Here is a 72,089-nt window from a genome sequence, read left to right on the forward strand (position 1 = left end):
GACCACGGCCTTGGACCAATTAATGCCCAAACCAGAAAACCTCTCAAATTGGACATACACCCTCAGTAGCGGCGAAAGATAGTTTGATGGCTCCCGGACATAAAGTAGCATATTGTCCACATAAAGGGAGACTATTAATGGGCGTTGTCGGAATCGTAAAGCCGCGGCCGAATGCTTTTGGCAGAGCTTGCACGCCAGGAGTTCTATTATCAAGGAGAAGAGAATGGGAGATAAGGGGTAGCCCTGTCGAGTGCCCCTTTCTATAGAGAATAGGGACGAGACCCTGCCATCGACCCACACTCTGGTGACAGGTCCGCTATAGAGAACTCAAATCCATTGGAGAAAGAAGGGGGGGAACCCCAATTCTGCTCAGGACCGTGAACATATAGGACCAGTGCACAGAGTCAAAGGCCTTTGCTGTGTCAAGTAACACAGCAACGGCTTGAAAGTCAGGTTCAAAATAATGCAGCATGGAAAATAATGTACGCAGATTATGCAGGGTGGCTGTCTCCATCAAGAAGCCCGACTGGTCTGGCAAAACCAGCAGGGGCACCAGGGGTTGAAGTCTAGTGGCTATCATTTTTGCCAGTATTTAGTTGTCATATTTATGATGGAAAGAGATCTGTACGATCCACACTGATTAGGGGGCTTGTCAGGCTTTCAACAATGTGATCAGCAAGGCCTCATGGAGCGATGGCAGCAGAGTCCCGCCATCCTACGCCTCTGCATAGACCTCCAACAACCGCGGAGCTAAGATTGTAGCGAATGTCTTATAAAATTCACCTGGCAGCCCAACTGGCCCGGCAGCTTTACACGTAGGCAAAGCCATTATAGCCTCCCGCACATCGTCCTCCCCAAATGGCTGCACTAAATATTCACGATGTGCATTGGACAACCAACCCAGTGCCACATCATCCAGGTAATCATGTGTTTCCTCATCTGAAGGGGAGTCCCGGGCTGCATGGAGATCGGTATAAAATTTCAATACTTCATCACAAAGCTCCTCCGTCGAGTGCCGGGTCATACCAGAGTTGTCAATAGTCTCATTTTTGGGCACCCTCAGCTTCTGAGTGAGAGAACGGTTCGGCTATCCACCTTCCTCATAATACTGCGCTATCCGACGCCTAGAGCAATGCCGCAGCTCCTGGTCTACGGTGTCATTGTGTTCAGTGACCAGTTCACAGATCTGCACAAGTTTATCCGCCGTTGGATCGTCATCAAAGGCTCGCTCCAGGTCACTGATGTCGGCAGCCATCTTCCGTATCCGGTGCCTAATATCTCGTAGCCCTCCCGCCTGTGCCCCTATGCATGTCCCTCTGATGGTGACCTTGAAGGCCTCCGATAGAACCCCCGCACTATCCACCGTGCCCTCGTTCTCCTTAAAGTAGTTCCCAATCGTCTCCTCTATAGTGTGTTTAAACACAGGATCTCTCAATTCAGACGGCTGGAGCCGCCAGGCAAACTGTGGAGCTCTTGAGTCAGGCAAAGTGAACTCCATGATCACTGGAGAATGGTCGGAAAGTGTTCTGGCTATGTGACGAACACTCTTAACCCAGTGACACACCTCACCTGAAAGCAACCAGTAATCAATGCGCGACCAGGAGCCATGCCCCGTAGACACACATGTACTCTCACAAGCTTTCGGGTGGCGTGAGCATCAAACATCCTGAACATGTCCAGCATCAATCAGACCCCACAGCACCTCCGATGCTCTCTTCTGTCGGATCTCACCGCGCCATGTCTATCCTTAAACGTGTCAAGGTACACATTAAAATCTCCTCCCCAGATAATTTCAGCAGGAGGAAACTGCATGATCCTTCGCCACACATCCGAGAAGAACGCTGGATCATCCACATTCGGCCCGTAGATGTTCACTAAAAGCACGCTCTCACCCCCAACCTACCATGCAGAATCACACACCGACCACTGTCGTCCGTTTCAGTTTTGATTTTGGTAAAGGGGACACCTTTCTTCCCCAACGTGAGCACACCTCTTGCATACGAAGAGTAGGAGGAGGAAGCACGCACACTAGCCCATCGGGCCCCAACATTCCATATCGATGCAGCAGTCAAATGCGTTTCCTGGAGGAAAGCGACACTCACGCCCATTCTATCCAAGCCTGCAAACACCATCCTGATCTTCCACGGCGAATTCAAGCCACGAACATTCCAAGTGGCAAATTTAATTGAGCTACCCATTAATTGGTGGCAGGAAAGTCAAGCAGCAAACATTATATGCAAAGCAATGCGCCCTCAAATCACAGCCAACATTACACATCTTATCTGTACGCCTGGTAAAAAACAACGAGCAGTCTCCCAACCCTGCCCCCCCACCACCCACTTCAGCACCCCAACCATGCCAAAGCCATCCCCAATCCCAACCTAACCCTCTCCCCCCACAACATCAATGAGCAAGATTTGGGGTACACCCATAAGAAGGGGGCACAGATGCGCAACGCTCCCGCATAGCAGGAGTTGACCGAGCAGTCAGTATGGAAACATCCCAGCTCTATGTGACCAGCTCTGTGTGTACCGGTGGGGTGGGATAAACCACCAAAAATCTAAGCAAAGGCAATGTCACAGGACTAGGCGGTCATGAGTCACATGTAGGCTTTAAGTATCAGAGTAATCACAAAAATAGGAAAGAGCAATGCAGGTAAAGCCCCCCATTATTAGCCAAATAGAAAAAACACCTGTCTACCTGAACATTTCCAACATTTCTATATATGTGAAGACCCTCTCTCAGATAATCAGAAATACTTATAGGGCCTGTACGAAAAAGGAACATGAAATCTTAAAATTATAGATAGAATCAGGCATGCCTAGGAGCCCATAGTGCAGCAGCTCAAATAGGCACAGAGAAGACCCTTCAGCCCTCAGCATCCTCCTGTTCCTCCCCCAGAGCCTCTGAGGTGGCCCGCTTTCTGCTCTTCAATTTTTATGCATAGTCCATTGCAGCCTTAGGGGAGGAAAAAATCTTGTTGTCCGAAGCAGCGCCAATGCGAAGGCGGGCAGGGTATAGCAAGGCATAGGGGACCTCTTCATTACGCAAAAACTGCTTCACAGGGCCGAACTCCCTCTGCGCGGCCTGGACTGCAACTGTGAAATCAGGAGAAAAAGCAAGCGTGTTCCCCTGATGCACTATCGTCCCCTTCTCTCTAGCCAGACGCAGGATTGTGTCTCTGTCCCTATAGTTCAACACTCTGGCTATTATGCGATGAGGGGGGGCTCCAGGAATAGGGAAGGCAGCCAGCGAGCGGTGGGCATGCTCCACAATGAACATATTAGAAAATTGTTCTGTGCCAAAGATATCTGTGATGAGGCGCTCCATGTAAGTCTCCATCCTGCCCCCATTCGTGGATTCCAGCAATCCCGTAACGTGGATGTTATTGCGTCGGTACCGCGCTTTCAAGTCCTTGTTTTTCGTCTGTATGAGAGAGAGGACTTTTTCCATATTCAGAGCCTTATCAGTAACAGTGGACAGGCCATCCTCTGTGGCAGAGGCCCTCTGTTCCTCTTCCCCCATGCGTGCACTTTGTTTTTCTAGCTGTGAGGACATGTGATCAAGTCTGTGGTTGACTGCTGCCATAGCGCCTTTTATTGATTGTAGAGTCCGCTGCATGGTAACTAGCGTGGCCTCCAGAGTGGGGGACCCATTGGGCGCTGTGTCCGCCTCCGAATCTGAAGCGGCCCTCTGTGGGGTTTTAGGAGCACGTTTGGACTCAAAAGAGAGTTTAGGCTGTGACTTATCCGACCGACCCATGTTCACAGGCCTCGTCGCAGCAATCAAGACAGGGAATAAAGAAAAGCGGGAACCAGCAGCCATTGTGCCTTGAAACTTTAGGCTGAATCTGCCCGGCCTTCATTAAACTGTCATTACACTTCTGTCTTGAGAAAGACCCGCCGTGACCACCGATTGGGGCACATCAGGGTCGGAACGTCGACGCTATCCATAGGTCCAGTACCACCAGGATTTCATTAGGAAGAATAGGAATCTTTGGCTCCAAATCGGTGTCTGGCCATCATAAAAACACTTGTGTATATATCTGTATATAGGAAATTATTTACACTGCATATATTCCTCACCAATTGAGCACTTTTTCACAGATGTCACTGAATTGCACTTTAATATTGATTCCGACAGTCTATTTGTATTATGTATTTGAATACTGAATGAAGCAATTCTGTTATAAATACCTAGTACTTAGTACAATCCCTTGATTCCATGATTTATTTGTTGAGTATCTACGTCTAGAGCTGTGTCTTTCGGAGAGTGTTAGTCTTGGATTGCATTGTTAGCAAGGTTAAATCATTTTGTTTTACCCAACAGAACCATTTTTCCTAAATCAGATAATTCAGGGTCATATCTGCTCATACCGATCTGTCCACACATGGGATATAGTGCACCCTGCCTTAGGGCTATAAGGCCTGCAGTAGGGGTCACTTACTTATATCTCATGCAGTGTATGTGGGCATGACACACAGGGTTGTGTATAAACAAAATAGGAAGGGGCCCTCAATCCAAAGGTGCAGGGCTCCAAATAAGACTGAATAAGACTGAAAAGTCACAAATCTCTCCCTTTGGAACCACAAATCACCACAATACTGTCATTCAGTCACACATACACTTGTCAAGGTCTAACTCACCTCACATACATAAACCCAAGCATAAGTAAGTATAGTGCCACAAAAATTAGACACTTTCAGGTTTTTAATAAAAAATCCTAACTCTTCACATCACAAGTATTTGTATCAAAAAGGTCATCAAAGCACAAAATTTAAAACTCATCACATAAAAGGTAAGTTAATGTGTATCAACGAGGAAAGGAGAAAACACACAAGACAGTAAACTCTGTCTCAATCTTTTGCTGATTTCTGCATATCAATAACATGGACACATGATTTTTAAGAGTCCTCATCTAATGTGTGTGTACGTTCCTCAAATTTAGAACAGAATATTTCTCATGTATCAGGATTTATTGTTAAAACTTGTATGCAAATATATAAATGCTACTATTTTCATTAATATACCAACATTAAAGTCCTTAGAAAATACATGCACCAAAAATGAATCATATTTTTGTCTTATAATCAGTGATTAAACAACAGTGCTGTGATTTTAACAAGTATTAATTATGACATTACATATGCCGTACGCCATTTTGTCGCTGTTTGTCGGAGGCGGCTGCACCGTTGACATAACATATGTTTAAAAATGATCACCTAATGACCCTGTCCCACACTGAGAACATGGGGTTCCCAATTACAAACAACTTAACTCACATAATATTACAATTTGGCACATGATAAAAACACCTATTTGCCCATCATCCCATATTCTGAATCCATTTTTTCATACTCAATTACATTCATAGTGTTAAATTACAGTTTTAGTGGTCTATGTCTATATATCTTGACTCATCAACCAAAAACATTAACTCTTCATGTAATGTTGGTTCAACTACTAACAGAATGCAATGCATTTATTTAAATGGTCCAAGGCTTAAAAATACAGCAAGGACTCTCTAGTCACCCAATGGATCAATCTCTGAGGGAAAAACAAACATGAATTAAACCCTTACTCCATTTTGGCCCTTTTGTTAAATGTCTATGGATTACATCCTTAGTTCCTATGTCAGGTAACTACAAAACTCCTTCCTTTATCCCAAGTAGGTTCTTGCTCCATGGCCATCTCCATGGATCAATGTTATATCGCGGAACATAAATGTGTTCTAGCCATTTGTTGTGCAAAGTGGGGGCTGCTAATTTCTTTATCAGACATTTCAGTGCCTTCAAGTAAATATTTATTCCACGATTATTTCTATAAAGAAATCTTTTCTAGCAAAGAGAAAACTAAAATAATTTTTCCTTTTATCCTCTGGCCCGGGGCAATAATACAAGCATATTAACCCCCAAGTGAATCCTCTAATGGTCCTATGTTATTACGTATATTTCACCCTTTTGTACAGAGTTGGGTAAAGTATCTATGTCCATACTCACTATCCAGCTCTGTCTTAGCATTAAATAATCAATCTGCAACCTTTATTAGGTATAGTTCAATATATCTAGGCAGGCCTGTATAATGTGCACTTATATGTCTATTTTCCCCCAAGTGGGACCTCACATGGACCTCTCATTTGCGGGCACTGTCTTGTGCAAAGTTTTAAAAAATGTGCCCATGTCTATACTCCCTCCCCGACTCAGCCTTCTGGGACGTGGTATATCTGATACATCCTGTTCCCCAAGGCTGTCTCTTTCACACTCCTCACCAGGGCCATTCCTCTTTCCTGGCAATTAGTGTGCCGCCTATATATGTCTTCACATCTTCTTGTATGGGTTAAACCATGTTAAAGTTCAATTACCCAGAACTTTTCAATCTTCCTTCTTGTCTGTCATCATAGTGATAAAACAATCAGGTATGATTCTACCCTGAAAAGGATGTAGCTTTTCTGTAGAAACAGCGCCATCTTGTAATATATTTAACCTACCTAGCATTGCTTGTGTTATGCCTTAACAGTTTTATGACCACTAAATATTAGGACCTGCCAATATTATATTTAGTGATATATCCGGCATCCATTATTAATAGAGAACATATGGTTGTATATCAGTCATCTCATTTTGTTTGATTTTATCCTCCATAGATGCTATGCCTTACCATTTTTTAGCAAAGGCCGTAAATTTCTAATTTCTAATTGGATGGCTCATAATTATTGTACGTGGTACCTCAAATCTATCATAGGGCCATCCAACCATTCTACCACAGCACCCTCGAGATCCCATGTTTGTATAAAATGTGAGAAGCACCATCATATAGTGTGCATTGCTACCTTTGTGGTTCGTATGGTATATTTTCCTAGTTTTTAAAAACGTTTAATGTAGAAACCTAGCATTGTTGAATATTTGTATATCGGGATTAATGTCCATTTTCAGTCATATCGCATCCATTCTACAAAAATGGACAAATTGTTATTATTTATTTATTATTTCAGGCATCTAGTGCATTTTGCAGGACTTTATACTAATGGGATTTACTAAGTGATTGGTGGGACCACTTATAGATTGTAAAAATAATATCCAGTTTATCCATTGTTCTAAAATCCCTTTACTAATAGTTAAATTAACTAATTATATTCTACTGCCTCCGTTGTAAACCTATAGTACGTAAGAACAGCGTCACAATACATATGACGTTAGATCTTATCAAACTTGTGGTCATCATTGTTTAATATACCTGAATAAACCAGCCCAGACATGCTGTTCTGTTGGCACATCATGTTAGCCATATTGTACTAATGCCCACCACCTGCTCATCATGATTCTTAATACAGTTTGCAAATACAGATGACTTCTAGTTGTTAAATTCCATCCAGTACTCCCTTTCTCACAGTATTGAATCTAGAAATAAACCATTGATCTCTCAATTTTCTCTTCTGTTCCAAACAGCCACCTCTTTTATTATCTAGGATATTTTCTGAAAATAAACCAATGGCAATCTAAGGGTCCATGTTTTGCTTTCATATAGTATTCTACTAATGGTAACTCCCTACCTGTTTCACCAATGTATCCAAGCCCGCATGGACACAATAAAAGGTACATCATACTACTCCTACAACAATTATTCATCTTCTTGATACCACCTTGATGCCAATATATTCAATCATCGCACTCACTATGCAGTGGTCAAATATAGAGCAATTACCACATCTGTGGTTGCCTGTGGCTAGTCTAATTTTTAAAGTAGTTTGTTGCACGGCCATTTGGTTCTCCATATGTATGTACTAACAAATTACATACGTTTTTGTTTCATCTGAAAGAAAATAATGGGTTCTCTAACTATGGGGCTTATTATGATTGCGGTTTTCCCGCATCCTCCGGGCCGGCGGAAGCCACCGCCGGCCCGGAGGATGCGGGAAAACCGCTGCGGTGCCTCCACAGACCCACCGCCAAATTAGGATGGCTGCTGGGTCTGGTATTCTGTCCGCAGCTTTTCCACCGCAGTCGCCTTCCGACCGCGGCGGAAAAGCACTAACATGTCTGGCGGTGTCTATCAGACACCGCCAGGCATATTAGGATGTCTGCACTTCTATGCTTTTCCACGGCGGCTTTTCCGCCGTGGAAAAGCATACAGACTTTCACTTCGGGGGCCCGTTGCGGGCCCCCTGGGTGAAGGGGTGGTGGGGGGTGCACATGGGGGGTAGCTATGGTACCCCCCTGCATTTGCGTGCACAAAGCAGCAGGCACCGCGCGGTGCCTGCCGCTTTGTGCACGCAAATGCCGTGCATGCATTTTTAACATTGCGGCGGGTGCAGCTTGAAGCTGCACCTGCCGCAATGTTAAAGATAGAGGATGTGACCGCCACCCTGGCGGTCACATCCTAATCTGCCCAGAGGGAACGCCACATCCCATGCGGACGTTCCCTCCTACTCTGGGGTCGTGGATGGACTCAAGTCCGTCCGCGATCCTAATGACCCCCTCTATCTCTCCACTATCATTCAGAATACTCCAGTTCCTGTTCACAATATTTTTATTCTGAATACTAAATTCAAAAAATTGACTTACAAAGACTAGCTTGTCAGATCAACTTTTATTATCAGATTTATTAAACACACTTTCCTGGTTATAGAACTGGGCTCTTTTAAATGAGTGGTTTATGAGTCTTTTAGGAAGTATATCTAACTGATTATAAATATTATCTAATGAACAACAATTGTCCAAAGGATAAATTATCACTCTGAGCTCTAGGGTGGCAGCTGGACTTATGTAAAAGAGTATTTTTATCGGTTAGTTTCAGGTAAAGTTCTATTGCTAAATGTCGATGATACTATGTAAATAGAGATATCTATAAAGCTCACAATGGTTTTACTCTGATATGCTGTTTACTTCAGATTCGGGTCGCCTAGATTCAACCCTCCAGAAATTCTTCCACTTGCTCACAGGAGCCTTCTCAAGAATATGGGGCCTCATTTATGAAAAGTAACACATCGCTGCGTGAAAGCAGCGATACGTCACTGTTCATTGCGCCCTCCTTGCGACACCAATGATGCGTCATATTTATATTATGACGCATCATTGCGCAAGGAGTTACAGATACGGCAGTATTTCTGACGTATCTGTAAGCGCAAAAGTGACACATTGCTGGAGTGTATCACAAAAGTAACGCAACTCCAGCAATGCGTCCATTCACATGGGGAAAGCCCCATGTGAAAGGGCCTGCGTCAGTCTTACGCCTGCTGTGAGGCAGGAGCAAGATTTTGACGCAACGGTGTCCTAGAAGTAACGCAGTGAAATCTCATAGATTTCACTGTGTCACTTCTACGACCCTTTCTTGCATCAATACGCCCCCCTTGCATACATTATACCTGGCGCAGATATAATATGGTGCACAGGTTTACAAAGTGACGCATCTACCTAGATGCGTCACTTTGTAAATATGGCGCAACAAGGCGCATTTTTTACGCCACTGGTGCTTCACAAAAAGTGATGCACCGGCGGCGTAAAAGTGACGCAAGGGCTCATAAATGAGGCCCCTGGTCTATAAAGTGATACCAATTATATTATTCACTGAGAAATAATACATCCTGTTTCCCATTGCGGTCTCTTTCACACTCATCATGGGGCCCATTCCTCTTACCTCACAATAAGTGTCCGCACAATTATAGTGCTAAATTTGAGGAACATAAGGGCACATTAGATGAGGACTTTTAATAATCATGTGTCCATGTTGTGGATTTGCACAAATTAGGAAAAGATTAACACAGAGTTTATTGTCTTGTGTGTTCTCTCCTTTCCTCATTGATACACATTTACTGAGTTACATTAAATGATTTTTTTTAAATTTCGCTTTTATGTGATGTGTTTTAAATTGTGTACTTGAAGAACCTTTTAAAATAATACTTGTGATGTAATGTGATAGGATTTTTCCTTAAAAACCTGAAACTGTCTGTAGTGTTTGTGGCACTTTCTTGCTTAGGCTTGGGGTTATGTATGAATGTGTGTGGACCTTGACAAGTGTCTGTGTGACGCAATAACAGTGGATAGAGAATTGTGGGGATTTGTGGTCCGAAAAGGAAATATTTGTGACTTTACAGTCTTACACAGGGCTGTGTGCCAAGTCGACTCTTCGTTTTTTTTCTACACCAAAAGACACAGCCTGGAGTGGCAGTTTGCATGGTCTTCGGGAGGGGTTTCTGGGTTGGCACAATTCGTGCTGCAGCCCCAGTGGACCCTCTTCAGTGCCTGTACCCTAGGTACCAGGGGTACTATTTACTAGGGACATACAGGGATGGATGAAGTTGTGCTAATTGTGGTACAATATTGGGAAAGAGATCTGACACTGGGAATTAGTTTAGCAGGGACCCAGTGCACTCACAATTTGAAATCACATCAGGCATCAGGCAAAAAGTGGGGGCTAACCATGTCAAAACAGGCACTTTCCTACAAAAGGTTAGTGGTAAAAGTTAGGAAATAAAGCTAAATAAAACGTACAAATTCAATTAGGAAACCAAACATTACAGGGAAGTTTTTGTTAAGAAAAAGAGTTTAAAAACATTTAGAAATTCACTGAAAAAAACAAAGGCTACAGGAATGTTATAGTTAGCAAGTAGAATTAAAAAACAAATTTCAATTCACAGAAGAAAAGGTTACAGGGACGTTAGAGTAGGGCTCAGATTTCACTTGTACAAAACAAGTGAAATTCAGCAGTTATAGTTACCTGTGCTAACCATAACTTACAACCCCACAATGCACTGCTTATGACCTCACATATTACATCGCTCATAATATGTTCCGTGACATCACCAATAACAGCACTGATTGTTTTTTCCGTGAATTTCAAAGGTATTTTTTAGTTCTATTTCCTAACTATAACATCCCTGTAACCTTTGGTTTTTTCAGTGAATTTCGGCAGGTTTCTAAATGTATTTCCTAAACGTAACCTGTAACCTTTGGGAGTGGTTGAGTGAGTGATTGTCTAGGTAGGCTAATGGGTGTGTGAGTCCCTGAGTGGGTGGGTGAGTGGGTGTGTGAGTATCTGGGTTGGTCTGTGAGCCATTTTGTGAGTCTCTGAGTGGGTCTGTGATTGGGTGGATGAGTGTCTGAGTGGGTCTCTGAGAGCATGCAAGAGTATCTGAGTGGATCTGTGAGTGGGTGCGTGAGTAGATCTATGAGTGGATGTATAGTTTCTGAGTGGGTCTGTGAGTGATTGAATATGATTGTGAGTATGTGTGTGAGTCTCTGAGTGGGCCTATGAGTGTGTGTGAATCTATCAGTGGTTCTGCTCATTCTGCGCAATATTTTGCCTCTTTCTGCTTGCTCCTGACCTTTATTCTACCTCTTTCTGTTTGTTTCTGATCTTGATTCTGCCTCTTGCTGCTCGTTTCGGGCCTCTATTCTGCTTGATTCTGACATCTATTCTACCTCTTGCTTCTCATTTCTGACCCCTATTTTGCCTCTTTGGGCTCGTTTTTCACCTCTATTCTGCCTCTTTCTGCTAGTTGCTGACCTGTATTCTGCCTCTTTCTGCTCGTTTCTTCCCTTTCATTTGTCTCTTTCTGTTCGTTGCTGTCCTTTATGTTGCCTCACATTTCTCACTGTTATTTTGCCTCTTGCTGCTGGTTTAAGGCTTCTATGTTGCTGCTTTCTGCTTGTTTCTCACCTTTATTTAGCCTCTTTCTGCTCATTTCTCACTTTTTATTTGCCTCTTGATGGTCGTTGCTGACTTTTTTGCCTCTTTCAGTTCCTTCTTCACCCTTAATTTGTCTCTTTCTGCTCATTGCTGACCCTAATTCAGACTCCATCTGCTCATTTCAGATCTTTAATCTGCCTCTTTCTGCTAGTTTCTGACGTTTATTCTACCTCTTTCTGGTCATTTCTTGCATTTATTTTGCATCTTTCTGCTCGTTGCTGATCTTTATTTTGCCTCTTTCTGCACATTTCTCACCTTTATTTTGCCTCTTGCTACTGATTTTAGGACTCTATTTTGCCGCTTTCGGCTTGTTTCTCACCTTTATTTTGTCTCTTTTTGTTCATTTCTCACTTTTTGTTTTTGCCTTTTGCTGCTCATTGCTGACTTTTTTTGCCTCTTTCTGTTCGTTCTTCACCCTTAATGTGCCTCTTTCTGCTCGTTGCTGACCTTTATTCTGCCTCTTTCTGCTAGTTTCTTACCTTTATTAGGCCTCTTTTCCACTGGGACTGCATGGGAGCCTCAAGATCCAGTGGTCCTAACTGGCTTCCTACCTCCTGCAGGAGCAGGCATTGGAAAGGCAGCTCCCTCCATCGAGGAGTAATCATTTCAAATATTTCCTTGCCAGCATGACTGCGGGCAGGGAAAGAGATGAAACCTCTGATTTCAGGGGGCAGGAGCACTTTAACAGCTCTTGCCTGCTGAAACCAGAGTGTTTGCTCTTGCTTGGTGGAAGCTGTCAGGTCTCGCCAAGCAAAAGCAGGCAGCTATGTCCCGGGGGTGGGCACACCAGGACATAGAAGGAGCTGACTCTCGGGGGTAGTAGTCCGCAGGGCCATGTATGGCTCCAGGAGGGGGGGGGGGGGGGGGGTGGCACATGATCCCTCTTCTTCTATTTTCATGGGCTACCCCAGGGAGGTGGTGGTCCCTGCAGCCAAGCAAAGCCCAGGAGCGGGGCTATATGGCCGCATGCCTCTCTCCTTCTCACAAAACCAAGAAAGTCCCCAGGAGGTGGTGGTCCCTTGGGTGCAGGAGGTCTGCATGGCCGTCCGAGGCCTGGTGGTGTCCGTGCAGCCCCCTTCAAATTTCTTTTTAAGTAAAGCCTCTGGGAAGTGGATGTCCCTGGGGCTTAAAGAGCCTCAGGATGGATGTCCAATGCGCACCCTCCTTTTTTTAGAAACTTCCCACAGGACATGGCCCACCCGGGGGGTACTTTACAAAACAAGCACAGCAAATTAATTTTTTTAATACATTTTTGCCCTTCTGGAGTTCCCCCTGGGACCCCAAAACCTACATTTTTTACTGTACCAGAGTGCCAACAATACCTGGGGAAAGCATTGGCAGCCAATCAGAGCTCCGCAGTTTTGTGCAAAAGCTCGTTTTATTCGCAAATTAGCCACAATCACAGCTTTATTCATTTGAATTTCTTTAAATTTCTCAACATCACATGACAAAAAGCACAATCTGTGTAACCAAATCTACCTGTCTGCCAAATTCAGTGTAATTCTGTCCATAGGTTTAGGCTGTAGTTGTGTTCCTATAGGAATTAACATGGAACATGCACTTTTTTTACCTCTCCTTTTCCTCAACCCCCACTTGTTGAAAAGCCCGAAACTTCCCATGTGCAACAAGAATGACCGCCATTATTTTGGGGGGAAATTGCATGAAGGTTTGTCAAACAGCGCTAAAGATATAGGCAAGTCAGAAAAGCTTTTCCCATGGAAACTGGGTCCTAACTATACCTACCGCCAATAGGTAATATATGCATTCATATGCGTCATTCATTGCAAACATGTTATATTATGTGCATACTGTAAGGGTCTTTGGTTGAGCTTCCTTCAGCAATTACATTTTCTGGTCAGGCGCCTCTAACCAGTGATTTAGGACATTGCCAGTTACATCTTGGCTAAACCCACTTTAGAACTTTAATCTCACTTTTCTTCTATTAGCTCTGTGGATGTCTTTATTGGGCTGCTTGATTGACTATTTTACATCTGAACATATACTCTGTCATCACATATTCAATTGTTTATCGCATTGTGCACAACAGGCAGTCCTTTTTTATTTAATTGTTTTGCACTGAAGCTGTTATTTGTTAATGCTTTTAACAGTACTCTGGTGCAAGCGTCAGACCTACTGGCTTTGCCACTGCTTGATTAGTGTATGATATATCATCTCCCACCGCTCTCACTACATTACACTATATGTCTTGTCAATCTCAAATGTAAATGACATTTGTACTCTTAAAAAAATAACAAAGTATGGGGTAATGCTTGAGGTGACCGCGGGCTGGACAGAGGGTGCAGCAGTCTTGTCGTTGGATGCCCATATGGCACTCGACAGCATTGAGTGGCCATATTTAGTAATGGTCTTGTCCAAGATGGGCTTTAGGCCGAGTTCTGTGCCTGGGTCCGTCTTCCATACTCCGACCCAATGGGAAGAGTTCGAGTCAATGGGGCGATATCTATACCATTTGCGCTCCATAGAGGCACGCACCAGGGATGTCTGCTCTCCACGATGATCTTCGCAATGGATCTCGAGCTGCTGGTGGCATGGGTGCGTAGGGATGCCCTGGTGCAGGGGATAGATGTTGGGGGTGGCTGGGAGGAACGTGTCTCCCTATATGCGGATGACGTCCTACTTTACGCACATAGGCCAAGCCACACAATGCACAGAATTATCCATATCTTTTGAACCATCTGTAATTTTTCTGGTTATCAAATAAATTGGGATAAATCGTTTGTCTTTCCTTAAGCAGGGAAAAACACTGCACCTTACTTTTGCATGTGCAGCTCTGGAGCAACTAAAGGAATTGAAATACTTGGGAATCTGGGTCACTAAGATAGCAGAGATGTTCTAGAACTGAACCTGTACCCCCAGCTGGAGAGATTACATAGAGATGTGGTAAACTGGCGGAAGCTACCAGTCTCTCTCCTGGGAAGGGCCGTCTTGTTCAAAATTAGGGCCCTGCCACAATTGCTGTATGTACTCCAGAATACCCAATATTAGGTCCCGACCATAGTCTTTAGAACAATTGATAGAGGAGTACGCACCTTGTTGTGGGCAGAGGGCAGCCCCCAAATTGCACTGCCTGAGCTGCACCGGGGAGATTATGAGGGCGATTGGCCGTACCAGACAGCAGGAGTTACTACTTGGTGTCTCAGCTTGTAAATGTGAATGACTGGGTATTTGCACCATACACAGAACCAGTCTAAATGGCAGACCGTCATGCAATGAGGCCCCCGGGATACCCTGCAGCATTGTGTAGGGGAGGCGTAAGTCGCACCTTCCGGCGCACACGAGGACGGTGATCCAGGCATGGCAGGTGGCCACAAAACTACTGGGGTGGAAGCCAAACTGATGGACCATACCCCATTATGGGACTGTGATCAACTGGTAGAGGTGGGCCGCCTGATGTGTTTCTGTAGATGGAACCTCATCGGAATCGACAAGCTCAGGGACGTCTGGCGGAATGGGACAATGAGTACATTCGAGAACCTGCAAACAGAATACAAGCTGACAGATGGGAGTGGTTCTGTTATTTACAGCAGAGGCATGCCCTGAGGTGCCATGTGACGGAGGGAGAGCGGTTGCCTGATTATTCCCCACTGGAGGATAGATTGCTGATGGAACAAATGGTGGGGAAGGCAGTTTTGCTTACATATCACAAGATCATATATAACCTATCAGATCTTCTGGGCGCCTTGAGGGAGGCATGGGAGATGGACTTGGGACTACTGGAATTGATGACTGGGTGGAAGCCATACAGAGTCGTAGGGAAATTACCATATGTGCAAGATTTAGATTACTTCAACTTAGGGTTCTTCACAAGTCCTACATTGCCCGAACGCCGCAACAAAGATTGGGTAGCTGCAACTCCAGTCAATGTGCCAGGGGTTGTGGGGAGGTGGGCACATTCTTCAACATCGTCTAGGCCTGCCCCAAGATTCAGCAGTACTGGGAGGAGGTATCCCGGGAGATAGCAGCAGTGATGGGTATGCAGGTTCCAGTTGAGGCGCGATAACACTAGCTGGGGGTGACAGGAATTAACCTGCCCCAAGCATACTAAAACATGGCTTGCACTGATCTCAGGAGTTGCAAAGAGGAATATAGCGAGAGCATGGGGTGAGGCTGAGCCGACAAGGATGGGGACCTGGAAACGAGACCTCGACTGGTGTCAGCAGGTAGAAAAAGTGGTTTATATGAGTAGAGGATGCCCCAAAAATGGTAGAAAGTCTGGACCCTATGGGAAAAATATTGAAGTTAATAAACATTGGAGCTGGGGACGTGTTAAACTTGAAGGGATTGATGCCTACGAAGATTGGTTACGAAATGTGAGATCTAATTGTTTGTAATGGTTAGGGGTGGGCGGAATTTGTGAAATTTATTTTCGCAAATTATCGTGAAAATGTCAAAAATCTCTGCAAACATGCAGAAATATCGCAAAGATGCAGACGTTTTTGATCGCGTTGAAAAATGTCTTGCCAACTTACCCATGCGGTCACCATCTTGTTTTCACTTGTCCCGCCCGCTCGCAATGCTTATTTCCTTTTCCGGGTCTCGAATGACGTGTTCGCGATCACAAACTACCGCGGGATAGCACCACCGGGTACCAACAATCCAGCATAGGAAAACTCGTCGGCGTACGCAGGGACGCTAGCATGTGCACGAGAATGCATTTTTAAAGTGCGAGCAAGAAAAAACTTCAGTTTCGTAGCAGATTGCGAAAGTTTTGACATTTTCGCGCTCTCTGCAGAACGCAAAAATGGCAAATTTTGTCGCAATTTCCGAAATTGGAACAAAATTTATCGCCCAGGCCTAGTACTGGTACTGCTCTCTAAACTTACAGGATGCCCTATTTCAGCCTGTATTTACAATTTATATCAACGAGTACTAAGCAACGGGTTAATAAAAAGTATTTTTTTTTTAAATAACAAAATCAATAGGCACAACCAGAAACCAAGTTGACTAAAAAACGTACATAGAACCAACTTTGAATTTCTTTTCTGCAAATCCTCTCATGTGCCAACACTTGCTTGAAGAAACTTGACACCAAGGGGCCCATTAGGATGTCGGGCGGATTGCCCCCGCCAGGCTGGCGGTAGCCACCGCCGGCCTGGCGGGGGCAATGCACCCCGACATCCGCAAGTGAATTCCCCCCGCCATATTAGTATGGCGGGGGCCGCGGCGGAATTAAAGACCGTCCACCGCTTTCCCGCCCCGGTCGCCTTGCGGCCAGGGCGGAAAAGGATTAATATGGTGCCGGTGTCTAATAGACACCGCCAGCCATATTACAATGGGCCAATTCAGATGCCTTTCCGTGGCGGAAATGCAGCCACAGAAAGGCATGTGGTCTTCACTCTGGGGGCCCCCTGCGGGCCCCCAGAGTGACGCAGGGGTGTGGGGTGCACACTGGGGGCACCCGTGGTACCTCTCAACATTTGCATACACGAATCAGCAGGCACCGCGCGGTGCCTGCTGCTTCGTGTATGCAAATGCATGCATGCATTTCTGACATTGTGGCGGGCAGTGCAGTGAGCACCACCTGCCACAATGTCAGAAATGAGGGATGCGCCCGCCACTGTTGCGGGGGCATCCTAATGCTAACGTCGGGACCCCCACCCTTAAGGCGGGCGGTCCCGTTTTCCGCATGGGTGGAGGGCGGGCAAAGCCCGCCCGCCATCCTAATGGGGCCCCAAGTCACCAAGACAAATTTATTTAGTTACTCACAAAAGTACTATTTGAAGTAAAAACCAGGCCTCTTTGTTAATGATTATTATTTAGACATACAATTTGAATAGAATCGGATATTGGTAGCTTTTTGTAAACTCATGATTAGCTTCAGTTCAAAGGCATTTCCAATTATAATGTAAAATATTTGACATTTAAAACTAGGCATTCCATACTGCATCTCAGAACCCCCTTGTTGAGGAAGTGGGAGTACATTTTCACCACATTGTATACTGTTTTTAGAGCACGTATATCAATAATTGCTTAATCAGTTATAAGTATGTCATGAGAATTGAGCGAAGGAAATTTAATTGTTTTTTAAAGAGGTTGAGCAGAGTATTATGATTATATACTTTTTTTTAAAGTAAATTCAGTAGACCAGGGAAAACTGTGCTTTCACATGTACAAAATGTGCGTAGTTAGCAGCTGTTTTAGTACATGATATTTGGGTTTGCGGAAGGCTGCTTCGAAAAGAAAACTTCTTGTGGGAATGGTAAGCCTTAGCTATGAGGCATTTTCCGCCAGTGTCTTGTATACATTCTAAATATAAGGTATGCCCTCGTGTTTCGTGTTTACATGAGAGGCTGCTCAACCACAATACACAACGTTTCGTAAAATTTTAAATTATGCTCATGTAATTTTATGCAATTTTTGGTCATTTTTGGAAATTTCGGATAATTGTGCACAATTTTCATGCAGGTTTGGAAAATATGTGTGACTTAGCCACCTCTCACCTGAAATTGAATGTAACTTCTGGCATTTTAACTTTTGCATTCTCTCAGGGACATTAGAGGGCTGGTTCAGTATTATTGTTACTGTCCTCAGGTCCTGAGTTAATTTGATGATTGATAGTATTTTTCAGCTTCACCTTCAATATATAAGTAAATTGGTGCACAGACATAATATTGAGTTGTTTTTATCGACCTACAGAAATATCGAATTTGAAATATCGTAGGGAAAGAATATCGACATCAAGAATATCGGTGACCAGAATATCGACCAGAAGGTAAGAAATATTGTTTTTGTTAATATCGAAGTTAGTAATATCGTTAGCAAAAATATTGTTGTTAAAAATATCGATCTTTATGTTAGTGTTATGTATTTGAGTATGTATTTTATATGTATGTGTTCCACATTTTGTGTTATGTTTTGTAATAATTTTTAAATATATGCATTAAATGTTTAGAAGTTAGTACATTTTTTTAAAGTAAAATTTTCATTTTAGTACCGTAGCGGGTTGTGGGTTTATAGGCGAATATGGTGGTAAGTAATTTAATTATAGTAAATTAAATCATCATTTTTAGAAATTATTAATTATTTTTAATTAAATTTTGCATTCTCGTTCCGTAGCGGGTTGTGGGTTTCTAGGGGAATAGGGTCGGAAGTAATTTCATTGTAATTAAGTAATTGTTAATTTTTATTTATTGGTATTGATAATTAATTTATTGTTGATTAATTATTAATTGGTAATTATTTTTTAATAATTGATTAATTGATAATTCTATTAATTGTGTTAACTGTTATTGGAGCGGTTTGTGTGTTTATAGGGGAATAGGGTGGGAAGTAAATTAATTATAATAAATTAATTAATAATAAGTATTTTGGGGCATTGATAATTAATTTATTGTTTATTAACTATTAATTGCTAATTTATTTTTATTAATTGATAATTATATTAATTGTGTTACTTTTTATGTAGAGTGGGTTGTGGGTTTATAGGGGTATAGGGTGGGAAGAAATTTCATGCTATTCAAGTAATTATTCATTTTAATGTATTAGTATTTATAAACAAATTATTGTTCTTTTATTAGAAATTCATTTTTTTATAAAAAAATCATTTAATTGAAGTATGTCATTTTTAACCCCTACGCTATCCAACACTTTCCCTACTGTTGCACTCACTGGAGTGGGAATAGTAATTTTAACCCTTTCGCTATCCAACACTTTCCCTACTATTGCGCTCTCTGGAGTAAGAATAGTAAATTTTACCACTACGCTATCCAACACTTTCCCTGCTGTTGCACTCACTGGAGTGGGAATAGTAATGTTTTTCCCAGCGCTATCCAACACTTTACCTACTGTCTTAATCACTAGAGTGGGAATAGTAATGTTTACCCCTATGCTATCTAACACTTTCCCTACTTTTGAACTCATTGGAGTGGGAATAGTAATTTTAATCCTTTCGCTATCCAACACTTTCCCTACTGTTGCACTCTCGGAGTACGAATAGTAATGTTTACCCCTACGTTATCCAACACTTTCCCTACTGTTGCACTCTCTGTAGTTGGAATAGTACTTTTAACCCCTACTCTATCCAACACTTTTCCTACTGTTGCACTTTCTGGAGTGGGAATAGTATTTTTTACCCCTAAGCTATCCAACACTTTCCCTACTTTTGCACTCTCTGGAGTTGGAATAGCTATTTTAACCCCTACGCTAGCCAACACTTTCCCTACTGTTGCCCTTTTTTGGAGTGGGAATAGTAATTTTTATCCCTACGCTATCCAACACTTTCCCTACTGTTGCACTCAGTGGAGTGGGAATAGTAATTTATACCCATCCCTATCCAACACTTTCCCTAATTTTGTGCTAAATTATTACTTAAAGTGTAATTAATATTTTATATATTAAAATGAAAATAAATATGTTTTATTTATAATATTTATGTAACAGTTTTTGTGTATATATATTTAATTTTATTTTTTGATATTTTTCCATCATGTTGTAATTCAAAAGAAATATTATTTATTACATATTTTAAAGTAAATATTTATATATTAAATTTTACATATGCATGTTTATCTTTTGTTTGAATAAATGTAATATTTATAAAATGTTACATTTATAAATAAATTAAAATAATTTGTTTTTGTGTTAATAGTATTTTTTCCTTATTTTACAATTATTTTTAACATAAAAAACCCAATATATTTAACTTCGATATTTTAAACAACAATATTTTATTTCTCGATATTTTTGTACTTACCATGTTGTTCAAGTGTGTTTGGAGGTTTCAGTTATGTACATTTCTCAAATAAATGAGGGGCAAGGCGCTTTCCCTCCAGCATAAGTTCCTCTCATAGGAAAAGGACACTCAGAAAATCTATATTAGATTTTTCGAAGTTGAACTTTTAGACAAGTTCAGCAAATCCCAATATTATAGGATCTACTCTGGCCAGGTAGGCATTTAATTAATCGTCTGTTAAGTAGATATTGCCTGCTTAGGGCAGTGCTTCAGGGTCAATATCAGGAAGAATCAACACAATGCATGCAACAAATATATCTTGACTATTCTTATAGCCCATTGGGAGGTGTCAATATCGCATTTGAAAACTAAGTGCACAAAAAGAGGTCCAATCTTTGCTTTCAGGAGCTAGATTGTGGCTACAAAACCATTGGAGATGTCCAATGTGGTTTTGTATTTTTTTACGGACTACATTGTTAATCAGTGCCAAACAATGTGCGTTATGCTCAGCAAATGTGCGCGGTTTACTGTTTAAATGTCTGTAGTCTAAGACAAAGTGATAAAACAGGGAAAAGTGGATTATTCATTTGAGAGACGCAGGGTTCAACTTCAATTGTTCCCTGGTACTCCAATTGGGAAAGTATTTCCGCAACTAGTGCTTTTGCATCTCGTTTAATGGGTATTATGGTTGCACTTGCGGGCTGGACCGTAGTGGTATAACATGATAAGGGGAATCCTTATCCCAGCTGACATGATTACGATAGAGCACAGGGTTTAGTGCAAGAGCCCATTCAGCTGCTTACGTGTGTTTGACTTCTTCAAGGACAACAGCAGAAAAAGAAGGAAGAAAAGCAACCTCTCCTTGGGGGCAATGCTCGTAAAAAGTGTGGAGACCATTCAACCTCCACCACCAGGATGTCGAAATATAAGGTCACATTTTCCCAGAATGTTTCAAAAATGGTGCGTTGTACATTACCTCTATTTGAATATCTAAATGATACAGTCTATCTGAAGGGGATACATGTCTCTACGTGGTTTCAACTATAACAAAAGTATTAGTTGGTCTCGCAACCAGAAACTCCTGGAGATTATAGTGCATTTAGGGGATTTCTGCTGCGCTGTCAAGGAGAGTCACTGCACAAATCCTGTTCAGGAGGAGGGTTCTCAGCATCTGTGGTATATTTATCAGATAGAGATGCAACCTTCTTTATTTGAAACCAGTCTCTATAATCAGGAGGTCTGTCCTTTTATCTTCACATCAGATGACTGTGGTGTCCCCCTTTTTGGTGTCCCGTACTCTTACTGTCTGCGGTCATATCGCCCTCCTGCCTCATAATGCTGGTCAGATGATTCCTAAAAGGAACAAGGAGAACTTGGAATCACGAAAATCATATAGCCTCTTAGAGGACTCCGGGGGTGGGGAATCTCTGCAAGGTTAACCTTTCTGTGGTTGTTTAGATTTATCCCATGACTTTTTAGCACACTTTCTTGTCTGTAACAGGCTTGCCAAGAGGTGGTTTAGTAGGTCTGGCTTCCAGATTATTGCGTCCTAAGGATGTGTACAAATCAGCATTAATTATGGGCAACTCACATTCATGGTCGGCTGCGACAACTGCCGTGAGCACTGGTGTATAGCCAAACTGGCTGCTTCATCTTTAACATTAGACGGAATCATTTTGGACACAAAGGGAAAATTCCCCAATAGTTTCATTCTCAAATCAAGGGCATGCCCTATGTTTGTTCTATATCTGTTTGAGTATGTCTGGCAAGATGGACATTGAGGAAGTGCTGTATCAGACAGTATAATCAGCAGCAAAAATTGTCCCCAAGTGTTACAGTCTCCAATACCAGGAATCATCACATTGAGTAAGCACATAGTCAAACTTTTGTGCCTTTGTTGTTGTCCCGTAAGGGGAAACACAGCTTCAAATTTATCGATTTTTTGGGTTATCCAAAATGGAATTTTTTCACGATATAGGGGTCTTTTTCCCATAAGTGAATTAACAATTCACAATTACAGGATGCATGGTAGGCGTTATAGGCAACTGGGCTTGAGCTTGCAGGCCAATTCTAGCTGGCCCTTCCAAAAAGGTACATGAAACAAACTGAGTCAAGCATCCTCTATAAGATAACTAGACCATTGACTAAAGCTTGTGATTGCACAAGAATAAGATTAGCCATATCAGGATAGGGTGGTTATCCACCTAAAGCTGGCCACCTCGCCCCCTCATTACTAAGGGAGCCCAAGCGGACAGGGGTAGCTACGTGAGGGAGGGAACCAATGAACAAAGTCTGGTTTTCCCAGTAAGAGAGAGGAATCTCAGCAAGTGCATAAGGTCTATAAAGATTAGGAGCTGTAGAGGAAGTGTATGTATGAAATGTATGTGTATTGATCGAGGACTGAGGGGAGAGGCAAGTTGGCGCCCGCTTGAGGTGGTCGGTAGTGATGCTATGCTCAGTGTACTCGATTGACAGTGTAGTGCGATGCAATGCTGAATTGAAGAAAAAGAAAAGAAAATGCTTCATGGCCCCGATATAGCTGTGGAAACTCAACAGATTCCGGGAGCCTGCTCCCAAGTGGCACTGATCTTTGGAGGCTTACTTGTCCTGAGAAGTCTTGTCAGTGCGTCTGTGAGGCTCTCGGACTTTCCCGTCTGCCACCCCTTGACCCATTGTCAGGAATGGGTCCGAAAGTGACTGATGGGACACAGAGGGGCAAGGCTGTGATGGCAGCAACTTCAGGAATAGCGGAGCGGGTGCAAGAGTCTGCAGCAGAATCAACTCTGCGGCAGCCGGGGAGGGGCGCAAACCGGGCTCAGTGGTCGGAGCCTGCCCCAGAAAGGAAAGGGAGAGGCGGGTCTGCCAGTATTCAGCGTCCTGTCGGCCTCTCGGTGTGGAGCTGCAGATGGGGTCATCTGGAAAGCAAGAGGATCGGCAGACACGGAGTTTGCCAGGAGTGCCCAAATTGGAACAGGTTGGCACCCCAGCCATAACCGCTGACAATCCGACTGTACCCAAGTGAGAGGACATCAATAAAGGTATGCAGGCCTCCCTGGTCCTCATTGTGGGAGAGGGGGGGGTATAATAACCTGTAGTACATATTGGGCTAAGCTCAGGAACTCTTAGTTGTGATCAGGGAGACCAGGGCACAGCTAGTTCATTGATAAATCCCAGGGGATGTGCAAGATTGAGGTTACCAAGTGGAGGCCAGGGAGGCTCATACCACCTACTCTGAGCCTTGCCCCACCAGAAATGTCAGGTAAACGCAAGGGTGATCACCATGGGATACCCAACCAAACTCTTATCAGTATGGACAGTGGCCCGACCTTCAACCAGCTGTTGGTGAATCAACAGGGGGGACAGGAGATGGGGATCATGATCCAGAGAGGGAGCCAAGTGACTGCTTGTAATCATTATTGGACAGCGATGAATGGTCACTGGACATATCTGAATCATCCGATGAGCTTAGTGATGATGGTAGTGACCTAGAAGCTGGAAAAGGGGCTCATGCAATGACCACTCACAAAATAGCTAAGAAAGTGGGACGGACAATATCTGAGGGCAAAGGTTTACCCTGGGACTACACCGCTATGGAACGGCTAACTGCTTCCCCATTGGGGTGGTTCAGGATACCAACGAATACCAATGAACACTGGACACTATCTAACAAACCATATTAATGCATCGAGAGGAGACGTGCCAAGATAGCCGTAAAGCCCAATTGGCACTAAGATAAGTGCAAGGGGTGTTCAGGAAGCTTACTAAAATCTGCAACACTATTGGGGAGCGCTTGTCAGATCTCGAGACAAGAACCTCTGCAGCAGAGACAGATCCGGCAGCCACTCAAACCAAGACGGAGGCACATGAAGCCCAACTTCTAATCATTCAGTGGAAGCTGGAAAATTATGAGAACTGCCAGGGGCGCAATAATTTACGCTTATTAGGAGTTCCGGAAGGATTGAAGGCACAGATATTCGATCTTATGTGGTGGAATTATTGCAGACCGACCTTCCAGGGATAACAGGATGGAACTGGCAGCAAGAAGTACAGCGGGCCCACAGAGTTTCCTTTGTTCTGAAACAGCCACCCAGGGAAGGCTCCAAAGCACAGGCCATCCTAGTTTATTTTGGGAATTTTTTGCTAAGACAGTCAATTTTTGAAAAAGCGAGACCTGAGGCAAAGAGATCCGGCAGCGATGTTTTATTGTTTTTCCCTCCAGACATTTGTCATTGTACTGTTATGGTTCGATAATTAATTAGACCTTTTCAGGACAAAAATATACAAGCATACTTGGTTAATCCTGCACATTTGAAAGTGATCTGTGGGGGGCAGACACGCTTCTTTGTGTCTGAAATCAAGGCAAAGGAATTTCTTGATAGCATTAAATAGCCTCACAAAAACAAAAAGGAAAATGTTATGTCAAGACACTAGCTGGTAGGCTCTCTTACTTTGTGGTTACTCTGAGGGTAACCCCAACTCTCATGTTTGTAAATGGGGAGGGACAGACCAACGGTTAGTACCTACTCCTCTTTGAGCTAAGCAGCAAGATATTGGGTGGGGGTTAGGATTTTCACCTCTCTGTGTGTTATTTATGTTTATTCCCCTTCATGCTTCATTTTAAGTTGTACCTCAATTAGAACATATATATATATTGGGCACTGTACACGGGCCATAGGAATCACTCACATCTCTCCATAGACCACACCGCTGTCTGATTGCTTCTCAATGGCTGGGGAGGGGGTGGCAGAGGGAAGGGTGGCAGTGGCTGGGCAGGAAGGAGTTGAGAGGGTGGGAGCAGAAGGCAGGGTGGGCTGGAAGGGCACAGTGGCAGAGAGGAGGTGTGGGAGGGGAAATCAGGGAAAATTTGTACCCAGTGATGGAGCAAGGATGACTACACCTTTATAGCTAGTAATACAGTAGCATCTTGATTAAGGGCCAAATAGGGAAAATAACTATATGCTTGGTTAATGGGGGAGTGCTGATTGACAGAGGTAAAAGAGCTAGGGTGTTTGAGTTCATAAGGGCTACTGCTCCAGGCTTGGTTGCATTGCAGGAGACGCATATCCCATAGGATGGAAGGGAACTACTAGTGTAGTGTAGTTCCTATTTCCCTGATAGGCTCTGCGTTTTTGAAATAACATACACTATAGGCTTGGCATAGGACTGAGGTCGGTATTCCCCTATCGCGGATATTAAACTTAATTACTGTGTACCAGCTAGCTCAGAGGCCACTAGAAACTTATTGACAACAAGATGGAAATAGTTTTGGGCAACCACATAACATAAAACCCTGATCCCTCAGGATCGTGGGAACAATATACTACTTTTCATTCCGTCACTCATCTCAGAGAAGTACATAGAAGAAACAGTCGGGTGTGTTTACAATAATATTTATTGCAAAGTTGTTATTCTAGTACTGGTTATATGTGCTGCGACAACTGTTGGACATTCGCAGAGAAATATGGCCAGCAGTGCATTTAAATAAAAAGGCATTGTATAGTTTTACCATTTTGCAATAGTAATGAGCACATACATGAAATACAGAATGCATTAAGATAAAGCCTATAACCCTATGATTCCTAATGTTCCTAAGTGTACCAAGCATGTGTGTAGGTCTTAGAGAGCCAAGAATCCCCTTAGGATTTAGTCTAACCCCATTACCTTAGTGGCACTTCATCCTTATCTCGAGCTGGACACCCCAAGATGGGTGGATGGACCTCTACCAGCTGGAGCTGTGGCATGATGCAGGTTGCAGCGTCTCAGGTTAGAGTGTCGGCATGGAAATCTCGGTCCCCTCTGGTTTGCTTGGGCAAAGGGAGGTATATTTATACCTGATCGGTGCCTTGGAATGTTAGTATTGACTTAAAGTCGGTCAGAGGAAGACATCAGGAATGAACCCTTAGGGAATAGTGGTACATGTATATTTAATGATTTCTTGGAGAAATCAATAATCCTGTGCTAGGGAAAATCCCAAGAGTTTAAGGGTCTGTTTCTAAGAACTCATTGTGATGTAGGTTAGTCACTGTTGGACATGGAGATGAGGTATTTAGTATGGACCGTCTTCTGCACCCAGAGCACACGTCATATAAGGGACAGCCTCTTTTGCCCGTTATTGTGAAGGGAGGGCCAATGTAGGTGAAAGGGCCTGCCTGTCTTTGAGCATGAAGGTTTTGTGCCTCTGAAATGGCGCACCTATGTTAGGGCCTCAATCCAGCACATAACACTAGCAATCAGGGGGTATACTTGGCTGAATTCTTCCTCCCAGAGCTCTAACATTTCGTGGTATGGCTATATTGGCCAATTCGCAATTGGGGGGGATAAGATGTAATCTTGCGAATAGTCTCAGCAGCTGAGAACTGATTGAGGTAGAGCTATTGGTGACAGTGTGTACTATTTATGTCTCAAATCAGGATGATCCCAAGGTGCTCGAGGATCTGCAGGTTGATCTTGCCTCTGATTGTTTGCAGTGAGCTGAACATAAATCAAATGGTTGTGGCACAGAGATATCAATGGAGAAAACCATGAGTTCATAGAGCCCTGGCCTCTCTCATGGATAGGCATGGCCTGGAGGGCATTTGGAATATCAAGCACCATAGAGATCCATGCCATACGTATTATTCATGCCCACAACAGAAGTGTGTGCACCTGGATTACTTTCTAATATCAGCAACTTTGGTGCACAAAGCTGAGATTAGAAAGCTCCATAAAATAATCTCAGATCACAGTCTACTGATCCTAGAAGTAGAGCTTCAAGGAGTAACTTCGGTATAAATGGAACTTTGATAGGAAGTTACTGGTGAATATAGTGTTCATTGATCACCTAAAGAACTGGATACAGAAATACTTTGATATTAACAGGATCAGTGCATCACGAAATACAGTTTGAGACACCTTTAAAGCTATCTTAAGGGGTGAGGTTATTAGCATTGTGGTGCATACTAAAAGGCAGCATCTTGAGGAGAATGAGAGACTGCTGAGGGAACTATCAGAGGCAGAACTGGACCATATCATAAGGATTACAGAAGGGCAGGGAGTAGCACAAACCCAGCTTAAAATTGCAACTCCAAAAGCAGAAATAAATAGTTGCTTTGCTAAGAGGGCGGCAGAAGAATACCAGGCATATAAGCACAAGACGTATGAGTATGGAGATCCTGTATGGAGAAGGCTAGCTCTGCGTAACCGGCAGAAGTTAACAAGGAATAGGAAACAGCAATAAAGAAAGGTGACACAATTTGTTTAGAGGTGAAGGATATAATTTCTGTATTTCAAGAGTCTTATCAGACACTATATAAGGAAGATAGCCATGCACTACCAGACGTCTCACGAGCTGTGCCTGAAACGGACCTCGAGGCTAGCCTTGATCAATCTGCTAGGGATGAATTAGAAGCAGATATCACACTCAAAGAGGTCCTAACAGACTTACAACAACTATCTTCGGGAAAGGCATCTGGCCCCGATAAAATACCCCTTGAGTTCTATAAGATCTTTCAATTAGAACTAGCTCCCCTCTTATTAGATTTGTTTCTGGGGTACAGCATAGTGGGCACCCAGCAGAATCCTGGAAGGCGACAGACATTATTATGTTTCCAAATAAAACTAAAACTCTGGACAACCCGGCCTCATATCGACCAATGTCGCTGATAAATACTGACGCCAAGGTATATCCGAAAATATTGGCGGGCCGACCGGGGGGGTCATGGCCCATTTGGTATCACCCTGGCAACATGGTTTCATACCCGGTAGAGGAACAACTGACCATATAAGGTGGGCAATAGCACTATTTGATATTGCAGCTGAAACAGGAGGACAAATGGCTATGGCTCTTCTCGATGCCCAGAAAGCCTTTGACTGGGTGGCTTGGAGTCTTTTAAGAGGGCTTTTAGAGTTAAAGGGTTTTTGCACCAGGATGATCATGGCTATTAAGGCCATGTACTCCGACCCATATGCACAGCTCCAGATAATGGGGGAAGAATCCAAAATCATAAAACTATCCAGGGGAAACAGGCAGGGGTGTCCGTGTTCTCCCATCTTGTTCGCTCTTGATATAAATCCCCTGATTGAAAGGATTTTGAATAAGAAGGAGATAAGGCCAGTTATTTGCCATGGGTTTGAGACTAAAGTACTTGCATATGCAGATGATATTGCTGTTGTCACCACTGACCCTGGACGAGCTATTTGAGAAATTGAAGCTTTTGCAGGAGAGTATAGACAAGCATCTGGATATGCATTAAATAAGGGGGAAACCCAAATCAACTGTACGAATAATCTCGCTTTTCAAGATTCACGATGTGTGGATGCAGCCGTGTATCTTGGCATCTGCATTAGTCCTAAAGTAGATACCATAGGCAAGGCTAACTTCAATCCTTTGATTTGAAAAATCTTTACTGATTTAAAACGTATGGATGGACTCCACCGGGAAACAACCTTTACAACGCTGTAATTACATCGCACTACATTTACAACACAGTCATTACATCGCAACATCTTTTACAGCACATGTCATTACAAGCATGTCACTATAACGAAGGCATTACATCGCATGTTAATACAACGTATGCCATTACAACGCATAATACCCCTACACTATCCAACACTTACCCTACTGTTGCACCCACTGGAGTTAGAATAGTCATTTTTACCCCTACACTATCCAACACTTACCCTACTGTTGCACCCACTGGAGTTAGAATAGTAATTTTTACCCCTACACTATCCAAAACCTACCCTACTGTTGCACCCACTGGAGTTAGAATAGCAATCTTTACCCCTACATTATCACAAACTTACCTTAAATGCAATGTAATGGTATGCTTTGTAAAGGTATAATGTGATGGAATGGAATTTGTTGTTAAGGTAGTTTCTAAAAATGCGATGTAGTGGTATGCAATGTGAATGAATGCATTGAAAAGGATGCTGCGATGTAAAAACTGCATTGTAAAGGCATGTGTTGTAACATCATACATTTGCCTCTACCTATCTACTATTGGGAGGGGCAACATCCTTAAGATGCTAATGCTTTCAAAGATCTATACTTATTTCAGGCAATACCAATAGCCATAGAATAACTGTTACTGAAGAAATTGGAGCCTATCTTTAGAAACTTCATCTGACGGTATGGGAAGGTGAGGCTATCAATACAAATTCTTTTCAAGAGCGGGGCGGGTTGTCAGTGCCCAACATTCCACTGTATTACTGGGCTGCTTTATTACAGCAGATGGGCATATTATTCTATGTGGATGGGAACAGGGCAGCTCAGGAAAACTCTAACACTCTACCTACTATTTACGAACCAGCTTTGGGGAAAAAGGTGGATAGACTGCTGGAACCAAGCTATTATAAAAAGGTGCGGTTCAAGAATATGCATAGCGCCTGGAGAGTATGGAGCAAGATTAGGAAGAACATGAAAATGTTGAGCTGTATTAGATATACACTATTATGGTGCTCTTCTCTTTTTCCACCTTTTGTTATGATGCAATGGGAAGACAGTGGGAGCAGCACGGTCTCACAGTAATTGGGGATCTCTATTCTCTTGACCAGATTTACTCTTTTACATATTTGAAGCAGGGGTTTGGCAATCCAGACAACCTATATTTTAAGTATGTCCAAATGAGGGGAATTTTTAATAACACTAGGGTGGCTTTATCTTTTGATAAGATCCTCTCTTGGAAACAATAGGCTGTGCTGATTGCAAAATAAGGAATATCTATAATATATTGTTGGATAACTTGCCGGATGATCTCGAAAAAAAACAAAGGAAATTGGGCTAGGAAGCTGGATGATCCTAAAGCCGATATAGATAGAGTAATTGCATTAGCTGCGCGGATCTTCCAGTCTTGTAGTATAGTGTAGTTCCAATATTCCCAATAGGCTATGTGCATTGGAATTATACACACTATAGATTTGACATCGGACTGAGGTCAGTAAGTCTCTATTGAGTATATTAAACTTAATTGTGTGTGCCGACTAACTCAGAGGTCACTAGAAACTTTCTTGAATACACAATAAGGGATTAGTTCCTGGCAACCGCATAAACATGACAACTTTGTTTCCCTAGGACTGGAACAAATATCTTCAGAGTTGTGGAAACAATAGATAACTATCTTACTCAGTCAATCGTGCATGCTTCATTTCTAGGGAGTTTACAGAGAAATAGTGATACGGGCGTTTTCAATAAAAGGGTTTATTGAACAGTCTTCTTTCTCATGCAAGAGAGGTAAACTACTACAATTGTTAAACAGAATGCAAAGTATAATGCGTACAGCAAGAATAGTATTCAAAAATAATACTGTAATAGCATTGTCTGCTGCTATGATATGTAAAAATACATACATAAATAAGACAGGCTACAATACTCAACTTGTGCTTCTAAAATACGCCTAACCCAATGTACCTAACCTAGGTCTATTACCAGGGAAGATGTAAATGCTGCTTAGCATACGTTTTTAGTTCTGCCAAGAATTGCCAAAGGTTTCTCTAGGTTCTAATCAGCTCCATACCTTTAGAATGAAAGAGGTTGGTATCTCTGTCTCGGGACTCTATTTCCCAACAGCCCGCAAGGGGAGTCAGAAACACTGGAGCTGGATTCTCAGCAGGAGGATGTCAGCTTTTTTTGTCAGTGCGTCAGCTGGAGAGTCGGCTTCCTTCGGCACTTGCTGTAGCGAGCTGCGTCGGGCAAGTAGGTAGTCGAACTGCAGCGAACCACACCGTGCTTTGCCATAGCAAGTGAAGGTATATTTATACCTTGAAGGTGTTTAGGAATGCCAGCTTTGACGTAATGTCAGGCACATGAACGTCGTGGATGAACGCCTAAGGATTAGTTGTTCATGCATAATAATGAGTTTCTTGGAGAAATCAATATCCAGGCTGGGGGAAGTCCCTTCTGTTTAAGTCTGGTTTTTCAAGAAATCGTTGTGACGTAGATGAACGGATGGAAGTAGCCATGCCTGTATTTAGGTAGCATAAATAAGGGCTTGATTTCTATGTCTATATAAGGGCAACACGAATTGTACTTATAGAAGGGCATGAATCAGGAAAATTCATTTGGGATCTAAAATGCCATACAATACCCACTTCACTTTCTTATGCATGAAATTACTTAAATTCTAAACATGTTTAACATATCTAAAACATATCTACACATGAAGTGTGAAAAACCCACCCGAAATACATACACATTATTGTACACATAAAAGATGCATTGGTGCTGTACGCATTTAAGCAATGCTTCATTCAAAGCATATATTCAAATTTTGAATGCTAACTGAATGAATCATGAAAATATACATTTATGAAATGGCTCGTAAATACTGAAGAAAAAGGCCAAAACCATTTTATGTCAGATTACATAAAACTGTTTGTATGTGGACAAGATCTAATATTGTCTCTGGAAGTATTCAAAGAATTTGTGTTCTCTATGAATAGTTCTACTTTAAGCACATTACTTTGTGCCAAAAAATGAAAAATACAAATTTGGAGAAAAAAAGTTAATCATAGGAAAAAGTTCTTTGTTTTGTAAAAATGAAGATCAAATCCAAAGTCTCTCAGAACACTGTGTGCCTATTCAAAAGTCAGTGTTAGCGCTTGGAGAAAACATGAAATCTTGTAAGTCTGTAAAAAATGTGTCTACCATTGTAGGTGAAAGTTGGATTACCTCATTTAGAAGAGTAACCGCACATAGATGTGAAGCATCGCCTTCAGCATTGGTCGCATTAGCAATGTTCAAATTGGATGGTACCTGTGTGCCTGAAGTTTCCTCTCATACCTCACCATCAGCATTTTGCGTCTGTGAGTTCTCAATAAATGCAGTCATCAGAATTGGTAGCTTCTGGGGACAACACTGTGCATGGGCTGTTACCGGGTCCAGCAAAGAATAACATCAGTTGGCATGACTGATGGGAATGTTAGACAGATGTCTAGCACCCATTCTTCTCCGCATAGCAGGCAGCGTAGAATATGTAAGATGCAATCTTGCCAGATTGGTCTGAATGACAAAAACCATGTGGTATTTAATTCTCATAAATGAGTAAATCCCAAAATTTGGAAGATGCGCTCATGACACTTCATCTCCAATAGAGCTCTCACTATAGTGCTTAGAGTGGCGCTGGTGATTTGGCTTGCCATATCGTAGCAGGAGGAGCAAAAATAGTATCCCCGCACCCAGTCCCAAAAGGAGAGGCAGTCCGCCAAACACAGAGTGCACCATGTTTGGAAATATTCCTAGGACTGCTTCAAAGTGTGCTAACAGTCCAGAAAATACAGTCATAAATACATGTACAATACCGCTCGTATCAGACATGTTTAAGGCATGACTTAACATTTTTGAGAACTGTATAGGGCAGTTTGTGGTTAGGAGGGCATGTACCTCGGCAGAAGTCCTTGTGACTTGCAGATCATAGGTCTCTTTGGCCGAGGTCATTGGCACAGTTTTTGAAAAAGAATGGCTTTCATTTTGCTTAAAGTATCAATTTGTATAGAAGAGATGTTCAGTGAAGGCCATAACAGCGACTCCCTGTCTATCTTGGTTTTAGGAAACAATACTTGCCTATAGTAAGTGACCCTGGCTGACACAGTTACTAGATATGGTATGTCTGGCAACATGCCACAGCAGCTGTGATCGTTCAACATGAGGTAACTTCCATTTGAAAGTTGTCCAAAAACTGGATCAATCACCGCAGCTGGTGAACCTTGCAGGTGGCAGGATAAATTGTTAGAGGAACCATCGCAGGCCCCGTGTAAATTTATACCCTGACAAAGGAGAGAACTGCTTAGTGCGTTTTCACAGTTTTTACCACTCAGAAACACTTCCTTTCCCCCACTCCAACATCTGTGTGTGTATGGTAATTGCCAGGATTTCTTGATGTGTTCTTTACCCAACCTTTCATATGTGCCTGCTGGAATGTGTTTTAGGTAATCCTGAAAATGGAAAATTGCAACAGGCAGAGTGATTGTTCCATGTATTATCCATTCATTAGCTAGCTTTTCAGCGACTATAAATGGCAATCTTTCCAGTTTTTCAATGCTCAGCACCATATAGTCTGCTCCCCTCTGTGCCAGTTTGATCTGTTTATCAGTGAGATTAAATTCTGAAAACAGTGACGTAGTATTGATTAAATGCCAAGGCACATAGCCTGAATGAAAGTTTTGCAACGTCCAGCCTAATAGCATGATAGAACGTAATTCCCACTGACCATGTTGCAACATGACCAAGTCCTGTTCCATGATGTCTATGGCAGAAGACACTATGCTGTCCAATGAATATAACCCATTGTCAACCACAGAGAGAGTTTTCTTTAAATTAATACGATCAATTTCTCGTATACTTTCTGCAGCCTCTGCTTGTGTAATCTTCCATGCTTCATTATAAGCAGCATAGATACTGGCATATATAAAACGTTTTTGATGTGGTTTTCTTGGTCCTAGCAAGAATTCCCTAAGATCGGTGTTGCTTTACACCCTAAGTGTAGATCTATGTAGCCATTCAAGGCAGAGCTTCCCTACACTGTATGTTGTTACTATTCCAGGATGCTGTCTTTGAACATATCTTGGGTCTGGCCTAGTGAATGTGAAACCCGGTGTTTTGTTCAGGAATATATCTTGACAGTTGTTTGTGTCTGTGGGCCAAATGAACAATTTTTTCCAATCTAGATCTGTTCTGTTGTGAAGCAAAATAGTATGTACGTCGACCTCCCCCTCTGAAGGGGTACTGCTATCAGGTGTAGGTGTAGGTATTGATGGATTGTTTAGGTCTTTTATGTTGGCTAACCCAAGGCAAGACGTCTGTTGGACAGTGTCATTCAAAAACATAATTTGCTCAGGGATTATACAGGCTCTAAACATAGCTTCTATACCCTGCACTTGCCAATCTTTTGTGCCCCAGACAGTTTTTGTCTCAATGTTATCTTTCCAAAAGTCGAAACCTAGTTTAGACAGTTGGGCAAAATAGATCTGTTTTTTATTGGTCAACTGTTTTGTTTACATTTTTAAAGTAAAATGATTCAGCATTTGATACATTGAACCCTAAAAAGTATGGAAACTTATCGGCAAAAGTTTTTGAGCTACCCTTTGGTGGCGCAGGACAATGTTCCCATTGGTTATACATTAATAAATTTCTAGGCATTGTTAATTTGTGCAAGAAATGATGACCATAATGATTATAACAATACTTTGTTCATAGTCTGATGAACCTTCTAAATATTCATGATTTGTGAATACTGCAGACATTTCTGAGTCTGACATCATATTATTAACAGTCTCGAAGTTCCAATCATCAGAAAAGGTACTAGATGAAACAAAGTCACTTAATGAAATCTTGAATAAGTGTGGAACCATCAACAGCTCAGAACGGCCAAAAATGTCATATTCAGTTCTGTCTCAAGCTATACCCCCAGGTATACGAACGGTTGTGATGTTCACTGATGACAAGTATCTTTGTTCACAATGAGATGATTTGTGTGCCTTGAGTAGTAAGTTGATGTTCTTACTTGCTGTGTCCATTTTGACATATCTTCCATTTATCAGCATTCCCAGTGTTATTACCAGAGTCAACCAAAGTAGAAGAAAAAGTACACCCAACACAATCCAAAGTTCAATCCATGGTGAAACCAGATTAGTCTTTTTCATGTGATGAAAAAGGTCTGTTGCCTGGTCTTTGAAAGTTCTTTTTGCTGGCATTGTTTCAGGTTCGCTGGGATCCTCAGAAAACGTATCAAAGTTAATGAAATAGCCAGAGGTTGTTCTGTCAATTGTTGGGATTGCTTCAGGATTTGTTGAATTCGCTGAAACCATTTGATCACTTGTTACTTCATTGTAGACAGGTGTTTCTTGACTAACTGTTATTTGGGTTTCAAGAGGTACACGTTCCATTGGTTTGTTGCATAGTCCTTCATTTCACACTGCAGATTCTTTAAAGGTGATGAGTCTCTAAGTTTGAACCTCTTGGATAGTAGCCAGATTAGGGCATTTGCTACTTGGTCGGAGCCCACTTGGCCTACTGTTTAGTATTGGCCACATGATGTGGTTTGACCAGGTCGATTGATACGAACCTGTTCTCCTTTTTACCAGCAAGCGGTGGCAGTAATACTGTTCTTGATCCGTGAATTGCTAGGACAGGTACTGGTTGTCTGTAAGAAGGCCCAAATTCCTTCTTGTCCGCGATCTTTTCTCTGACTAGACCCTCAAGCTTTGGCATCCAGACAGGCCTTGCTGGGACGTCGGTTTTTCTTCAGTCGTGGTTGGCTTCAGGAACACGTTGCTTTGTTCCATTCTTATTTCATCTAAGTCCTGTAAAACGGCCAAACGGTCTTTGATGTCCAAAGGTTTTTGGTCGACCACTGAAGTCTGACAATAGAGGTCCGCTACTAACATTCTGGTCCCAAAAAGGACTTCATATGGAGTGATACCCCCTAGAGAACTTCTTGGCAAATTATGAAGACTACGTTGGACATTTATTAGATGTTTGTCCCACCTGTCACCCTTCACCCAAGCCTAATTCCCTAGCTGTTATAGATTGCTTTATATCCTGTTTTTTTCTCTCCACAACCGAATGTACCTCAGAATGTAATGGACTAGAGCAGTGGTTCCCAAACTTTTTGGACCTGCGGCTCCCTTGACCTATTGGCCATTGGTCGCGGCTCCCTATTATGTTACTTTTTCTTCGGGTGGAGGGGGGATGTAAGCTTGGACTCGGAAGTACTTCCATTTTACTCCCTGAAAATAATTGGGATAAAGCTGATGAACATATTATAATTATATTTGTAACATAATACAAATTAAAGCAGTTGTTAATAATAAACTTTAATTGTTTAAGTGACTGTAAGTGCCTAGAATCATTCCTGCGTACTTATGTGGCCTGTGTTATTCTCACTGTGACTGTGCCATGATCTTCCTGACTTTGTTTGTGCTTCTATTCACCTTCTTTTCCCTCCATCTGTTTTGATGCATCTTTCTGTTTGTACTTCTGTGTTTGGAGCAGCAACTTAGCTCAAGCACAATGGAGCTCTGAAGTGTGGACTTCCCCTCGCCCCGATTTCATCCAGCTCAATATCCCGCCACATGCTTAGAGGCCCATCACGTTTATAAAGGCGCCTAGATGTCCGCTTTAGCCCTCAAAATGCTTAGATGCACCACCATGGTCCATAAGGATATGGTCAGAGATTTGAAATGGCTTGAATACACGGCTACTCTGTCCTTGAAGGTGATTTGATGCATATCTTAGTGAGTCCCTGCAGGTTCTCAAATGCACCCTTATCCCTGAAGTCAGAGGTACCCTTCCTCTCTGTGTCCCCACCAGCTGTGACAACCACCTCCCCCCTTGCACTACTTCCACATTTGAGATATCCACTTCATGTGAGCTCCTTTCATATGTGAGACTCTCTCTCCAGTGGTGCTCCTGCCACCATCTGTGAGATCCTCCCCATCTGATCTGTGCTGCTACCACTTGTTATACACCTTCAGGGTGGCACTGTGTGCTTCTTCTGTTCATCCTCTCTAGTGCTCGAGTTCTTGTGCATGTGGTGTACCCAGGGGCAACTGAGTTATATTCTCAGAGGGCTGGGCAGGATGGGTGGTGCAGTGTAAGCCTGCTGGGAGGCAGCTGTCGTAGAGCTGCAGTGTTTGTGTGTGAATGGGACACAGCACTGCACTTTTCACACTAAATCATTGCTCATTAGTGCCTGCTGGGAGGCGGCCACACTACAGATGTGTATGAGTGGGATGCTTTCCAAAACTGAGTTTTGGTGACTTCCCAGTCATAAGGCAGAGGCTCTGAGATTATTGTGGCAAACTGGCAAAGTCCAATTTGACGAGATCTCTCCCTGTGGATTTCAAGTATCACAGGCATACACAAGTACTGCTTTTCAGCTTGTGGTTCTGAGACTTTCAGAACTGCATAAAAATAGGAACAGGTGATTTACTTGCCAGATTCTCTTTAGTTTCAATTTAAAATGACAACAATTAGTTTGGGTGATTTATATAAAGACTGTGTGGTGTAGAGCTCGGGGGAATCTCTCATGATTACCCGATCGTACATTTCACATTTCCTTTCTTCCGAAACTACCTGTAATGACAATGGCCTAGAGGCCCTGCAGAACACGGGCTGCATCGCTCCAGATTGCACCTGACTCCGCCTAACTGGAAGCTTTTTGAAGCATGTTACGTGCTGGGGCTGTGCTAAACCATTTTCTCGAGTAGACACTGACAGGGGGTCGTTCAGAACTCCCCCATGACAGTCCCAAATGGGTTACTCGGTGCAGCAAAGACGTAATCTACAAACTTTCCACATTACAAAAATCATATTCAAACCTCCCTTTCCCACATTCCTAAGATGTGCGCGGCGCCCCTGGCTAGTTGTTATGGCGCACCAGGGTGCCGCGGCGCACAGTTTGAGAACCACCGGACTAGAGTATCGCAATGCAACGCCCAAACTGGCCATGGCCTCCTTGTTAGCTCGAGAGCTAAGCGCGGGACCCTGGTCTAAATGTAGCTTGCCAACTACGTATTTGGTGATAAAGACTTGCAAATCTTTTATAACAGTTTGAGCATCAGCCGAGCGCTGAGGCCACATCCAAAATACCCTTGAACACGAATCCACTGCGACCATGATGAATTTATAATTACCATCCCTGTGTAAGGGACCGTAGTGGTCCAAGGAAACGCAAGCTAATGGTTTATCTGAAATTAACAGAGGCGTCTTCACAGGACGTTTCACAGTAGAAACCTTAATCTTTTGGCATATTTCACATTCCAAAACATAGTTTCTGGTTTGTTTCCTCATGCGCGGCCACCAGTATCTCTGTTTTAATAATGGCACTGTAACAGAAACACCTGCATGAGCAGAGGCGAGCCCTTTATGTGCTCCTAAGATTAGTCCTAATCTATGTTCCATGTTTGAAATTACCCAATCCCCCACTTCAGGGATTCGAGCGAACGGAACATTGTTCGCATCAGTTATATACAAGTATTTGAGTGGAAACCCTTTCAGTAATGTTTTACCACTGTCTTTGCCTGAAGCATTGACAGCTAGCATTATTTCGCTGTCTATTTTCGTTTTTGAATGAGTGATTGCTGCTACGGAAGCCGTTTGCACAGCTGCCTTCGCGGCTTTTTCAGCCAATGAATTCCCTGCAACGTGAACTCCATCACGTTGATGACTCAGTGTATGTATCACATGAGTGTTTTGTAGTCCTTCTCGTAACTGAACTACTTGTTCCCAAAGCAGTTTATGCTTGATTGTGCCACCTTTTGCATCTTTGCAACGGTTTTGAATCCAGTTTTGCAAGTATTCATTGCAAGATTGAACACAATAATACGAATCGCACACTATGAGTGTGGGGAATTCGCGATCTGTATTTTCAAGTGCAATCTTGAATGCTTGTATTTCAGCTCGCTGATCTGTACAATCTCCTAGAGATTGATTTTTTGTGACCATTGGTCCGAATTTGCCATCGCGCCAACGACCTTTAACGATCGCGCACGCCGCACTATAGGCTTGTTTACCCCCCTTAGCGGGATGAGCCGATCCTTCAGTCTAAATTATACATTCATACTGGTCCAGAGGCAGAATTTCAGTAGGCAGAGGACATTCATGTTCGCATTGTAGAAATGCTTGTGTTTTCAAATAAGGGTTAAAACGTATTCAACGTCTGTTGCAGCAAGAGAATTAACCCATTATATCCATCTCAGATGGTAAGCTTTAGCATTTGGTATGCTTGCTTTCGTCACTGCTTCTAAGGCAGGTACAGGAGTTACGACCATAATGCGTTTTCCCTGTGCCAGGGCTTTTTTTTTTGCTACTGCAGTTTGAACTGCTGTCAGAAATGTTTCTGTTGAATTGAATTTAATTTCTGCTTGTGTGTACAAATGTGATTTGTAAGCTATTGGTACATTTTCACTTTTGTTAAAAAGTTAAATATGTGAATCCGCATTGTCCTGGAATGATTCGGATCACTAAGTTGTGTATGTTTACGCGTGTTTGTAAAGGCTTAGCTGCTAACATGTCTGTCTGTTTGTACGGAACGCAAAATTTCTGTGTGTTTTTGTGTCCAATTTACTGTTTTAAAATCAGGTTTAATTAATTCGTAGAGAGGTTTAGCAATTTCTGCATAGTTCAGAATGTAAGTTCTTCCGAAATTTAAGAATCCTAGAATCAACTGTAAGTTTTTCAGCGTTTTTGGAGGTTGGAGCAGCTCACATTTCTCTAGAAAGTTAGCTACCAGGCTTTTGCCTTCACTTGATAACTCATATCCTAGAAATAGGACGTTGAGATGGGCAATTCTAGATTTTTTTAATTGAATTTGTAACCCTCAGATGCGAATCCAAGTATAATGGTGTTCACTCTGTTCAAGCGCCTATCCAAGTCATCATCTGCCAGATAGATGTCATCTACATATGATAAAGGTTCATCATCATAAGTTTGTAGTAACTCTGTTACCCGTGCAGAGAATAACCCAGGACTGTTCTTGAATCCCTGGGGACACGACAGAAGTGACACTGTGTCCCCATAATTGAGAAAGCGGTCAAATACCTACTTTCTGGTGCAATATTTTTACAAAAGAAACCGTTAGAAATATCTAATGTGGTTTTATATTTTTTACGCACAATGTTATTCATTAATGCTGGACCTTGTGCATTTTGCACTGCAAATGTTTTGCAACAAGAATTTAGATGTCTGTAATCCACTACTAGATGATATGTATTGTCTGGTTTGGATACAGGAAACAAAGGATTGTACATTGATGATTTCCATTTTTCAATTACCCCTTGGTATTCAAGTTGATCTAAGATCTCCCTGACCTGTTTTTTAGCTTCTTGCTTAACTGGGTACTGCCTTTGTGCAGTTGGTTGATTTTTAAGTTGGATTTTATAGTGAGGAGAGTCCTCATCCCATCCCACATGATTTTTGTATAATGCAGGAGCTTGGGCGACTGCCCATTTCCTGGAATAAGTATATTTTAAATGAATTGGAATATTATTAGAGAAGGCTGGCATAATGATGTCTTTGCCATGTGGGCACTCCCTGACAAATTGTGGTGGTCACTCTTTTTCAGCTAGAAGAATGTAATAACCCTTAGAAAGTGGCGCCCAAAAGAGTGCTCTCACTTTTCTTGGTATATCCCCCTCCATCCGGAGTGTTATTTCATATAACCTATGTGGAGAACTAACCCTGTTATCTGCAGTTTCAACTTGAATGAACTCATTCAAGTCCACTGTCTCCAGATGATCCCTCAATTTCTGGCGAGCTATGGTGACTTATGCTGCGCTATCCAACATTGTCTAACCCATTCTCCGTTCTTGAGTTGTGTCCTCAAGATTCTCGGCATGTCTGATTTGATTTTTAGACCTGCTACCTTCTTTCTGGTGAATTGAGGTTTCTTGTTTTTCTGAACGTGTTGATCGTCTTTGGACTGTCCTTTTCTTTCGGATTTCTATGACGAAGTCTGAAAGGTACGAGAGGAACGTGTATCAGTATCTTGATATCTATCAGGTTTTCTCAAATTATCCCTATTCCTGAGGATATACCTCCTTTCAGAGAGCTCATTTTGAGGAGACCTACCTCTGGATTGAGAACGCTTCTCTTTAGAAGTTTGTTTGCTATTTTCCCACTTCTTTTTAGAAGAGGTATGAGTGTTTTTAGTAAAGACCTTTTCAGGACTTTCAGACACTTGTGGTTTCACTGGTTTCCCATCCAGACTGCCTAATTCTTTATAAGATTTTTTAATTATTCTTGTGGTTGCCCAGTTACATCAAATTCGCTTAATTTTTGGCGGGTCGCCACTGATGCTGCTTATCCTTTAATATTAGCTAAAATTATTGCTGAGACCTGTTTGAAATCTTTGAGTAGTTTCATACCCAAATTTAAGGCAGGCTCTGCCCCGTATTCGTTTTGAATCTGTTTCAGGACATCAAGTATTACCGCCATAGATGGAACACCAAGTGTTTTAGTGTAGATTGCAGCGAAGACTATACCCCAAGTGTTGCAGTCCTCCAGATGTGGTGCGATCGCTATTTGTAAACAGATTGTTAAAATCCTGTATTTTTCATGAGGGGTAGTATTAGGAAATACTGCTTCAATTTGAGTAATGCTTTGAGCTATCCAGAATGGAATTTGTTCCCTTTTTGCAGGTAATTTACCAATGACTGAGTGTAAAGTCTGTGGTGTTATTTTTAGTGTATTCCTCTGTTGAGGGGCATGTTGTGGAATCATTATTGCCGGCTGGACTGGAAGCGTCCGCATGACATATTGAACCAATTGTGACAACAAGAAAGTGGGGTAGGGTCCTAGGGAAACACTTTTAAAGACCAGCGAGGAGAGCTTCCCCAATACGTAATCATAAACACTATACTACCTCGGGTCTATATACTTGGCACCTAAATTGTGTGTGATATAAATACAAATACCCTCATATACTAGTGTCAAGGAAATGCAATCAATAAGGGGGATTATCCCTTAAGGACTAGAACCCTCACTCACCCGTAGGTGACATGTTCATCATATGGGTTCCTCCTCCCAGCAGGAAGACCTGGTCCTGCTGAAGGCTACAACCCCCTCACTGTGAGGGAGGAGCTCAGGGATGTTTTTCCAGATGTTTCCTGATGTAACTAGGATGCCCGAATCCCTTATGCGAAAGTGTAGTGTAGTGAGGGCGTAGCACAAAAATTAATAGAAAAGGTGAGACTAATAGTGAACTTAAAACTGCCTAGGAAGATGCAAAAAGTTCTTTTTTTATTAGATAGCTCTCACTGGCAGGGTTAAAAATTCAGTGCGTGGAACAGTATGGATTTAAAACTGCTCACTAAGTACGGTCAACATGTTTCAGCCAAATGATCAATGGTATGCATCAGTGGCTTCCTTCAGGACCAAATGAAGTAATGATATTCGCTGCTACCAATAGTGATCAAGTGCTCAAATTATATATAAGAAAGCAGATAGATACAACACCAGTAATCCTGTGTGGCTGTGTTAGGATTTACTGGGACAATCCTCCTATGTTTTTGCGCTGCGCACTCACTACACTACACTTTCCCATATGGGATTCTAGCATCCTAGTTACATCAGGAAACATCTTGAAAAACATCCCTGAGATCCTCCCTCACAGTGAGGGGGTTGTAGCCCTCAGCAGGAGGAGGTCTTCCTGCTGGGAGGAGGAACCCATATGATGAAGCATGTCACTTACGGGTGAGTGAGGGTTCTAGTCCTTAAGGGATAATCCCCCTTATTGATTGCATTTCCTTTACACTAGTATATGAGGGTATTTGTATTTATATCACACATAATTTACGGGCCAAGTTTATAGACCCGAGGTAGTATAGTGTTTATGATATTGAACCAATTGTCTATAGATTTTGATTAACTCCTTGAGATGAGCTAGTAATGCCACATCTGTCTTGTCATTAATGTCAGGATGTGGTGTATATCCAGCTAAAAGTGGCCATGTTGCTCCTGGTCTACCTAGTGGACCGAGCCTCGTAATGTGATTTAAATGTTTTAGGGCGCCTTTAAACCAGAGCTCATGCTCCTGGTATATGAATGGAATTTCAATATCCTTGAAAGGAATGTATTCCTCTGGTGGTTCATCTTCTTTGTAGAAATGAAACACGTATGTTATTGGATTTGCTTCAGGGAAGACTATCCAAGAATAGAATACCTCTGTCTGAAGATATTCATGTACCTCTATCACAAAAACTGCCCTACCACCTCTCGATGATAGGGCATGTTTTATACATTTTATAGTGATGGCTTTCCTTAAATTTATAGGAATGCTTATAGCATCCTCATTGGTTTCATTAAAACCTGTTCGATTAAAAACTAGTACGGCGTTGTCGCCTGTAGCTCCCAGGCCCCAGGATTATCTTAGTCGGCCATTTTGTTGATTGAAAGTCTGCAGAGCAAGTTTCAAGGAAACAAAGATAAGGTGCACAATATTTTGGAACACTATATTCTTCAACGTTGAACAAACCAAAAACTAATACATAGGATTTTTTCGTCCTACTCCGCTATGGCGGATATCATCCTTTTAGCCACTCCAGGCGTCTATTGGAGTATTACGGAAAAAGAGGTCTCTGAGAAAAGCACGACTGAGTTACTTTAGTATCTAGTGTTAAATTAGAGCATTACCAAACCATTGGGCGCCATGTAGTGTAGTTCCTATATTCCCAATAGGATCTGCTCATTGGAATAATACACACCCTTGGTTTGACATAGGACCGAGGTCAGTATGTCTCTATCGAGTACATTAAACTTAATTGTGTGTGCAGACTAACTCACAGGTCACTAGAAACTTTCTCGAATCCACAAGAAGGGATTAGTTCCTGACAACTGCATAAACATGACAACTTTGTTTCCCTAGCACTGGAACAAATATCTTCAGAGTCGTGGAAACAATAGGTAACTATTTTATTAAGTCAATCGTGCATGCTTCATTTCTACAGAGTTTGCAGAGAAATAGTGAGACAGACATTTTCAATAAAAGGGTTTATTGAACAGTCTTCTTTCTCATGCAAGAGAGGTGAACTGCTACAATCGTTAGACAGAATGCAAAGTATAATGCGTACAGCAAGAATAGTATTATAAAATAATACTGTAATAGTATTGTCTGTTGCTATGACATGAAAAAATGCATACATAAATAACACAGGCTAAAATACTCAACTGGTGCTTCTAAAATATGCCTACCCCAATGTACCTAACCTAGGTCTAGTACCAGGGAAGAAGTAAGTGCTGCTTAGCATACGTTTTTAGTTCTGCCAAGAATTGCCAAAGGTTTCTCCAGGTTCTAATCAGCTCCATACCTTTAGAATGAAAGAGGTTGGTATCTCTGTCTCGGGACTCGATTTCCCAACAGCCCACAAGCGGAGTCAGAAACACTGGAGCTGGATTCTTGGCAGAAGGATGTAAGCTTCTTTGTCAGTGCGTCAGCTGGAGAGTCAGCTTCCTTCGGTACTTGCTGTAGCAAGCTGCGTCGGGCAAGTAGGTAGTCGAACTGCACCAAACCACACAGTGCTTTGCCATAGCAAGTGAAGGTATATTTATACCTTGAAGGTGTTAAGGAATACCAGCTTTGACGTAAAGTTGGGCATATGAACGTCATGGATGAACCCCTAAAGAATAGTTGTTCATGCATAATAATGAGTTTCTTGGACAAATCAATATCCAGGCTGGGGGAAGTCTCTTCTTCTTAAGAGTCTGGTTTTCCAATAAATCGTTGTGACGTAGATAGATGGAAGTAGCCATGCCTGTATTTGGGTAGCATGTTCTATGCCTAAAAAGGGGCTTGATTTCTATGCCTATATAAGGGCAACGCGAATTGTACCTATATAAGGGCATGAATCAGAAAAATTCATACGGAATCTAAAATGCCATATAACAGTAGCCTGAAGGCGCTGCATTACAAGACCATATTCAATTTGTAGTTTACCACAGCTAAGCTATTTTGGTGGGGGAAAAGAACAGAAACTAAATGTTCAATGTGCGGGGAAGGCCTGACCACCCTAGTTCATATGTTCTAAGGCTGCGATAGATTACTCCCTTTGAGAAACAGTCTTGAGCAATTCTGGGAAGGCTTGTTTGGGCGGAAGGCCAGTCTCACCCTCTCTATGATGATTCTAGACTATGACAGCAATAGCGGCTTGGATACTACTAAGACTTATTTTATTTTTGTATCCGTCGCTGTTGTCAATTTGTTAATCACTTCTAGATGGAAGGTCGCTGAACCCCCCTCGTACCAGACATGCTTGCTCACCTGCTGGGCATTTTTAATCAAGAGATAGCACTTTACAAATGTAAAGGCAGACAGGCAAGGAAGCTGGGGCTGAGAATTTGGTCCCCTATCCTGCGTGGAAAAATCAACAGAGGTACTAGCAGTAATCAATTACAGGGGTGATTTGTTTTAGGATCTCCTACATTAGTTGTTGCTAGTAAAAAGAAAACAAATGCTGGAATATATTGGGTAAGCAAATCCTACTCCATTTTAAGCTGTGTTATACCAGGCCCTCATCTAGTGTTCTTGTATGCATATATTTATTTATGATGTTTCTTAAGGACAGCTTTTATACAGTATACGAACACGAAATACTACCCTTCCAAATACTCCATGAGGGTCTCATCATTCTGGCGGGAGCTGTGATTTACAATCCCCCAGGTCACCAAGCAGATCTTGGTACCAGGCTATTTACACAACTTCTTCCAGTCTGCCTGAAATACAAGAATTACCTAGTGATAGGGGATTTCAATGTGCACTATGAAAACAATGACAACCCGGTCGTCTCTCAACTGGAGAGCGACATGCAGATACTCCAACTCAAGTAGTGGATTGTGGGACCCACCCACACAGCTGGTCACACGCTCAACTTACTGTTTTCTAATGTTGAAGCCACTTGCATCCAAGAGATCAAGCCATTACTCTGGACAGACCACTCGCTTATTGCCTTCACACTAGATCTACCAGTCAAACCATATAAACCCTGCAAAACTTATCAGACAATGAATTGAGCCTGGAGACTAGTTACTGAATCATCCTTCCTAGCACACTTCCCTCACCCTAACACACAGACCCTAGGTGACCTCCCAGTTTGCACAGGAGCAGCTAATTTTGAGACATAAATTAGTATAACTTTGGACAAACTGGCCCCTAAACAGAAACCCAAGCAATTGCAAAGATCCTCCAAGGAGAAGTGGTACACTCCACAACTCAAAATACTCAAGAGAAAGTGCCAACATTTTGTACATCAATGGAGGATGTAAAAAAATGAATCAGACAAACTGAGGTACAAGTCCATACTTAATTCCTATAATCACGCCATAAGGAACGCAAAAAAGACTCACTATGCGCAACAAATCAACAAAAACTGCAACTCAGCAAAAGAATTATACAAAATAGTCAAAGAACTTAGCAAACCAGCCAGCATGTCCCAAAATGTACCCCCATCAGTAGATGCCTGCGAAAGAATAAGTAACTTCTTTTCGGATAAAATAAGCAAGATATATTCCTCAATCAGTCCCTCTACAAAACAACACAACTAATGGGGATTTTCAGACCCCACATCCAGAAGCCACATCGGCAATGTGCAACTTCACCCCCCTTATGGATATTGAGGTCCTAAAGGCTATGGGTGAAGTAAAGTCTGGATCCCCCCCTAGACCCCTGCCCCTATTTTATTTTTGCTCAGACTGCCACCATCCTCTGTCCATTGTCACCCAGCTTTTCAACAACTCTCCACCTTTCCCGACATATGGAAACATGCCTCAGTAATCCCCTTGCTGAAAAAAGCTGGAACAAACGTTCTCAATCCCGAGAACTATCGCCTAATATCCCAACTTCCCTACCTCTCCAAAGTTTTGGGGAGATTGGTGAAGAGGCAGTTATCAGATTACCTAGAAACTAACAACCTATTGGACCCCTCACAGACAGGATCCAGGACCAAAAATAGCACAGAGGCAACACTGCTGGACAATATCAGATCATGCACTGACCAAGGAGGGGCAGGGGAAGATCCTTCTCCTACCTGGCAGCCAAGACATGGAACTCCCTCCCCACCCACCTCCGGCTGACACAGGACCATCTCGCCTTCAGGAAGCAACTCAAGACCTGGTTGTTCGAGCAGTAGCGACCCCCCTCAGCGCCTTAAGACCCTAACGGGTGAGTAGCGTGCTCTACAAATTCCTTGATTGATTGATTGAGTTGCTCTGATATTGTTGGACCTGCTGGCAGCGTTTGACACGGTCTCTCACAACAGTATGCTGGAAACCCTCTATGAAAAAGGAATTTACTCCAATGCTTTGAAATGGTTCAGTTAAATGCTAAGTAACCGAACATAATCAGTTCACCTTGGTCAATTTCAGTCCAAATCTAGCGCTATCAGCTGTGGTGTCTCGCAGGGAACATCGTTAAGCCCCACTTTATTCAATGCTTATTTTTCATCTCTGGCCAAAATCAGCAGGAAGTGGAGAATCGGTATATGGTCCTATGCAGACGACATGCAGCTGATGGTTGCCCTGGATGAAAGGCCCGAGGTTACTAAATAAAAACTACATAATTGCCTTACAGATATGGCAAAAGGGATGCATGAGCATTGCTTAAAGCTGAATGCAGGGAAATCCGAGATCTTGCTCTTTGGAGGTGCCAAGCTAGTTTGGGACATCACGTGGTGGCCACAAACACTTGGTATTGCCCCAACTCCCAAACATTGTGCAAGAAACTTGGGCATCATTATTGATGACACCCTATCTATGAAAGACTATGTCCTGACCCTTTGTGGCAAAGGGTTTGCAAGCCTGAAACTTTTAGCCAGACTCTTCCCTTGTATACCGCTGGACTGCAGGAGATCAGTCATGCAAGCCCTGCTGATAAGTCAGATGGACTATGGGAATGCACTATTTGTAGGTATGACCGAGCTCCTGTTCATGCGACTACAGGTGCTTCAGAACTCTGCTGCCAAACTTGTGTGGAAAAAGAGCAGGCTAAGTTCGTCCTCGATGTGCATGAAGATCCTGCACTGGTTACCCATGCGCCAAAGAGCAGTATTTAAACTACTCAGTGAAGCGCATAAAGTATTGTACCTAAGCAGCCCTAAATTACTCCAGGAGAAAATTGAGTTCTATGTCCCCACAAGGAGCCTGCGGTCACTTTATCTAGCATTGGCCAGAACGAAGCACATTAAGAAAGTGAGGACCGGAGGGTGATCCTTTTCTTATCTGGCAGCTAGGAAGTGGAATGAACTGCCTCTGGATATACAGCTCACCTCCAACTACCTACTATTCCGGAAAAAACTAAAAACACATCTGTTTCCCAAGTACTAAGACCCCCTCTTGCAGCTGAACCAGGATATTCGCTATTAGCGCCTTGATGAGTTTAGCGCTCTATAAATAAATAAATAAATAAATAAATAAATAAATAAAATAATGCTATCATCATTTTCTACATGTTTGTCTCTGGGTATATGAAGTAATCTCTTGAAAGATGATGCCGGAAGCCGCGTTATATTGACTAATAAGATGTATTGAGGAGAAGAGTAAATAGCATCTAAACAAGCTTGAGCCAACCGATCTATCTGGAACTCCTGGAACCATTCTTCACTCAGAGTGTTCCAGGTTCCAGATAAGAACAGAGGACACCACCCATTCCCTCCTTAAAAGAAAAAGTACAAGTTTAATACAAAAAGAAAAATGAAAATTCATTACATTTTTCTCAATAAAATGAACAAAAATAATTATACAAGTTATCTTCTCATAACGTAGTCTTTACACCAAACTGGTGTATATTTTTTCCTATGACTCAATCTTTGTCGATTTACATGCAAACTATGTTCACACTTTCACCAGTTTACATTTGCACGAGGAGTCACATTTCCACGAGGTGTTATCCTATCTTTCTTTCGTGGACAATTTATCTCATCAAACTTGGAAACCTTTACTACCTGTGAAAGACTCCAAACATTGCCATCTGTCAATTCCACTACCTGTTTACCTACTCTGACAACTAGCATGGGATCAGAAAACTGAGACTCACCAGACCTAATAAAACCAGACTTCTTCACTCGCACCCAATCACCAACTTTGCATGGAGCACTGACAATAGAATTCAATTCTTTGGACTCTGACCTTTTAACCCTGCCACTCACCAGATCTCTCATCCATTGTTGACTCATATTACAAATACCCCTTCCCCCATGCATTTTTTCGAAAGGGGATAAATCACCTTCGCTTCTGGGAGTGTTCCTATACTTCCATAGAAGTTTTCTCACAGCATCATAACAATTTTGGCCATTACATAAAGCTAGTTGCAACCCTTCTTTCAACACTTTAATCCATTGTTCCGCTATACCATTTCCTTGTGGGTAATATACAGAGGAACGTTTATGAACTATTCCATGATTATCAAAAAATGACTTCATTTCACCCGACGTGAACTGTACACCATTGTCGGACAACACGGAAATGGGAAACCCTTCCTTTTCAAAAATGCAATTAAGAAATTCAATGACTATCTTGGATGTTACATGTGGCACAAATTTCACTTCTGGCCATCGAGAAAACTGATCGATCAAAACAATGGCATAAACAGGATTATGACCAAAACTCATAGGGCCAGCAATGTCTACTGATACACATTCCCAAGGTCTAGAAGGCCTTGAAACAGAATCACAATGATAATTTACTGTTTTCAAAGATTTGTAACTAACTGTACATTCAATGCATGATCTAACCTTTCTTTCTATGGATCTATCAATTCCAGGCCACCAAAATTCACACCTGATTCTCCTTTTCATACCAGTCATACCAGGATGTCCTTCGTGGGCCATCTCTAGAACAACATCCCTGAAATGTTGAGGAACGACTAATTGCAATCCTCTTAATAAGATGTCGTTTTGAATAGATAACTCTTGAGCAATTTGAAAGAAGGGTAACAGACCTTGAGACAGTTCAGCTTTCTTTGGCCACCTGTTTTTTTACAAATGACATGACACATTTGTAATCCTCATCATTATCACAAGCAGTTCTCCATTCCTCTTCTTTTATGCATCCTTTAGAAACTTCACATATAGAGACAACTCTATCTGGATCCTCATCACAAGCAACAACGTTGTCATCATTAATGGGTAGTCTTGAAAGACAATCAGCTAACACATTCTTAGCACCAGGAATGTATTCTACCTGAAAATGGAAGTCCTGTAATTTATATTGGCATCTAGCTATTCTGGCAGTAGCTTTACTACATCCTTTCGTTGTGAATAAATCTACGAGTGGGCGATGGTCTGTTCTTACTATAAACCTTGAACCGTATACATATTTACGAAAATATTCAATTCCCCACCAACAGGCTAGAGTTTCTTTTTCCAAGGTAGAATATTTGTCTTCTGCACCTCGTAATGGCCTGGATGCAAAAGCAATTGTAACAAGACCTTCTTTTTGCTTTTGCATTAGCACAGCGCCTATACCTACGTTACTAGCATCAGAAATGATGATAGATTCACAAGACGTATCAAATGGGGATAGTGCAGGTGCAGAAGCAATGTATTTCTTAAGATAAGCAAATTGTTCTTTGCAGTTGGAATCCCAAACAAATAATTGATGATTTTTCATCAAATTTCTTAAATGCTTGCTTTTATCGGCAAAGGTAGGAATACATTGGCATAGTATTCTGCTAATCCTAAGAAAGACCTGAATTGATCTTTATTCACAGGTTCGGGGGCATCTTAAATGGCTTTTACTAAACTTTGCTTGGGTGAAATACCTTTTTTACTGATAGAGTGACCTAAATAGTCAACTGACTCCATGCCAAATCTACACTTATCTTTGGTTAATGTCAACCCATTGTCTTGAAGAATAGACAAAACTTGGTATAGAATCTCTGAATGCTCTTTTACATCTTTCCCAAAGACTAATATGTTGTCTTGAAAATATAGTACATTTGTCAGGTTCTTAAATAATGTATGCATGACTCGCTGAAAGACTGAAGAGGCTGATACCAATCCAAATGGCATTTTTTTGTATCGATACGCACACTCTGTTGTGATAAAAGATGTCAAGTGTTTGCTGTCCTCGTGCAATGCTATCTGATGATATGCGTTAGATAAATCTAACGTGGTAAAAATAGTGGCATCTTTAAGTTTCGAGAACATTTCACCTATATTCGGAAGAGGATGTCTGTCGACCCAAACATTGGAATTAAGATCTCTCATATCGACACATAATCTCACCTTACCATTAGGTTTATGCGCGACTACAACTGGTGAAAGCCATTCGGATGATTCGATCTCTTCTATAACGTCTAATTTACAAAGCCTCTCTAACTCTTTCTTGACATAATCCCTCAATGTAAATGGAATATTTCTAACGTTATGAACTTTTGGGATGGCATTATGCTTCAATATAATTTTATGTACAAATTTCTTGAGTAGTCCTAATTCTGACGAAAATACTCTTGGAAACAATATTTCCCATTCATTGTTAGTGACTGTACTGACTTGGCTGATAATATCTGAGTAGCCCAATACTTGTTGAGGGTGGTTGGGGTCTAATTTAATCATCAAATCACGTTGTTGTGGCCACTCTAACAAACATGAGCCCTCTTTGGCAACATAAATTCTTGAATATATTGTTTTTCATTTAAATGAAATGTCAGTAGTAAAATACCCTAAAACCTCTATCGGTTTTTTGCCAAAACCAACTAGCCTAATGTCAGATGGAAGTAAAGATACATTGGGAAATTCTTTTAGCCATTCATCACCTATCAAAGTGTGTCTGGCACCTGAATCGGCCATGACTTTTATACATTTTGTACCTATCTGTAACATGCAGAAAGGAGCATTTTTTTTTCTTCATCAATTTCATACACGGTTAATAAGTTGTCACAATCATCTACATCACTATCAACTACATGAACATTCTCTTGTTTAACATTTCTGACATCTACAGTATAGTTTTTAAACTTGTTCCTACTCCTGCTCATTCTAGCAAAATGTCCTTTGGATCTGCAGTGTCTGCATACTTAACTTATTGCTGGGCATCGTTTGTCAGTGGCAACGTGACCAGGAAAACCACATTTAAAACAAATTACATCTCTTCTGATGCTGTTGTTCACTGAAGATAAAGGTTTGTTGTAGTTGTTTTCTGTAGATTTCTTCCTAACTACTTGGACTTCGGATGTTAATGTTTTCTTTTCCGATAACTCTTTCGTTTTTTTTCCTGACAATTCTTTCATGCCCAATTTCATGTCTTCAAAACGATGAGCTATGTCAAGAGCTTTGGTAAGAGTCAATTCCTTTGCGTCTAATAATTTTTCTTGTAACTTGACATCAGCAACATTATGTACTAATTGATCTCTTACCATTTGATCATGAAACTCTTGGTAATTGCACTTTGCCGCCAAAATTCTTAAATCTTTTACGAATGAGTCAACAGGATTGTTGGCTAATTGTAGTCTACTCAAAAATTTGTGGCGAGCAACAACTTCATGAACCTTTTTTCATATACTGCTTGTCCAGCTGCATTATAGCATTCTCATAAACATCGTTTTACTCGTCGCTGGAATTGTCCATAGCTATTGGAGGTAAATGACTTAGAACTTGTCTACCTTCTGCTCCAAGAGAATGCTTCAAAATTGGCAATTTCCGCTTGTCAGTATAATTATCACCTCAAATTGCTTCTAGATATGCTTCGAAACCCTCTCTCCATTGTTTCCACTCCAATGGTGGTTCACCTGGAGAGGCTAGGAATGGAGGTGGAGCGTTGAAGCTTTCCATTTATAACACTACTTGTGTCCAAATAAAATAAAACTGTGCTAGGTATTAAAATTGAGTGTTAAATAGCTTTATCTGTGTGTACTTTTTACTCAGTACACTGTATGTAGTGCAGGGCAACAGCTATTGTGAGGTCACAGCTAAGCAACATGTAAATGAAGTTTAGACTCTTCTGTGAGTCATAATCCTTGTCGTGGTAGCAGGCAATGAAATGAATAAGTTCGCTTTATTCTGACACTAAAATACGTCATAATCGTTTAGTTGCAGGGCAAGGGAGGATTGCTTTATTCTGGCACTGAAATACGTCACAATCGTTTAGTTGCTGGGCAACGGTGACAACACAGAAGATTCTTTTGGAATGTAGCGCTTGCGTGCATGCGTGAAGCACAGTGTCTCTTGGAGTTTTGTTGCGCACGCGTAATGAGCAGTGCTGAGCAGTGGTATGAGAATTCTATTCTGCATGTGTTAGAAAGTTTGAGCGAGACAACGCGCATGCCCAATGTGACGTATAAGCTGAGCTGTACGCGATCATCGAAAAGAAGCCAAAATTAAATAAAAGTCTCACCGCAAACTTCTGAGATGCAGGGTTTTTAGTCATGGATTGAATTCGGCCAGATTCGTCCTCGTTAACACCCTGGTTAAAAACGATGGTCGGAGGATACCAATAGTAATCTTGATCTGCTGCTAGCAGGGCTTCAAGCTTGTGAGTAGAGCGGATTTGTATCCCATCCTTGTCGCCAGTGAAGTAATCTCTTGAAAGATGATGCAGGAAGCAGCGTTATATTGATTAATAAAATTTATTGAGGAGAAGAGTAAGTAGCGTCTAAACAAGCTTGAGCCAACCGATCTATCTGGAACTCCTGGAACCACTCTTCACTCCGAGTGTTACAGGTTCCAGATAAGAACGGAGGACACCGCAGTGTAATAATAATTTTTTTTTTTAAAGAAATGTACGTGTATTGCCATTCTTAGCTGACAATGTGACTCAAGAACTTCAAAGCAGTATTCAGCATCCACTTTGACTACATATATAATAGGACCATCCGCATTAGGAATATCATGATGTGCTAATTGTGCATAAACTGTAGGTCTGTATTTGACCAGAATGGCACAAGCTGTGACATCAGAAAAGAAGACATGGATTCAAAGTGGAAAACAAACAGGGTTCAAATCTTTTAATATTCAAGCTTGAAAAACCAACAAAGTAGGGTGCTTCCTAAACACTGCAGAGACTAAATCCCAAACACCAAGGATGTCACCAGTAAAAGGGGCTAGGGCAATGTGGACATGCACAAGCATTACTCAGGAGGCCAACAAATAAGTACCAGACCAAACGTTGGAGGCACCATGTTGCAGTAATTCGGCTCTAGAACAGCAGTATGCTTGAGACCATAGAACATCAGCATGTAGGGACTGAGTCACCATACCCCATGAGTATCTATGGGCCGAATCTGACCAGCTTATAGAGCCTCACTTGACCGCCTAATCTTTCCAGAGAGACAAGCAATTTGGCACCCCAGAACACAACACTTCCTACCCTCTCAGGGATTGAGGTAGCAGGTCACACCCTTTCGTTCTCTCAATTGTTCTGGTCCACAACAAATAAAAAGAGACTTAAGAGAAGTTTACAATATGTTTTTTAACTATTGTGCTCTAATATGCAATAATTGTGCCACAACTAGAAAACAAGTACGGGTCAGTAATGTCATTAGCATGATAGGAGACCATATACAATAAAAATCCCTGTCATATTTCTGATAGACCACATAATTTAGCATACCTAGATAGTTGCACTACATCCCAACTGATGCAGCTCTCTCATTTCAGGACCTTGGCTCTGTGTGCAAGTTTCCGCCCTGTGTGTTTAGAACAACATGTCCCAAGTTATGTGACAAAGCATTTTTTTTTCCAAACAGCAACTGGTTATCTCTATTATGTCTAGATACTAGTGTACGACCACAGAGAATAACAAAGAACACCGTTGTTTGACCTTGCTTAGGCTGTGCAGACTGAATCCCAGGAAAAGGTCAAAATACAAAAATATGTGCTGACTAACGGTGAAAATGCAATGTGGCACAAACAAGCATGATCTTTGGTAATGTATGGAAACCAAAACCAACCAACACCATGCATAGTTAGGCTAACATAGGGAAAACAACAATGTGCTATATAGGAAACAGACAACAACCTGCACCAAAATTCCAGTGTATATGGCCCCTACACTCTGCGTGGACCAAGTTGACTATTGCTGTTACTGACACCTGGCAGCATTTGATGATTGACAAACATGGGATCACTGATAGAATATTGAAAACACAAATATCGTGAGGACAGAATATTGCGTCAAAAATATCCAGGTAAAATTTTTTGAGAAGGTAAGTGAAAACAGGTAATTATAAATGTACTATTCTTAACTCAACATTTACATACCTTGAAGATATATACATACCTGTACCGTGATCAAGTTCTCAATGGAGAGCAAAACGCGTCAGTGTGGCTTTTCAACCTGACAAAGCAATTTAAAATAAAAGGATTAAAAATCACCAAACCCTGGAGTACGACCTGTCTTTCCTTCTCCCAGGAAGTTTTTGGGATATATATATATATAAATACCACAAACGCTCCACTCCAAACCAAGGACCTGTGAAAGGTGGTATGTATGCTGGCAGAGCACCCGGGTAGTAAATCAAACACCGCGATGGCAGAATCTCATACTCTCAAGACACAAATTGGTGTTGCAGTTCAGAAAATTTCATCTGCTTCTTTGTTACGCATTTCGGCTGCGAACAGCTTTGCTCACACCTTGCTCACACACAGCCGAAACGGGTAACGAAGAAGCAGAGTAAATACTCTGAACTGCAACACAGTTTTGTATCTTGAGAGTATGTGATTCCGCTGAAGTAATTGTGGTTTACTATATATAACTGCACAAATATGTACCTTGATGCTATATATATATATATATATATATATATATATATATATATATATATATATATATATATATGTTTTGGACACAGCCACGTGGTACTATTTGTGAATGTCTGTTTTCTGCCCAACTATATTGATAATATGGATTAACATTGCTTCTTCCCAATAGAATTCTTTTCTTTTGGAGTTAACAAATTTGGCCATTTGCATTTTAAATACCCATGCTTTTCAGTGCCGTATTATATTGAATACATCCATGACCTTGCCATTTTGGATTCTATCCTACTGTTTACATTTTTTGCGTAATTTGCACTGATGGCACTTGTCACTTTATATATGTCCATATTGCATTTGCACTTTATGGAAACATGTATGCACTTTATCGCATATTTTGCACATTGACAAGGTTGGTTTACACAAATTGTATTGTATTCAATTGAACCTTTAATATGGCTTTATAAACTGTATTTTTCTGCATTATATGCATTTATTTACTGTACAAAAATTATTGCATGACTGTTATATTTTAAGTTGGCCTTACATTATATTTCCATAGAAGCAACAGATTAATTACCTGATTTGTTTACTAAAATGGATTTTAGCCACTTCCAATATAGTTAAAAATAACTTTTAAATATAACCTTTGGAATTGTTTGGAAAACAGACTTCCCAGTACTTATTTTGGAGTATGTCCTTCATCTCTATGAACACATGGTGCTATGTATGAGGGAAAAAAACAGAAAATAGAGAAAAAAACGCTAATTGAAAAAAGCTGTGAAGCACTGGCTATTTAACTGTGAAAGTTTTACTTACTGACTGTCTGTGAGCAAGGGCGGATGCCCGAAACGCGTCAGATTTTGTTGGACTCAGCTTGTTAATAAACATTGTGCCTTCAATCACGTTGGATTCGTGTGGTTTTCCTGGGTCATTTTGACGGAGCTTTGGAAACTGCTGTTGATTTATATATATATATATATATATATATATATATATATATTCACTGAAAAAACCATAGGTTATAGACCATATATAGTTAGGGATTAGCATTTAAAAAACCTTATTTTATTTGCACAAAACCATTGAAATTCCATATATAGTTAGTTGCACTAACTATATATCGCGGACCCGCAATCCACTGCTAATGATGTCACATATTATATCATTCATGACATGGTCAGTGACATCACTGATGACATCACTGATGACATCTCAAATGACATCACTGATGACATCACTGATGACATCTCAAATGACATCACTGATGACATCACTGACATCTCATTTGACATTACTGATTACATCACTGATGATATCATTTATGTGATAATACATCTTCAGACTCTAATATAACCTTTGATACACTCAGTGTAAACAGGCACTCACAGACTGTCACACATCCATGGAGTTACTCACACACCTATTCAGTCATGCAAAGAATCAATCACATCTCCATTTCCTTAACTATACAGTTATACACACCTTACTTATTCAAACATATACTAACACATATTTACTCTCTTATACAATCCTTGATACAAGTTCACAATGATTCATACAGCCACTCTCACATTCACTGACTCTTATGTTCAGTTATTTATATATGTCAACTCTCACATGGAGTGTGTTTTACATATGTACTTACTTTGACATGTAGAACTGAGATATCCATTCACTCACCAATATACTCATGCACACAGTCAACTGTCCATACAGCTGTTTCTACATGCACTTTTGAACCCATACACCTAGGGAATCAACCGCTCACACATCTATGCACAGAGTTATACACCTCCCAGCCACCCACACACACACTCAGTCTCCCATACAAATACTTGGGCAACCATTCAATAACCCATATAGTTACTGATATAGCTACTGATTTAAACATGCAGCAGTTTACAGAAGAACATAAATATTGATTGCCAAATTAAGACACTTTAATCACTAACCCATGCACTCAGTGAGACACATTTAATCATTCTCTCATACAGTCAGTCATGCACCTACTAAATCCTTCATCCAGACACTTATACATCCACTCATTCTTCAATATGTAAGACATATTTTAACTTTACAGAAACATACAGTCACTGGGTGTTGTCATCAGTGATGTCATCAGTGATGTCATTTGAGATGTCATCAGTGATGTCATCAGTGATGTCACTGACCATGTCATGAATGATATAATATGTGACATCATTAGCAGTGGATTGCGGGTCCGCGATATATAGTTAGTGCAACTAACTATATATGGAATTTCAATGGTTTTGTGCAAATAAAATAAGGTTTTTTAAATGCTAATCCCTAACTATATATGGTCTATAACCTATGGTTTTTTCAGTGAATTTTCAAGGTTTTGTAAATGCAAATTCCTAACTATATATGGTCTATAACCTATGGTTTTTTCTGTGAATTTCATTGGTTTTTTAAAAGCTAATATCTATAGCTGTAAAATATATTCTTTATTAAGTGACGTATCACGTAGCCCGTGAGACGCCTCATGATGCATCGCATAACCGTGACGTATCGTCTCTGCAGCGCAAACCAAACCCAAAACGTAAGCGCGCCAGAACACGCTTAAAGATATATATATATTTTTTTAACCTTAATTAGACAAAATCCACACGTGCACATATCACAAACGTTCAAAAAACACAATATGTCGGACTCCCGTTACGCTGCCGGTTAGCTGCCCGGTTAACGTACCAGGAAGCACCTTTACCGCGAAAAATCGCAATTTTTTTTTTTCACCCCCCAGGGAACTTTAATAGCCCCCTCATCAATCCTAGGGGTTCAGGAGGGGTCTGCCTTACCCCTTTCATTCATTTACACCTTTTTTTTTTCCACCTCTTGTCTCTCGATCCCACAGAGAGACAAGATGGCGGCCGCTCCGGACTGTTTACAATATTGACAGCCAATCAGCTACTCCTCAGACTCCCGTTACACTGCCGGTTAGCTTCCCGGTTAGCTTCCCGGTTAGCTGCCCGGTTCGCGTACCAAGACGCGTCTCTACGGCGAAAAAATCGGATTTTTATTTATTTTTTTTTTTGGGTTACACTGCCGGTTAGCTTCCCGGTTAGCTGCCCGGTTAGCTGCCCGGTTCGCGAACCAAGACGCGTCTCTACGGCGAAAAAATCGGATTTTTTTTTTTTTTGGGTTACACTGACGGTTAGCTTCCCGGTTAGCTGCCCGGTTAGCTGCCCGGTTCGCGAACCAAGACGCGTCTCTACGGCGAAAAAATCGGATTTTTTCTTTTTTTTTTTTGGGCCCGGCGTGGCTCTATAATATCCCCCTCATCAATCCTAGGGGGTCAGAAGGGGTCTACCTTGCCCCCTTTCCTTCATTTCCCCCTTTGTTTTGGCCTCCTCTTGTCTCTCGATCCTACCGAGAGACAAGATGGCGGCCGCACCGGACTGTTTAGAATGTTGACAGACACCGGAGAGCCAATCAGCTTCGCTTCGCAAAGTTCCGATACGCGAAAAGTTCGCGAACCGGAGCGCTGCCCGGAGCGCTGTTACAGATATATATCTTGATTTAAACGTTAATTTCTCAAAATCCACTGAAGCACATATATTGAGACCTAGCAAAGGCACATCGGGCTAACAGTCCCTACAATTTTGCCAAGTTTCGTGGAAATCCATTCAGCCGTTCGGGCTAAAAGTGAGTCCAACCGCCCTATGGAAATTAACATGGGAAAAACGCGTTTTGGGACCCCCCTTTTTTCTCGGCCCCCCCTTGACGAACCCCCCCCAAATTTTCAGGAGCTCCTCAGAAACAAAATGTGCCATTTTCCTGAAAATTTCAGCCGATTCCGTCCACAAACGCCAAAGTTATTAGACATAGAATTTTCAAAAGTCCCATAGGAAAAAAATCCTAACTATATATACCTACTGGCTATCGCCAGTAGGTAATATATATATATATATATATATATATATATATATATATATAATATATATATATATATATATATATATATATATATATATATATATATATATATATATATATATATATATATATATATATTACCTACTGGCGGTCGCCAGTAGGTATATATAGTTAGGATTTTTTCCCTATGGGATCTCTGAAAATTCTATGCCTAATAACTTTGGCGTTTGTGGACGGAATTGGCTGAAATTTTCAGGAAAATGGCACATTTTGTTTCTGAGCAGCCCTTGAAAATTTGGGGGGGTTTTGTGGAGGGGGGGCCGAGAAAAAAGGGGGGTCCCAAAACGCGTTTTTTCCATGTTAATTTCCATAGGGCGGTTGGACTCACTTTTAGCCCGAACGGCTGAATGGATTTGCACGAAACTTGGCAAAATTGTAGGGACTGTTAGCCCGATGTGCCTTTGCTAGGTCTCAATATATGTGCTTCAGTGGATTTTGAGAAATTAACGTTTAAATCAAGATATATATCTGTAACAGCGCTCCGGGCAGCGATCCGGTTAGCGAACCTTTCGCGTATCGGAACTTTGCGATGCGAAGCTGATTGGCTCTCCGGTGTCTGTCAACATTCTAAACAGTCCGGAGCGGCCGCCATCTTGTCTCTCGGTAGGATCGAGAGACAAGAGGAGGCCAAAACAAAGGGGGAAATTACCATAAGGGGGCATAGTAGATCCTCGTTGACCCCCTAGGTTTTATGTGGAGGTTTGAAAAGGGCCTAGGAGGGTCCAAAAAAAAAATTTTTTTTTTGCGTGGTAAGCGCCAAGTTCGCGAACCAGAAAGCGTTCTGGGCAGCGAACTTTAAGGATAAAAGAATGATAGACTTTTGTAATACTGTATGTTAATTATTTGTTGTTTTTGTTCGTTTTTTTATTAATTTATTTATTTTGATTTAAAAAAAATTTATTTATTATTTTCATAGTTCATTAAAACTTCCAGCATTATATCATCTGGTATCTCGTCAAACATGAATGTTTCTGTCTCTTGTAAGGTTTGAATAAATTGTTCGTCAAAAGATTGATCCATAAAATCTTCATCCACATTTTCTTCATTTACAATGTCTTCGGATGTAATCTCGAAGGAAACATTACTTTTTTCTTGCTCCCCTTCCATTTTTTTGCTGTAAATTGCATAAAAAAAATAATTAAATTAGAAGAGTTAGGGCACTGTTGGGTTTAAGTTCAGACAGGTAGTTCTGTTTTTTTAACAGTGAACTCAAAGTAAGTTAATTCATAATTATAGCAGAGAAGTGTAAGTCAATCAATAAATAAAGGAGTCTATCTGTATCTATAACTATAGCAGGGTCACAGTAAATAATTATCAAAAACGTTTTTACAAATTAATTTAAAGTGCCACTTACAAATTATCAATTTAATTTTCAGGGAGGTGAAAAGGCTCTTGAAATGTAGTTCAGGAAGTAGTAGTCAAAATGGCTGTGTTTCCTTCTCTTCCTTTATATATATTCAGGTACATAACCAATCAAATGTCAGGAAAAAAAAATTGAAAATGAAAGTAACATTTTCATTGGTTGTCAATTCCAACACTTCAGATGTGTTTTGTGAAGTAATTTACCTCACGGTACTTAGAGAGGTCTACAGGCTTAATGGCTAAATGGAATTTCAATCAAATTTGTGAAAATGAAAGGGATTGTTATGTAGTATGAGCTAATCTATATTTGGTGAGAGTGTCTCTAGTCGTTTTTCTGTAAATTACTTTCCCACCTTTTTTTAGGACCGCTTTCCGGAAAGCGGCCCGGTTAGCGAACCTTAAGCGTCACGGGAGTCCACCATTTTGTGTTTCGGTCGCATTAAGATACAAGATGGAGGGCAAATAATGTTTACAATGGGTAGAAGGGGTCATGGTAGACTTATCTTGACCCCCTAGGTTTTCTGAGCGTGGCTGAGGAGGCTTATCCGTGCGGAAAAAAAACATTTTTTTAAAAAATCCGCGAGGTTAGCTTTCGGTTAGCGAACCGGGTAGCGCTCCGGGGAGCGAATTTTGTGGAAAATTAGTGAAAAAAGTTAGAGAAAAATAATAATTGTGAGTGATCAGATGTAGGGTAGCTCTGAGAAGAGCTTTTGGGTTTATGGTACATTTAGGTACTTATAAGTAGGTACCAATGCACAGTCTTAAATTCAGAATGAAAATTCTGTTGCCCTCATCTGAGAAGTGAACTCCATCTCCTCTGTAGATATCTTGCATGTAGTAACGCAAGTTATTGTTGTACAGAGAGCCCATTCCATGGTCTCTCATGTAAGCTGAAACAGATTTGTTTACATGCTTCCTCGCTTTCTCAATTTGTGGACAAAATTGGTTGGACCACCTCCATTTCTGTCTTTGGCATATATTGGAATATACCAAGGCAGTTTGAGGAAAAAGTGCCATTAATTGCTCAAAGGTGTCCTTTAAAAGCATTTCCAGACCTACCCCTGTCAAAGTGCCCAAATCATTACCTCCACAGTGCACTATTAACAGGTCAGGTTTTGGCAAATGCATAAAGGTTTTCACCAATGGTATCAATTGGTGACATTTTAATCCTCTTTGGCCCAACCACTTAATTTCCACATCTTGTAAATTGAGGTTAGGTAAATTTCTGTTCTCAGCATACCTTTGAGCCCAGTGGATGTAACTATGTCCAACAATCCAGACCTTAAACATGGTGGGAGAAGGTTGTTCTGCAGTCAGATGAAGTGTGGTAATGAAAGGGCAGTTGAAACAGTAGGAGTTTCTAAAGAAAAAAAACTGTGGATTTCCAATGCAAATGATTCATTAGCAGTGATTGGTGCATTTCCATTTCTGAAAACAGAAAGTTAGGGTGCATGGATGTGTTCTTTGAAACATGTAATTTGAATGGTCAAGGAAGAAACATTTAATGAAAGATTGCACTGGATACGCAGGTGCACTGAGAGTTCAGAGTTCAATTGAAACATTGTTGTGTGAATTTGCAAACATGAGAGGTCTTCCAGGAGGTGGTTGCTATGGAAACAAGGCAGAGAGGGCAGAGGGGGGAAGGGTTTTGATTTGAAAAAAGTGAGGGAAGAGGTATGATTGGCTAATATGAGAGATATGTGAAATGAATATCTGTATTTCTGTGCTTTCAATAGCTGCAGCCTTTGGAGTGCATCCTTTTTCTTCTGCTGAAGACAATTTGGTGTATTTCTGAGACTGTTTTCAAAACTCAAAAAATATTTGCTAAGGTGAGAAAAGATTTATTTAATTTAGATAGAGAATAGTATGATTTAAGGAGAAAATGATGAAGAAAGCTGTGTTTTTAAAATGTGGTTTTGTCTCTAGTGATATACTAATAGAATTAGTTTCTTTGAGAAATTGTAATTGCATATTCGGTGTAGCATTCTGGCATGCAGTAACACAAGTTATTGTGGTACATGGAGCCCATTCCATGGTCTGTTATGTAAGCTGAAAGAGATATGTTGTTTTTAAAAACGATTTAAGAAATCAATTACATTTCTGGATATGTACTGCTAGAGCTTCATAGGTTGTTTTGAGCCATATTTATAAGGCATTTGAGTGTCTTTGATGTTATGTTTTCCTTTTAAAATGGAAAGTGTTCCTCATGGGGCCCTGAGCAGTTCTTAGCCATGTTATTTAATGGGAAGTGGATAACATGGCTAAGAGCATTTGCTGGAAAATGCATGAATATTGCTGACTTTTCTGCGATATTCATGCATTGCGGCCGTTTTTTTTCGCATTTGCGTGCACTTCTTAGCCATGTTATCCAATGGGAGGTGGATTACATGGCTAAGAGCATTTGCTGGATAATGCATGAATATCGTTGACTTTTCAGTGATATTCATGCATTGCGGCCGTTTTTAATCGCATTTGTGATAAACAATTACATTTCTTGATATGTACTGTTAGAGCTTCATAGGTTGTTTGGGGTCATATTTAGAAGGCATTTCAGTGTCTTTGATGTTATGTTTACCTTTTTAAATGGAAAGCGTTCCTCATGGGGCAAGTGTCTTGTAAATACGCTCCCACTTGCGCTTGGCGAATTTAGATTTTGATTATGGGAGTTACCTAGCCATGTTAATAGTGTCCCAAAAATGGTGCTAGGACATTCCAGAAAACACTTTCATGTGTCTCAAGGACATTTTTAGTCATTTCTTCATGAATGCAGGTATACAATTGATTTATATGCTGTGTTTAAAAACGAATTTTGAAATCAATTAAATTTCTGGATATGTACTGTTAGAGCTTCATAGGTTGTTTGGGGTCATATTTAGAAGGCATTTTAGTGTCTTTGATGTTATTTTTCCCTTTTTAAATGGAAAGCGTTCCTCATGGGGCCCTGAGCAGTTCTTAGCCATGTTATTTAATAGGAAGTGGATAACATGGCTAAGAGCATTTGCTGGAAAATGCATGAATATCGCTGACTTTTCTGCGATATTCATGCATTGCGGCCGTTTTTTTTCGCATTTGCAAGCAGTTCTTAGCCATGTTATCCAATGGGAGGTGGATAACATGGCTAAGAGCATTTGCTGGAAAATGCATGAATATCGCTGACTTTTCTGCGATATTCATGCATTGCGGCCGTTTTTTTTCGCATTTGCGAGCAGTTCTTAGCCATGTTATCCAATGGGAGGTGGATAACATGGCTAAGAGCATTTGCTGGATAATGCATGAATATCGTTGACTTTTCAGCGATATTCATGCATTGCGGCCGTTTTTTAATCGCATTTGTGATAAACAATTACATTTCTTGATATGTACTTTTAGAGCTTCATAGGTTGTTTGGGGTCATATTTAGAAGGCATTTTAGTGTCTTTGATGTTATGTTTACCTTTTTAAATGGAAAGCGTTCCTCTTGGGGCAAGTGTCTTGTAAATACGCTCCCACTTGCGCTTGGCAAATTTAGATTTTGATTATGGGAGTTACCTAGCCATGTTAATAGTGTCCCAAAAATGGTGCGAGGGCATTCCAGAAAACACTTTCATGTGTCTCAAGGACATTTTTAGTCATTTCTTCATGAATGCAGGTATACAATTGATTTATATGCTGTGTTTAAAAACGAATTTTGAAATCAATTAAATTTCAGGATATGTACTGTTAGAGCTTCATAGGTTGTTTGGGTTCATATTTAGAAGGCATTTTAGTGTCTTTGATGTTATTTTTCCCTTTTTAAATGGAAAGCGTTCCTCATGGGGCCCTGAGCAGTTCTTAGCCATGTTATTTAATAGGAAGTGGATAACATGGCTAAGAGCATTTGCTGGAAAATGCATGAATATCGCTGACTTTTCTGCGATATTCATGCATTGCGGCCGTTTTTTTTCCCATTTGCAAGCACTTCTTAGCCATGTTATCCAATGGGAGGTGGATAACATGGCTAAGAGCATTTGCTTCAAAGGTTGTTTGGGGTCATACACCATTTTTGGGAAATTATTAACATGCCTATGTAACTCCCATAATCAAAATCTAAATTTGCCAACCGCAGGTGGGAGCGTATTTACAATAAATTTGCACCATGAAGAACGTAAAATAGCATAATAGACACTCAAATGCCTTATAAATATGACCCAAAACATCTTATGAAGCTTTAGCAGTGCATATTTCCAGAAATGTATTGGTTTTCATTTAATGATTTACTTCATTGGTAGGCCTTCACATGTTTTTTTACCTTGGTTTTTTACAGTGAAAATCTTATCTGCAACCATGTGTTGGCCTCACCTCAAATAAACAAAACAGGTGATGGACTGAATGTGGATCAATGACACACATTCACCCCAGTCTAAAGATCTGGGCCTAAACAAATCTTTAGATAGGCTACATCTTATCGTCATCCTGAATTAATCATTTAAAATATTAGGGAGTGATTTATGATTGTTGTATGCCTGTTTTGTACCATTGAGTGTCATTTTTGTGATGCAGTGCTGGTGGAAAACATTTGCTATGTTAAATAATTAGTAGGGCATTAAGTTTTAGATGACTGTTATTTATTTACTGTTTGGTAATAGTGGTTAATAACATTTTATATTATATTTTTCCACAGATTCAACTGGAGATTCTTTCATAGTTTGGAAAATGCCTACAAAAAGTAGAATAAGAAAGGCTAGAAAACGTCAAAGACAGCAGGATGATGTTTTATTGCAGCAGTCCTCTTCCCCAAATACTTGTCAAAACACCAAGAAAGGTCCGGGTAAGAGTACGAAATCATTCTTAAGAAATATTTGTAGTAAAAAAAGTTTTGCTCCAAAAAATGTTTCAGTCCACAAAAAGAAAAGTAATTTAAATGGAAAGGAGAGACCCATCACAAATGTTACTGGTAGAGGAAGAGATAACTCTGTGTATGATAGTAGAAGGAAACAACAGTTTAGGGACATTCGAAATCGAATGTTCCGTAATAGGATATTAGTTAATTTATTGAAAAATATTAAAAAGAAAGGCCAACAGAAAGCGGCATTTTATAAGAAGAAGAAAAATGTAGAGAAAATTATTGATCATGCTTTTGAAATTAAGCGAAAGTTGTTTATTTTGGTAATCAATAGAATTAGGAAACTAAGCAAGGTAATTTCTGATTTCAAAACAAAAAGTAGATGGAAGAGAGTAGTAAATCGTACTAACTTTTGTGAAGTTTTTTTCGGAGAATGGATGCATAGTTCAAGTTGTGAGGCATTTTTTAATGAAGAGAGTTATTTTCAGGATAATGATTTGGTGTTTGCAGTTGACACCAGTGGTCGAGCTTATGAAGTGAAGGATGGTTGTCCAGTTGAAAAAGAACAACTTGTGACAACAGAGACAGAAGAGGCGCTAAGTGATGAGGTTTTAGGAAGACGTCCTAAGGGTCCTGTGTACATTTGGAAGTGTAGTTCTATTTGCAGTGTGCGACAGGTTTCCATCAATTTGCTTTGTGATTTTATACGGACATTTAATAAGAAAAGTTTGAAGCAGAAAATGAAGTTGTTGCAAGATTTAGATCCTTGCAGAGTGAGACAAATGACAGGTTTGCGTGGTCATTCACTGGCTTGTCTTTCCAGGAGAGTATGCCAGAGTGTTTTTCATCATTTCAGGATGCTAGCAGTGCATCATAATAAAGTGAGAAAATTAGTGAGAATGTTGTATTATGCTAAGAGTCCAGCAATTATGCTTAAACAATTATGTGCTGCTCTTTTGCATGGTTGTGAAACAGATGTGAAGAATATTTGTGAAGAAATTGAGTTTTGTTACTTTGGTAGTAAAGATGAGAATGTTCAAATTGACCTTGAAGTAGAGGGTAATGTTGAAGATAATGTACAGGTTTCCAGTACAGATTATTTTCAGAAGGAAATTGCCACGTTTCAGATGAAATCAAGTGAGAGGCCTAATTTCACTTGTGTATGTTGTCGACGCACTTATTATAAGAATCAGACTAAGTTAGTGGATTTATATGCAAAAAGTGAAAGGGAAAATAATAGTGAATGGAAGGATTTTGCCACATACTTGATGGTAGAAAATTGTTTTGATTTGGGAGTGGACCAACGTGTGTGTACTTATTGTTGTAACAAATTAAACCAAAACCAGATGCCTGCTAGGGCGGTTCATAATAATCTGGAATTGGTTGAGATTCCTTCAGAATTGAAGGATTTAAATACTTATGAATCTATTTTGATTCAAAGTATCCATCCCTTTCAGGCTATTGTAAGAATGGAGCCAAAGACAGGGAAGTTGCCTCCAGCAGATTTACAGAGAGGATTAAAGGGAAGAGTTGTTTATTTGCCTCTAGATTTGAACAAAAACATTAACACAATTGGAGTAGAAAAAGTGGAAGAGGAACCTCTGGTTATCTTGGTTAATGGGGTTCCGACAAAGAATAAGAAAATATGGCAAGATTTAGTGGATGTTAGGAAAGTCAAAAAGGCAACAGTGTATTTGAAGAAAAATAATAAGTACTATAAGAATGTATATGTTGCAGAAGAGGAAGTAAGTGATGAAGAGGATAGCGATTTGTGTGCTGGCCAAATTGAGAAAGTAGAGGCCTCTAAAAGTGAAGAAATATATGAACATTATAGTGTTCATCCTTTGCATTCCAAGGAAGTCATGGGGAATGCTATTGAGTTGTTTCAAATGAAACAAGCCAAAGGGAGTCCCATTAGTGTTTGGGAGGAAAGTTTGGAAGCTCGGTGTTTCCCACAGCTATTTCCCACAGGTCAAGGAGGAAGATATGATGAGCGACCTCATCAAATTCCTGCGTCTGAATACCGGACTTTACGATTGTATGCAGAAGATCCTAGGTTTCGGCAATGCATTCCCTATTTGTTTCATCTCTTGTTTGAAAGCGATCTGTCAGGACTGTCATATGCAGTGAACCACATTTTAAAAAGTGGTATACAGATGCAAAACATCTCGGCAAGTGACTTTATGCATAAAGTCAATGTCCAAGACAGTATTTTGGATTCTCACTTAATTAATCTCATGGCGTGTCAGCGTGGTACTAATGAGTACTGGTACCGTCGTCATGGTGATTTAAAATGTATGCTGCGGAACTTAGGAACTCCAACATGGTTCCTCACTCTGAGCTGTGCCGAGTATGGCTGGGAAGACTTACTTGAATTTCTACGAGAGGCAAATGGAAATATTGAAAACATTGAATTCAAGACACCTGGAGAACTGTGTTCTTTGGATCCAGTGAATGTATGCAGGTACTTCAATCATAGATTTGAAGCTATGATGTCTTTCATCACAAATAAAAAGAATCCACCTCTTGGAGAGGTGTTGGATTTCTTCTGGAGAAAGGAGTACCAAGCAAGAGGTGCCCCTCATATACATATGTTGTTGTGGATCAAGGATGCACCTAAATTTGGAACAGATCCGGATGACTTAGTGATGAATTTCATAGAACAGTATTCTACGTGTGCTGTTCCAAACGCAACGGAGAAAAAAAGTCTAAGAGAACAAGTTCTACGTTTCCAAAGCCATCGTTGTGGAAAGTACTGTCGTCGTAAATTCAGAAACAAGGACAAGTTCTACACCAAATGTCGTTTCAACTTTCCACGACCGGTGATTTCTAAAGGAAGAGTGAACAGTTTGATGTCTTCGCTGCGACATAATGTGACGAGGAAATCACCCAAGAATACATACAATTTGAAAAGGAACGAAGAGTCCAAGTACATCAATGACTACAACCCAGTGATTTTGTCCATGTGGAATGCTAACATGGATATACAGTTTGTGGCTGACAACTGTATGGCTGTGGCTCGGTATGTGACATCTTACATCACCAAAAAAGAAAAGACCGAACTAAAGGATATGTGGGAGGACATTTCCCATGAAAAGAGCCTCAGCAAGAAGTTGTACAGTTTCAGTCTGAAGATGTTGTCGCATCGAGAAATCGGAGCTTACGAATGTTCTGATCGTTTGTCTTCAGCAAGTCTCTATGCCAAATCCAGGAGTCTCGTTTGGGCGAGTCTTGGTCTTGCTGCAACACGAAATCGAGTTCTAAAACCTGTCCGGGAAATTGAGTATTTGGCAGAAAAGGAACCAAACAGTACCGACATTTTGAAGACCAACATGTTGGATACATATTATCCAAATCGAAGCAGTCACCTTGAGAATGTTTGTCTATATGAGGTTCTCCAAAATTATATATTCAAGAGGAACATCAAAGAAGATATTGAGAAAGGAGTGTATGCTGTAATTGGAAGTGAGGGATGCCTGGTCAAGCAAAGAAAATGCCAATTAGTAAACCATCGAAAATTGAGTGGTGAATCTCCAGAAAAAAAGGAGTTTTTTTATTTAGCACTTTTGCAACTTTTCAAGCCTTGGCGTGCAGAAGAGGAACTGCTTGGAGATTTCCTCTGTTACGAAGACTCTTTCAATGCAGCCAAGGAGTCAATAGAATGTCCTGCTTTTTCTAAATATCAAGAAATGCTAACTTTGGAAATTGAGCAGGAAGCAACGATTGCAGCCGAGATTGCCAGAGACAGTTCTCAGGACAGTCAGAGTTCTGTTTCATTGAGTCAAGATCCACTTGGAGGACCTATTATCGAAAATGAAGCTGCCACTGCTATGAATGAAGTAGAAAGAGCCATGGCACATGCTCAGGAGGATTCAGTTAACTTAGAAGACTTGGAAAAACAACTCAACGTTGAGCAGAGGAAAATATATGATGAAGTTACCAAGGAAATTGAGCACGGATTAAGTCATGAGAAGAACAAGTGCTCATGTACATCGTTGAAGCCTGTCCGACTGTACGTGAGTGGAGAAGCGGGAACTGGAAAAAGTTTCCTCATTAAAGCAATCTCTTGTTATTTGCAGGAAAGGACTGAGTCATCGCTGTCTTGTGTTGTCACCGCTCCTACTGGACTGGCAGCACATAACATTAAAGGTATTACTTTGCATCGTCTACTGATGCTGCCGGTGGAGCATGACAACAAATTACAATACAACAAGTTATCTGGAGATGCTTGCTGTGAAGTTTCAAGAGTCTTGAGGAAAATGAAACTACTTATCATTGACGAAGTAAGCATGGTTTCCAATGTCATGCTTGCCTTTGTGCATTTGAGAATGCAAGAAGTACTTAAAACTGAATATGATGTGTTATTTGGTGGGAAACACATCATTGTTTTCGGAGATCTTCTGCAGCTGACACCAGTAAAAGGTCAACCTGTGTTCAAAATACTCACGCATGAAGATACCAGGAAGTGCCTAGGGAGCATTGGCAACGTCAATATATGGTTAAACTTCAATTATGCTGAACTGCATCAAAATATGCGTCAGGCAAAGGATGAAGATTACAAGAATATTCTACAAGATATTAGAATTGGAAAAGTGACCGAGCATGGGAAAGAAGCTTTAAATGCACGATTACTGTCAAATTTATATCCCAAACAAGAGATTGTGCCTGAGAATATTTTTCAGAAAATCACTGAGAAGAAATCCGGGATATGATTCTTTTATCCTTAAAGTTCGCTGCCCAGAACGCTTTCCGGTTCGCGAACTTGGCGCTTACAGACGCATTACGCGACAACGTGATACGTCGCGCTTCCGCGACGCGTCACAGTTCCGCTAACGTAACGTTTACCGGTTCGCGTACTAGATCGCGGCATCAAGATGAGCTAACGGAAAGCTTCCCGGTTCGCGAACTGGAAGCGAAGAAAAAAAATATTAAAAAAAAAATTATTAATAAACATCTAAAATATATTTTAAGATTTAAAGAAGAATACATTTTACAGTTACAGATGTTAGCTTTTAAAAAACCAATGAAATTCACAGAAAAAACCATAGGTTATAGACCATATATAGTTAGGAATTTGCATTTACAAAACCTTGAAAATTCACTGAAAAAACCATAGGTTATAGACCATATATAGTTAGGGATTTGCATTTACAAAACCTTATTTTACTCGCATAAAACCATTGAAATTCCATATATAGTTAGTTGCGCTAACTATATATCGCGCACCCGCAATCCACTGCTGATGATGTCACATATTACATCATTCATGACATGGTCAGTGACATCACTGATGACATCACTGATGACATCTCAAATGACATCACTGATGACATCACTGATGACAACATCCAGTGACTGTATGTTTCTGTATAGTTAAAATATGTCTTACATATTGAAGAATGAGTGGATGTATAAGTGTCTGGATGAAGGATATAGTAGGTGCATGACTGACTGTATGAGTGAGTGATTAAATGTGTCTCACTGAGTGCATGGGTTAGTGACTAAACTGTCTTAATTTGTGCATCATTATGTCTGTTGTTCTGTAAACTGCTGCATGTGTTGATAAGTAGCTATATGAGTAAGTTTATGGGTTATTGATTGGTTGCCCAAGTATTTGTATGGGAGACTGAGAGTGTGTGTGGGTGACTGGGAGGTGTATGACTCTGTGCATAGATGTGTGAGCAGTTGATTTACTAGATGTATGGTTTCAAAAGTGCATGTGGAAACAGCTGTATGGGCGGTTGACTGTGTGCATGAGTGTATTGGTGAGTGAATGGATATCTCAGTGCTATATGTCAAAGTAAGTACATATGTAAAACACAGTACATGTAAGAGTTGACATATATAAATAACTGTGCATAAGAGCCAGTGAATGTGTGAGTGGCTGTATGGATCATTGTGAACTTGTATCAGGGATTGTATAAGAGAGTAAATATGTGTTAGTATATGTTTGAATAAGTAAAGTTTGTATAACTGTATAGTTGAGGAAATGGAGGTGTGATTGATTCTTTGCATGACTGACTAGGTGTGTGAGTAACTCCATGGATGAGTGACAGTCTGTGAGTGTCTGTTTACACTGATTGTATCTAAGGTTATATTAGAGTCTGAAGAGGTTCATCGTATTATCACATGAATGATATCATCAGTGATGTGATCAGTAATGTCAAATGAGATGTCATCAGTGATGTCATCAGTGATGTCATTTGAGATGTCATCAGTGATGTCATTTGAGATGTCATCAGTGATGTCATCAGTGATGTCACTGACCATGTCATGAATGATGTAATATGTGACATCATCAGCAGTGGATTGCGGGTGCGCGATATATAGTTAGCGCAACTAACTATATATGGAATTTCAATGGTTTTATGCGAGTAAAATAAGGTTTTGTAAATGCAAATCCCTAACTATATATGGTCTATAACCTATGGTTTT

Source organism: Lissotriton vulgaris, chromosome 7 (assembly GCF_964263255.1).
Source record: "Lissotriton vulgaris chromosome 7, aLisVul1.2, whole genome shotgun sequence".
Classification (NCBI taxonomy): Eukaryota; Metazoa; Chordata; class Amphibia; order Caudata; family Salamandridae; genus Lissotriton; species Lissotriton vulgaris.